We start from the raw sequence: 71,368 nt of genomic DNA on the forward strand, positions 1-71,368 counted from the left end.
GGGAAGTATTTTTCGATTTCTTTGTTTTCACAAGCACTCACATGGTCAGCCAGGGAATGTCACTTGCAGCAGTCAACAGTCAACCAGAGTAACACATACACCCAATAGCAAAGAATCATGCACTGTGTAATGGGCATCATCTAAGAATAAGAATAACTTTATTGATCCCAGAGGGAAATTCATATGTCTGACATAGCTCATCTGCTATTTGTATGTGAATGGAAAAGCCTGATGGTTGTGGGTACAAATGATTTTCTGTATCTCTCCATTTTACATCTTCCGGTACTGCTGGTTTTGGTTCCATAAAGATGTCATAAAGTGGGTGATCAGAGTCGTTCAGGATGGCTTCTGTGGTGGTTATGTGCCAAGTGGTGGTAAGATAGTAGCTCTGTGAGCTTCTTTGACATTGGCGTACAGCAGATCAAGGCTATTTTCTCTGGTAGGACAGTCAACAAATTGTGTGTATCCAGGCAGGTGGGAGGAACATGATTGAAGTCTCCTGAAATTATGAAGAGTGCCCCTGGATGTTTAGTCTGTAGTCTAGTAACACTTACATGGAGAACTTCAAATGGAACTTCAGCTGTTGCCTTGGGTGAAAAGTATTGTTATGATGTGACTGAATTCTCTTGGTATGGTCGCATACCAGCTGCCAATAATTCAATATCAGCGCAACACATCTTCTCCTTGACGGTAATATATGCAGGATTACATCATTTCTGGTTCACAAATAAAGTCAGACCGCCAGCTTTTTTTCTTGCTCCAGCCCCCTCACGACCCTGAAAAGGATAAGCAGAAGAGAATGGATGGATGGATGGCTCTTCCTATGCCCTTTGTTGTCATAACAAATGAAATACAAGCTCCCACTTCACATAGAAACTTAACTGCTTAGTGCAGTTCTCACCACCATTTATCATTTTCACTGTCAGTGACATCCAAGATCTCTCAATCAGCGAAGAATGGCAGTGGATTGAACCTGGACCTGAACTAATAATAATAATAATAATGCATTAGTCTTATATAGCGCTTTTCTAGACACTCAAAGACGCTTTACAATTTCATGCACTATTCATTCACACCTCAAACATACCTGGTGGTGGTAAGCTACTGATGTAGCCACAGCTGCCCTGGGGCAGTCTGACAGAGGCGTGGCTGCCAATTTGTGCCTACGGCCCCTCTGACCACCACCAAACACACAACCACATTCACATTTAGGCAATGTGGGTTAAGTGTCTTGCCCAGGGACACAATGAACTAGGCTATTTGTAGCAAAAAAGAGAAGTTTTCTATCAAATATGTATCAATTAGTTTCATCACTTGAGTGCTGCTAAAGAGGAGGTAATGTATCTCAGCCTGTGTTCCAGTTCCACCCAATTAAAAATGTCTTTATATTTTGCTTACAAGGAGCAAGATGTGCTTGTCCAAGCTTTTTGAAATTTCTTTCACTGAATCTGTGAAAAATGCCAAAGATAACACAGTCTGACAGGCATAAAATAGTAGTTTTGCACAACAAGAGAGCTATCAAAAATAATAACAAAAGAAGAAGTGGCAGGTCAAAATCTACAGCAGATGAACAGATGAACAACGAAACGGGATCTGAGCGAGGCATCTGCATTTGACATCTTTTGTTCAAGCTGTCGTCAATATGTAGGTCATAGGTCAGGAGAGAGGCACAACAGTGAGTGTTTACAACCATTTGTAAAACACTTTGGAGTCTCTGTCATGCTTTGGGGCTGCATTTTAGCCAGTGGTGTTGGGATTTTGTCAAAAATGATGGAATTCTGAACAAAAAAAAGTAATTTCAGACTTTGATCCACCAGGCAACACCATCTGGAAAGTGTCTGATTGGCAACAGCTTCATTTTTCAGCATGACAATTATCCCAAACAGACTGCCAATGCAGTAAAAGCATATCTGGACAGAAAAACACATAGTGGAACACTATCAGTCATGGATTGGCCTCCCCAGGCTCCAGACCTCAACATTATTGAAGCAGTGTGGGATCATCTTGACAGAGAACAGAACAAAAGGCAGAAACATCCAAAGAAGAGCTTTGAACGTCCTTCAACGTCCTTGTAGACTTTGTACGTTGTTTGTTCTTCAATTTGATTCAATTTTTATTCATATAGCACCAAATCACAACAGTCGCCTCTTTTAATTGTATGTTCTCCATCCCAGATAGACTTTTACTGTAGCACGAGTCTCCTCACAGCAGATTATGTGGCAACAAATCCCTAGTCCTGTTCTTCATACCTGCTCAGGTTACTTCATTTATCGAGTTTTCCTTGTGGATCTTGCTTCCTATTTATGTCATGACATTCACATGGCTTCATTTCCTACATAAGCAGTTGTTGGGCTGAGAGCCAAGTTAGTGACGGGTAGACGGGAGCAGTCTTCCGTTTTTGCCCAGCAAAGAGTGTGGCAGAGTAGCACACTGATCTATTAATATTGAATCAAGCAGGAAATAGAATCTGCTCACCCACTGTTCTCCATCTGGGGTCAGGAGATTAGCAGGAGCCAGGAGAAAAAACATTAGCACGCGCACACACACACACACACACACACACACACACACACACACACACACACACACACACACACACACACACACACACACACACACACACACACACAGAGTGTGAAGGATCACAAGCCTTTTTCAGAGCTGGTGTGGGATTCCCTGGTGAGTTAGCAGCATTTCATGACCTTTATAACAGGGTACATTTATTGCTATCACACTTGTAAGAAGGAAGAATCAAGAAATTTTCTGATCTCTAACCTTGTCTGTGAATTGCACCATCATTTGTTTGTCTGCCACTATGTTGTTCTATTCTGTCTATACCAAGTTCAGTTGTTGAGATGAAAGTGCATCCAAATGAAAAAATACATTTGATGGTTGAAACTACATACAGTATGTATGCTTTTCATCACTACTATGTCCGGTTGGTTAGCCATCACAAGTTTGTCTGGCTGCGTCTGGAAGTCTCGCAGGATCTTGGCTCTGTTGTTCTCAGCCACCCTTGGGGGCATACAGATGTTCCTGTATACTATGCCAGTCACTTGGTTATAGCGTTCCATGTGTGCCCTACCTGCTAACATTTTGCACCCTGCTGTTATGTGCTGGATTGTCTCAGGGGCATATCTGCACAGCCTGCACCAGGGGTCTTGCCTGGTGTGGTAGACCCCAGGGTCTATCAATCCCAGAGCTTGTTCATTTGCTGCCGTGGTTAGTGCCTCTGTGCTGTCTGTAAGTCTCAAAAGTGAAAGATACCTAAAATTATTTAGCCAAATTATTTTCTCAGTTATAGAGTACCATCTGGAAACACCAGATTTTTTGCTTTGGTTGTAAAACTTGTCATATTTGCTCAGTCCATCATGAAAAATGATGAAAATAACATTTTCATCATTTTTCATGTTAAAAGGTATTCTGCATGTTTGATTTTTGCATTATTGTGAAATTCACCTGTATCCCATTGAGAAACTCTCACTAGTTGTCTTTTGCTTGAATTTTTTTTTTTTTGTCATATTTTTACTCACCAATGCTCAGACATTTTTATGATGTATCTGTCCCAAATTACAAATCCTGATTCATTTTGATAGTAAGAAACACCAGTGGACTGACATGGAGACTCATGGACTAAATCTGACTCTCCCTTCATATATTTATTCGAATACAATAACTAAACTGCTGAAAAAAACTGAAAACCCAGTACTTAAAAATATGATAAGAGTATGGAGGGATGTATATGTAGGACTGCTTTTTTGCATTTGTGCAATATTTCTAAAATTAGAAACATCCTTTCTCAGAGTGATGCTGAAAAGCTCATTCATGCATTTATTACTTCTAGGGTGGACTACTGTAATTCATTATTATCAGGCTGTCCTAAAAGCTCCCTGAAAAGTCTTCAGCTGATCCAAAATGCTGCAGCTAGAGTACTGACAGGGACTAGAAAGAGAGAGCAGATTTCTCCCATATTGGCTTCTCTTCATTGGCTCCCTGTTAAATCTAGAATAGAATTTAAAATCCTTCTCCTCACATACAAGGTCTTGAATAATCAGGCACCATCTTATCTCAAAGACCTCATAGCATCATATCACCCCAACAGAGCACTTTGCTCTCAGACTGCTGGCTTACTTGTGGTTCCTAGGATACTTAAGAGTAGAATGGGAGGCAGAGCCTTCAGCTTTCAGGCGCCTCTTCTGTGGACCCAGCTTCCAGCTTGGATTCGGGAGACAGACACCCTCTCTATTTTTAAGATTAGGCTTAAAACTTTCCTTTATGATAAAGCTTATAGTTAGGGCTGGATCAGGTGACCCTGAACCATCCCTTAGTTATGCTGCTATAGGCCTAGTCTGCTGGGGGATTCACATAATGCACTGTTTCTTTTCATTCACCTTATTTACTTTGTTTATACTCCACTCTGCATTTAATCATTAATTGATATTAATCTCTGGCTCTCTTCCACAGCATGTCTTTCTCTCCCCTCAGCCCAACCGGTCACAGCAGATGACCCCCCCTCCCTGAGCCTGGTTCTGCTGGAGGTTTCTTCCTGTTAAAAGGGAGTTTTTCCTTTCCACTGTCGCCAAGTGCTGCTCATAGGGGGTCGTTTTGACTGTTGGGTTTTCTCTGTATTATACAAAGCACCTTGAGGTGACTGTTTGTTGTGATTTGGCGCTATATAAATAAAATTGAATTGAATTGAAATTGAAATGTAAAGAAACTTTTAAACGAGCCATTTTGTCTATCTCAGTTCAGTCCAGTGTGGGGTAATCAGTTATTTTTACCTGGTAGAGCGGATGCAACATTTAAATTATGGAAAGACAAAGGACTTCAAACAATTCAAGATCTTTATTTGCCTGAGTCTGATATATTAATGAGCTTCCAGGATGTACAAAGACAATTCCACTTAGATAAGAAACATTTCTTTAAATATCTCTAACTCAGAAACTTTATAAGAACACATCAAAACAATGTACTGACAAAACCTGGTCTATCAACTTTGGAAAAAATGCTGACAAAAGATAATGGGAAGAAGGGTATAATATCTGAGTTTTATCATTTAATGATGTTGCATGTTTCTGAAGGCTCCTATGATAAACTTAATGCTTGGAAGGAAGATTTGTCAATAGAACTATCTAAGGAGGATTGGCAAGAGGCATGTGCATTGGCCCACACTAGATCTATCAACACACATTTCAAAATGATGCAGTATAAATGGTTAATGCGGGTTTATGTAACACCAGTAGATCTCAACAAGTACAAGAGCGAGATACCTGAAGTATGTCCAAAATGTAAAGAGTACAGAGCGACACTGATCTACTGTATGTGGTATTGCAGGAAATCAATACTGTTTTGGAAACAGATAAAGGATATAATTGGGAGAATTATTTCCAAGCAATTAAAACTGGATCCAAAGCTCTTTTTACTTGGATTGTACCCAGAAAAACACAAATACACTAAAAATTAAACATATATTTATAGATTTAGGCCTGCTCAATGCAAAAAGATGTATATTGTTGTTTTGGAAAAAAACTCATAGACCGACTGTCAACCAATGGATCCAACAGATGCTAACTGCCCTCCCATTAGAGAAGATTACGTATGTGCTAAAGGGCAAAAAAGACTTGTTTGAGAGTATTTGGAACCCTTTCATTATGTATATTAGAGACCTAAAAATGCCAGAGGACAGTACAAGTGACTAAAAGAAATGGACACTGTAGTTCCTAAATATGAACAATCTTTTTTTGTTTGTGGCACTAATGTTACAGTGTGTAGATCTGTAATAGGTTGCATTGCATTCAAGGTTTTGTGAAAGGCACCTTATCATATTATTTAGTTTTGCTTTTAAATGAATTTTAGTTCTATTATTATTACAAGGTTTGCCTGTTTTTAGTTTTGCTTTTTGGTTTATCTTTGTTCCTTCGCTTAAATCATTGAAAATTCAATAAAGATATTTTGGCAAAAAAGAAACACCAGTGAAAATTTCAGGCTTTTATCTTTAATAGTTTTTGAGATAGTCATGTTCAAACATGGCCTCAACTTAAAAACAAACAAACAAACAAACAAAACATGCTGGAGATGGGTTGATGGACCATTTTTCAAAAAAATATATCTTGAAAAGTATTTGATATGTAAAGCTAAAATTTCACAGCAGTCATTATATATGTCCAGACTTTGTTCCAAACAACTTTTATGCAAATCAGAGATGGTTGAGCAGAAAGTGTTTTCTAAAAAATGTGATGATTTGTGGAATGGATTGACCCACATGCTTATTTCCCACTGCCCTCCCTTTAGAGTAAGGCAGTATTTGAGATGGAGTGACCTGTGTGCTGCGGGGTTACTGAACAAATAACCTGTTTTGTTCTTTTTAAAATTTGTTTATGGAACAACCAATTCATCATTTTGACTGGTGTCACTGTATTCAACACTTCCGCTAGAAGTAGATAAGCTCTTTAATCTTGGAATTGTTCTTCAGTGGGAAGGAATAGATGTTCCTTTTAGAGCTACAGCAGTTGAGGTCAAGGCCTCTCAAAGAGATATAAAAAAAACACTTGTTTCCATTGTTTCAGTCAAACCACACTCACTATCAGTTAACACCATTTCTAGAGAGCTGACAGTTTGTATATAGCAGTAAATGAGCAGAAAAAATGCATCTGCAGAGTGAAATTCATGTTTATACATAGTTTTATCTCTCATGGAAGTTTGAACAAATTTTAAAGGCACAGTTCAACATTTTAGAAGCTTCACTGTCTTCTTTTCGTGAGTTAGATAAGAGGATTAGGAGCATGCTTATGTGCATGTGGTAAATTTGACATAATGACATTGTTAGCATCACTTTTTTTTACAGATCTTTTCACCAGCTGTGTACAAACTGTGAGACTGAATGCAAAAAAAAAAAAAAAAAAAGAAAAATATACCATATGGGGCTTTCCTAAGAGTCATACTGCTTACAGAGTCACTACAATGAGGTTATTTTAAGCCACACTGAGCCAAGGTCACATAATCATTCTTGGCTGGCAAAAAATATCAGTTTTTTGTTTTGACTCTATCCATGGAGGTGCAGATTATAGGGAAAAGCATCCTCACACAGACACAGAAACAACATCTCAATGAAGGACATAATTTTTTTTGAATGATAAAAAGTGCATCCTTTGGGCTTTTAAACTGTTTTCAAGCTTCTGTCTGACAGTGTTTAACTCTGTTAACACATCTTTAACAGAACTCTTTTTGACTTCTTAAAATTGTGTGACACATCCATCCATTCACTTCCACTTATCCTGTTCAGGGTCACAGGGGGGCTGGAGCCTATCCCAGCTGACATAGGGCAAGAGGCTGGCAACCCTGTGCAGGTTGCCAGCCAACACAGAAAGACAGACAACATCCACACCTATGGGCAATTTAGAGTTTCCAATTAACCTAACCCCAGTAAGTGCATGTCTTTGGACTGTGGGAGGAAACCAGAGTACCTGGAGAAAACCCACGCGGGGAGAACATGCAAACTCCACACAGAGAGAGAGGGAGGTGGAATCAAACTCAGGCCTTCCAGATGCTATTCTAACTGTGAGGCAGCAGTGCTAACCACCGCACCACCGTGCTGCCCGCATGGCACCTTGCTAAAAAAAAAAAGCCTCTGAGTTTTGTGACACTGTATTTAAAGTAAAAACTGCAACCATCAAATCCTTTATGCGGAGCATTAAAATAGACAAGAACCAATGAATCACAGAGGTATCATCAAAAGACAAAGAATTATTGATTTGGCCACTTCCCTATTAGGTATCTGCAAACAGTAGTTAATCATTAACAGAATTAACAGGAAAAAATAAGACTTTCAAGAAATGCAATAAAACACTGACAGCACATTACATCTGGGTTGTCTGTACACAACTATAAAGAGTTATAAGGTGGGAATTAATTATCTCATACAATACAGTACAATGATAATGTCTGGGGACTGGATGAAGCAGGAACTGAAAATCTGGCGCTACCCTTGTACAAAGAGGCACACAAGCTTGTTTAAATAAGTACATGTTGTATTGTCGTGATCAGAAACAGCAGTGTTTAGTGAAATAAAAAATGACATTGGAGGCTGTAAAACAGTAGCTGTAAGTCCTTTTACATGTCAAGACATAATAAAATAATCTGATCCTTAGCAGATCTTCAGATTAGATAAATCCAACCTGAGATGAACTAAAACATAGCATATTATACTGTGTCATTATTTAAATACATTTTTACTGCTTCCAGAGGAAAGTAAGGGTAAGTAGCATCCAGGTGCTGATAATGAAATACACTTGATAAATAAATTGTCAGCAAGTTTTGACAGTTTGCTTGTCTGGAGCATTCCAGTGTGTGTTAATACAATTCCGAGGAAAAAAGACATCAGCGGTGATCTTAAAGGAGCAATTGTTGCTGCTCATCAATCTGGGAACTGTTGGAAGTCTATTTCCAAACTATTTGAAGTCCGTCGTTCTACAGTGAGAAAGATTATTCACAAGTGGAAAACATTCAAGACAGCTGCCAATTTTCCTAGCCCCATGTTTGGTGAAAAGCAAACACAGCATATCAGCACCTCATACCAACTCGCCTCTACCTGTCAAGGTGGAGGCGTGATGATTCGAGTTTGTTTTGCAGCCACAGGACCCAGGCACATTGCAGTCATTGAGTCAACCACGAACTCCTCTGTATATCAAAGTATTCCAGAGTCAAATATGAGGCCATCTGTCTGACAGATAAAGCTCAGCCCAAACTGTGTCATGCAACAGGTCGGTGATCCTAAGCGCAGCAGCAAAACTACAATAGAGAATCAAGGTGTTACAATGGCCCAGTTAAAGTCCAGACAATTACTGTAAAAATATATTAGATCATACATATTACATACATAATTATTACATATTATATGTTAGTATAGAGTCATTGGGTCAAAATTCCACAGGGTGGGCAATTCATTTTCCAAAGGGCCACAAACTGGAATTGTTGCTGAGGGCCACACCAATAAGCTTATAAAGCTTATAAAGAGATAAACTGAATATTGAAAGAGATTAAATTAATATTGAGCAGAACTGAGTTCAACTTAGTGGTGTGGCCCTTTACAACAGGCCCCTTGGGACTTAAATCGTGCCTGCAGATGCAGTCAGTATTTCCATACATTATATTATACTTTGGATGTACAGATGAATAAACATGTGCTTGTAAAACACAGAAGCCCTGTTTAGTCATGCCTTTAATCTGAGCTTTTATAAGTGAAGATGTCATTGTCCTGGGTCTGTTACTGAGTGTTTTTAAGCTTGTTGGACTTTTGAAGTTTAGTTTGTATCTGTGTTGCCCCTGACTAGATGCTGAAGTACCACAACCACAACGTACAGACATCTGCACCATTCTTGATTGTTCCAGCCCACTTTAAGCCCTGAGTACAGCACTATAAATGATGCATAAATGATGGGTTTTTTCTTTTGTCTCTTTCATCTCTTTGTATCCAATAAGCCCCGGTGATGGATGCATCAATAAGACTGTCTTTTATGTGTTATTGTTCCCTCCATTTAGGCTCAGATCAGTTTGATGTTTAAAGGTGCAGTGATGTAAAATAAATACTTCCCTCAAATGTCTTAAACCTAAATAATGAGCCTGTATTGAAAACAGAATGAGTAGAAAGTACAGATATTTGCGTAAAATTGTAGGGAGTAAAAGTAAAAAGTTGTCAGTGTAATAACTACTCAAAGTACAGATACCTGAAAATTCTACCTGAGTAAAGTAACAAAATATTCACATTTACATGTAAATGATGTTCTTGGGGTCATGGCCAACATTCTTTTACATCCAGACAGCGATTAGATTGATGCCATTGGTATTTTGGTGGCACTGCGGGATTTCGAACCACAAGCTTCTTACTGGTGTTCTTGTAACCCATTTCAGACTTGCAAAGGTCAGCAATCTTGTCCCTCGTGTCTTTAGACAACTCTGTCCCATGGTGACCCGACTGAAGATGTAGAGGTCATTGGCCCATGCATATTATTCAACATATAAACTATGAATGTTGGCTCGGTAGCTGATAATCCTTAAACTGTTGCCAGTGAAACCTTTGTTGGGTAGTATATTTGACTAAAATCCTTGCTGCACATTAATTTGTAAGAGTTACAGAATGTTTTTTTTTCTTGTTTTGTTCATAATTTACCTTTCATTGTTAAAGAAGTTTCCATTGAAGTTATAGGCTGCTGATTTGTTTGTGACTGGTTTAAAATTACTCCAACAAGTTGCTAAATATTTATGCCCCCCCCCCAAACAAACAAACAAACAAACAAACAAAAAACCTATGTTCGAACCATGACTCTGCAGAGCACTGCAAGCCAAAGATATAGTTTTAACCACAGTTTTTTTTTTTTTAGGTCAGTGCGTAACGAAAACCTCTTGTTGAAACTTCTGCTTTAGACCATTGTGAAAATGAGTCCTTAAAATTGTATATTTTCAGTCATGCAAGTCCAGAGCTGGTTGCCCTGGAACTGAGAAGGTTGGTGTGTGTTTGTATGCACCACGCTTACACAAGATTGCTCAGGCTGATTATGGGCTTGATCTGTCATGTGATAAAGTACTAGGACAAAGTAGAGCCTTGGGGAAACTTATAGGCTTAGGTTTCTGCTTTATGTGGCAAAAACAGGAAGTTCCATTTGAATGAAACAGAAATGCTGCTGTAGAAGATCACAGTTGGAGCATGTAATTTCACAAGGTGCTTTAATATCTGTAATAAAACCAAAATAACAAGTTCCATAAGCAATGACACTATATTCTTGAAAAATATAGTACATTTAAATATATATATAGAATGGAAAGTCAAAATTAGACCGCTATGTTTTGGTAGCTTCTTTCACAAAACTAGTTGTCAGACAGGCACTTTCACATCCTTCCGTACTGAATCTAGACTTTCAGTCTCTGGTACAAACCCCCCCGCGCCACATCCTTGTATGAGTATACAAGCTCCTATGTGATGTTGCAGGTCCACTGCTCTACAAGTGCAGAAATGCAGCTAAGCTTTTCATGCGTGGAGGCGCTTGAAGAAATAAGAAGTAACACCAGACAGGTCGTGGCACGTACTGCTCATGCAATAGTGGTAAGGCAAAAGACCAGCAGTATCAGATCAGGTTTTTACTGGCACCCATAGACTTACTGTCCACATTATTCAGTATTCCTCTTCTGCTCTTTGTTAATGCAAATCAGCCAATTGCATTGCAGCAAATCAGTGCATTTAGTTCACGTGATCAGGATGACCTACTGAAGTTGAAACCAAGCATTAGAAGTGGGAAGAAAGATGACTTAATTAACTTTGAATGCACTGCCAACAACTGTGGCGTATTTGTGGAGTATTTCAGAAACTGCTGAGCTACTGGGATTTTCCCATATATGCTATGAACAACATTGCATTGTTAACAGCATTGTTTAAATGCCATAGCATACCTGAGTATTGTTGACTATGTCCATCTGTTTATGACCACAGTGTACCCATCATCTGATGTCTGCTTCCAACAGGATGTCACAAAGCTCAAATCATCTCAATCCAGTTTCATGAACATGACAATGAGTTCACTGTACTCAGATGGCCTCCACAGTCACTACATATCAATGCTTTCTTTAATACATCTGTGGTAATGTGACTGAAAATTCCTAGATTTAAAAGATTAAGAGGTGATATTTTTATCCAAATAGTATCTGTCTGGTACAGACACACTGACCATTAATGATTCAAAAAGAAAGGAAGACACTGAGTCATCTGTTTAGTCACTGAGGGTGTGTGAAGTGACCTGCAGTTCACCTGTAAAACTGTAGACATGACAGGGGTCTCTGTCAACTGTTATGAGGTGTGAAAAGCTGTATGTCTCTGTTTTGTAGACCACTATTACAAAAATTGTTGTCCATATACATCTCACATTCTTCAGCTAAAGCCTAGAAGATCAAATATAGGGAGAAACATATCACTATCCTCTTAAGATAATGGCCTAAGTCATTTTTAAGCAAAAGTTTAATTTTCCCCTAAATCATCATATTACTTTGGTTGCTTTTTTTTGTATTTTCTGAAAAACCTAAAAAAAAATTACTTAGGCCATTATTTGAGGGTGACGATATTAAATCACTACACACAGTTGGAAAAGACGGGTGACGGTTAACAGCCAAGTCAGAAACAAAACCACCCCAATATTTAGGCAGTGAGTCAAATAGTAAAAATAGCGTGCATAAATAATTGTAAAAGCTTTAGACTTTTCTTTTAATGGCAGCTACAGTGATCTTTCACAGCCTTTCTTGGTCTTCTTTATTCATCCATCCATTTGATGATGATTAATGAGATGAATGTACGCTGGTGCTCAGTGGGCTAAATGTGTTTTTCATCTTTTATGCCAGCTGTAGATGGTTTTGTAATCAAGCACGCTGTTGCACTAGCAGCTAATGCATATTTAACTGCAAGATAAATTTGATAACTTTTACCCCTTTGATAGTAGACAAAGAAAACCCACTGACACCAACTAAGATCTTGTATTTGTCCTTCATGGTAAAGGGTTCAATCTTCTTTTCCAGGTCTAATGGCTCTGTATTAATCACTTAATTTTATTAAGCTGAAACTGCCAGGTTTGTAATCTGGGACTAGAAACTGTTCAACTGCAACTGTCAAGTTGTCTCAAATTTTTGTGCAACTTTCCCCAACTTGAAAAAAGGAATACATCTTCTGGAGTTTGGGATAACTGGGTTTCACTCGAAATTACTTCACACTGAACGTCCTCCTTTTTGTTTTCCTTTCTTTTATTTGGAATTTACAAGGAGTGACATGCAGTCACTTTCGTAGTGCAGTAAGTTAGGTGAAAAACCTTTAAAGGAAACAAACAAATACAAATACAAACAATCAACACAAGCCCGTGCACACTTATACGTACATTACCCTAATATAAATAAAAGTACCCCACCTACAATACACATAAACTCCCGTAGAAAAGTACTCCCATTAAAAATATGCCTGTTTAAAATGACTGCTCTTATCTTCACTATATATAGAATTCACTGCGACACACAACCAACAACCTTAATTGTGACATCTCATAGCCATATTACAAACATTTGTTAAAACTGTAACCCAAATCAATTTACAACTGAATACGATGATCAGTAAACCAGCGCGATCTCAGACGCTAAACGCCACATGTAAACAACAAGTGTTCAAGTGGCGCACCACAATCTCATTGTGTATACTTGTATATGCAATGACAATAAAAGAATCTTGAATCCTGAAAATGAAAACATGACATTTAAAATATGTTTTGAAAACACACATTTACTGACTAAAAAAATCTCACATGGAGACACAGTGAGCCATAGCTGTCCACCCAGAGGGACCACTCTACTATGTGCATTTATTTCTTCTCAGCCATACATTAAAGCCTGTCTTATCTGGCAGGTTTTGCAAGCAGAATGCACAAGTGTGCCAAACATATTTGCTCTTCCAATATGAGCTCTATAGATTCTCTCTAGGCTCCCCTTGTTAGTGTTTTTCCTTCTATTTATTTATTCATGTTATTTTTCACATAAATGTAAATTTACTGTAGCAATGCCGGACCTTACAGGCGGAGGAAAAAAGGAAGAAATAAAAAAGAAAAATGGTCAGAAAATAGAAAAAGATAAGAGGACAGAGCACAAGCAGAAAACCACAATGGTTCACCAACTGCTGCAGCTGTAAAAAAAAAAAAAAAAAAAAGAAGAAGAAGAAGAAGAAACATACAAAAAACAAAGAGGGATGGAAAATATATATACATAAAAAAAACAAGAAAAAAAAACATGGCTACACAAACCAACAATTTTGTTGCGCTGTGGTTGTGTTTGTGTGAGTGTGTAATGTCTGTGTTCCTGTAACAAAATGCAGAAAGCTGCAGCAAGCCCCAACTTGTCAGTGATATGATGCATACATGTGTCCGTGAATGTATGAGGTGTAAAGCTGTGTGTGAAGCTAGGGTGCTGTTAAAACCAAGGGGACAGATGTGACACGAGCACCCGACCACACGTCGTCAGTGCCCACCCACCCAACAAAAGGTGGGTGGGCACATAAAAAGGTGAGGTGCAAATAAAATTGCAGACAGGGTCCCGTGTGTCTAATGATGTGTTGTGAATCATAATGACTATGATGTAATTAAAAAGGAGAGGCAAGTGGCCGCACATGACCTATGTGACCTACAACCTACGAGTTTCCCACACCTCAGCACAGGGCATGGTGAAGCACCGCTGCTGCGCCACCACTTCCACCGCAGAGGGTAGCGTACTCAACACCAAACACCCATTCAGTTTGTGATGCATAGACCAATAACCAATAAACTACGTGTTACATATATTTGCCTCTGTAACTAATTCAAGGATGTAAAATGCAGTGTGGGGGAAATTGCGATACAACAACTAAGGCATGTGGTTAGGTCTTCACATATCCTCTGCCAGAGCTTCTAAACAGGCGTACAAGATCACATAGCATCCAAGTAAAGTAAAGGGCTTCTCAGCCATACACTTCACATTTGAAAAATTGGTAACACTTTATAATATGGCCTGCAACTAAGGATGTAATTCCTATAATTCTCCTACAATTAAATGGAATTTCAATGTACTTTGCTTGAAATTATAACATAAATAAATTTACCTACAAATACTTAGCAGTAGATACACTAAAATAATGGGGTAACAATTCAAGTTTTTACAGGAAGAAATAATAATGCTGTAAGAAATTTGCGTAATGCGTAACTCACAGGTATTTTACAGGAAAAGACACAAATTATATTCTAAGTAATTTTACATCGTGCAAAAGTGGATTCTTTCTTCATTCATGTTGATCCAGTTTGTTTGTAGTTTTACTCACAGGCCTTGTGAAAGTTCTGGTTAATGGTTGAACAGTGTTTGTGAAAGAAAAAAAAATACCAAGTTGGACTTGGCTCCATCCTTGTGTAGCTACTGCTAAGTATTTGTAAGTAAGCGTACTTAGATTGTAATTTCAGATAAAATACATGGAAATATAATTTCATTCTAGGGGAATTACACCCTTAGTCAAAGGCCGTGTTATAAAGTGTTACCAAAAAGATTAGTAAATGGGAAAGTGCCTTAGGCCTGCTTTTCATTAGCCAACAAGGGGTTAGTAACTGTTGTTAGAAAATGACTTCCAGCACTCATTTGTGTAGAAGTGTGAGTGAAAACAGCTCTTAGTGCTCTTAATTCATGACTTAGTGAATACTCCTCAGACTACTTCAACTGCTAGTTTCAAGTCATACTGAAAATAAAATTCATTTTGTTCAATTATTCAGAAAGGAAGAGAAACCAGCATGTGCTCATTGGGTAACCATATGTGATTGATAAGTCAGCAGCAACTGCTTTTGTAGTGTCCTCAGTTACACAGTCAGTCAACTGTTTGTGACATCTGGTTTCAAAAAGCTGAGATCGTGACAGTGAAAATGCCCAGTTTGAGTCTTCACAGTGGAGCTTCACTGTCCGGTGGTTTTATTTTATATTCTGTCTATGAGTGCAAGAATCACTCTTGCTGTCATTTAAGGTTGCACAGCTTCTCTCCTCTGTTCTCAGTTCACTATGTGAACTACTGTGTGCTTAAAACGCCTGCATGTGCATGTTCTTTTTTTCTTTTTTTTTTTGACGGATGATTTAAAAACTTAAAAAACTTAAACAATGGGATTTTCTGTTTTTTAAGTGGGCCGCAGCACTCTTGACTTTTGGGATCCACTGCTGTAAAGCTTTGAAAATTGAAAATGGAGCTTTCACATCACAAACACATCAGAGAGATATGCTGATAACACAGCATGCTCTGATTTGTGGACAGGCAAACACAGTAAAGCTATTGTCTGCATACCAGCACAAATAGCTGTGTGTTTAAAAAAAACATGTTGAAAAACTAGACATCAGAATCACAACATAACCCAGTCTTTATCACTTGACTTTCATGTGACTGGTCTAAGGCAGTTGCAGCATTTTCATTTAATCAGTCAGGTTTGTTGCTAATTTTTAGCTCTGTTCTAGTCTTCATCCTCTCTCTAGTAAGAAATCTGGCTCTGGCTCCTTACTAGCAGCACTATGTTGGTAAAATTTTAAAAACTGCCAGGGACCCTGGAGTTGGTTAATTAGTGATTTTGCTGAAAGAGCTGAATGATGTTGCCGAAAATGACCCTGATGAGGCTGAAACAACAAGACTGAACTGATAGATGCCAACAAAGCTCTTCGTGAAGCTCAGAAAAACAGGTTATATTTCTTTGTCACTAGGAACACCTGATATGCTACACAGTTATCTGGTTTGTCATCCATCCATCCATCCATCCATTCGCTTCCGCACATCCTGTTCAGGGTCGCGGGGGGGCTGGAGCCTATCCCAGCTGTCATAGGGCGAGAGGCAGGGTACACCCTGAACAGGTCGCCAGCCTGTTGCAGGGCCAACACAGAGGGACAGACAACCTTTCACACTCACGTGCTCAGTCATACCTATGGGCAATTTAGATTATCCAATTAACCTAACCCCAGTAAGTGCATGTCTTTGGAATGTGGGAGGAAACCGGAGTACCCGGAGGAAACCCACGCAAGCACAGGGAGAACATGCAAACTCCACACAGAGAGAGGGAAAGGCCTGGGCCAAGGTGGAATCGAACCCAGGCCTTCCAGATGGTATTCTAACTGTGAGGCAGCAGTGCTAACCACTGCGCCACCATGCTGCCCGTGGCGTTATCTGGTTTGTCATCACAAACATAATTCATAAAAGACAGAAAAAAATTTTGAACAGCTGTTTGTTTGTTGTTTGTTCTTCGATAAATGAATGCACCCTCATCTGAGCTCATCCTCTTTATCAGGCAAACTGGAAAGTTTATTTCAAGGAAGCTGCCATAGACTATTCACATGATCCTGGTGCATTCAGTCCTAGTGACATACCTTTCTCTAATAACACACACAAAAATCATTTTGTTCTTTGAAATGATCAAATTGGTTGAGTAGTATTAAACCACATAGCAGTTTTGTTTTTTTTTTTATCTCAGTTTGGATCCCACCATTTACTGAAAACTGCCACTGCTAGTAGAAAATATATCAAATCAAAGGGCGGCTCATTATATTTCAGTAATGAGTCATAGATTTCTGACAAAAGGCATTCACTGCATTTTATTTAACATTAAATTCCCTGAAAGACATGGACATTTTATTCAATATCTAAAATTTTAAGAAGAGATGGGCATATTTATTATAATGTTACAGGTACTTTATATAGGACAGTTTTGTTCAGGGGACCTTTGACGTCACACCTGGTGACTGCTTTGGGTGGGAAGTTTAAAAAAAAAAAGCTTGTGTAGCCGCCGCCATCGCCTCATCTGTCAAAGGATGTTGTGATGTTCTGTAAATTGGAAGCATATGCGGAAAATGTCTCACAGCCACTTGCTCATGCAAGGCATCTGTTGCAGGCAGTTAACCGATAGCATCCGTGGGAGGGGTTTGTACATGTGAGATATGACTATTACCCCACCTCTCTAACCACATTTTTTTTTTTTAAACTACCCTTTTTTCTCCACAGCTAGATATGAGTTTGGTGCAAAAGTCTTGAGGAACCCCTCATTTATTTATATTTTGCAACAATTTGTTAAAACATGCAAACATAAATGGAAATGCAGCATATAAGGCAGAAACAGAGTTTGTACTGTTCTAATAAGCATGAAAGTGAATATTTGGTGTGACCACCTTTATCCTTAAACACAGCCTGAACTTTCTGAGGCAGCTTTCTTCTCATTTCTTTCAGTAGTCTTCAGGAATAGTTCTCCAGGCTTCTTGAAGGACATTCAAAGCTCTTATTTGGATGTTGGCTGCATTTTGTTCTGTTCTCCATCAGGATGATCTCACACTGCTTCAATAATGTTGAGGTTCAGGCTCTGGGGAGGCCAATCCATGACTGATAGTGTTCCACTGTGTGCTTTTCTATCCAGATATGTTTTTACTGGCAGTGTGTTTGGAGTCATTGTCAGGCTGACAAATGAGATTGCTGCCAATCAGACTCTTTCCAGATGGTATTGCGTGGTGGATCAAGCTGATCGTACTTTTCTGCATTCAAAATTTTATCAATTTTGACAAGATCTCCAACACCACTGAAATGCAGCCCCAAGCCATGACAGAGCCTCCACTCTATTTTACAGATGGCTGTAGACAGTGAATTTGGACTCATCACTCCATGACACCTTTTGACACTGATTTTCAGTCCAGTTTTTCCTTCCCATTGTCACCAAGTCCTTGCTCACAGGAGATCATCAGACTGTTGGGGTTTTCTCTCTAATATTGTACATTCTTAACATCACAATATGAAGTGACTGTTGTTGTGAATTGGCACTACGAAAATAAAATTGAAATGAGTTGAATTAAATCTAGAGGTAGCTGAGATATTTCAGTTTCAGCCACAAAATATGTTATGCTTGAGGAAAAGGGAGGGGACCCTGTCAACAGGAATCAGCTGGGAACCATGAATGAATTTGACGGGTAATTATTTTTAATATATTTTCAAATATTTACCCATATGTAAAATGTCTGGCCTCTTGTTGAGGGTAGAGGCAAGGTTGGGGGAACCAAAGTCAGTAGGTTCTGAGGATCATGAATGTGCATACCAACAGCTGTTGAAATAATTCAGTCTGAAATGCTGACTAATCAACGCACAGATCATTAAACTAAGGTATAATTTGTTAACACTTTATAGTACAGCCTGTGACAAAGGTTGTAATTCCCCTGTAATTAAATAGAACTTCACAGTATTTCATTTGAAATTACAGTGTAATTATATTTACCTACAAATACTCAGGCACACTAGAATGAGGGGGTAAAGTCAGGTTTACACAGGAAACAAAAGAAATAATTATACTTTAAGTAAATTTAAGTACTACCTAATTAATTTTCTTTAGTGTGTACTTCCCCATCTTAAATACGCTGTACTTTTCAGGGCTCGGACCGTATTACAGAGTAGACTAGTCTTCCTTTTTTACATCTTTGTTTAATGTTCATTTTGTTGATGTGCGTGATGGATGTTCTATTATTCAACTGTCTTTTTATTTTACCAATAAACGTGTGATAAGGACTTTGACCCTGTAATGATGAAGCCAGGTCTTTTTTCCTTTAATAATCACTCTGAACATAACGTTCAAGAGGAGTGTACAGGAAGTGTCTCCTTTCTTGTGAAATACCTGAAGTTATGCCAAACTTAAAATGACTCATACTTACAGACCACTTAAATTTACTTACAGTATGATCAGTTCTTTGACTTGTTGCCCCCTTATTCTAGCGTATCTACCTTTAAGTATTTGTAGGTAAATATAATTATGTTGTAATTTCAAATAAAATAATTGAAAATCCATTTAATTGCAGGGGAATTACACCCTTGGTCACAGGTCATACTATAAAGTGTTACCTATAATTAATATTTCTAATTTGCCATAATTATAATTTCTTTTCCTGTGTCACATGAGCTTTCATTCCATCCATTACCAGGTAATGTCCCTTAAATTTCAGCAAAAAGAAAAAGAAAATAGTGCTGCAGATGATCTGGAAATGATTTCACCATAATGCAAACATAAAAGTTTTGGAAATTACCCATTTAGATAAGAAGCATACCATGATTATATTGACTTCCTTAATCAAGATAGACAGAGATGTATGAACATGATGTCACGAAACCACAGATGCCGCTTCAGAAAGGCCTGTATCAAGAAAAACCCTCTTTGGTTTCAAGTCTTTTAGAGGAAGTTAACCGTCAGGGAAAACACAGCATAGAAGTGCAGGATGTTCATATCCACCTGCTACCAAGTTACCAGTGAGTAACCACATCTTCTCTGCCAGCTTTCACTGAAAATGAAGCAGAATTTTACAGTTATGCTCACGTCAGCAGGCCTCTGTGTAAAGAGAAGTCAAATACTGAGTCAAATAGTACACCATCAGTAAATATATGCTGAATCAGACTACAAATCACCCCCCCCCCCCCCCCCCCCCCCCGGGACATTTATTTGAAATCCCAGGGTGTGTGTGTGTGTGTGTGTGTCTGTCAGATCAGGGCAGGTACTCATCCTTATGAGCCAACAGCTAGTAAGAGTCCTATAAATACACAGCAATTTGTGTTATTAAACCTTTAAACGCAGCAGCTAAGCTTTGAAACTCTTCCACAGTGAACACAAAGCTGAGTGTTCATGTAGATTCTTCTTCATGTCGGGACGCGTTCAGCATCAACAAAATTATATCAGGAGTAGATAAAATGAAGCAATGAGGGTTTTTTTTTTTTTTTTTGTATGCGCTGCTATTTGGTTGCATCAGACTTCCTCAGGCAGCTCAATATATCTGATGTGTCCGCACTTTTTTTTTTCTTTTTTTAAACAGTTTAAATATGATTAGATGTTCTTAGTATACACATACGCTGTACAGGGCCCAAAGGGAGTGTAACCTGTTGAGGAGGAGTTGTTCATCCAGAGCCGGGCTAGAAAGTGGCAGTGTGTTTGTAAAGTAAAAATGTCTTCAGATACCGTTCGAATGTATTAGCATTTCAAATATGTTCCAGTTTTAAGAGAGATATTCTAATTATGACCCGACTGTGAAACTTCCTGCTGTTTCAGAAACATCAACACATTTACTGCAGACTCACAAATCTAAATTTCAGACTGTGCATCCCAATGCCTTCTTGTATTAATACGTTTCTAGTATTGAAAGATTGATTATTAAAGTTGCCTAATAACATATCAAATCAAGGTTTATTTGTCACATGCATGGTCATACAAGGTACAACTGGCAGTGAAATGCTTTGACTACCATCCTTACACTATAGCACAAGATGGAAGATACAAGATTAGATAATATAATAATCTATCTTAATGTTGGTAACTTTATAAGCTGCCAGGGAGCCTGCAGTTGGTTTATTTGTCATTTTTCTGAAAGAGCTGAATGATGCAGCCAAATGTGACCCTGATGAGAATGAACCACCAAGATAGTGTTGAAACACTCCAACAAAGCTGTTTGTAAAGCTGAGAGAAACGGGTTATATTTGTCACTAGGACAAACGCCTGTTGTACTACACAATCATTTGATCTGTTTAATCATACATATATTTACTGCAGCCTCTTTAAAAGCAATATTTTCAGAAAACAAACCCCAGCATAATTCCTAAAAGACAGTGTTCAGAAAAATTCCCTATTTGTTTGTTCTGTAATAAATGAATGAACCATTATCTGAGCTCATTCTCTTTAACCAGCCAGACTAGAAAGGTTATTTCAAAGAAGCTGCCATAGCGTCCTGATGACACACTTTTCTATATTAACGCACAGAAATCTCATTTTGTTCTTCGAATGATCGTCATTAGCAGCCAAACTGGAACAGCAGGAGTCCAATAGCAGCAGTGAAATGTTTTGATTTTATTTTTGTGGAGTGCAGTTTTTGGATCACTCCGCTGGCTTCACAGTTGACCTACCAGAGGCTGTTGGAGGCTAGACACTAAATACCAGGCTGTTGTAGAGAAAATAAGTTACACAAGGTTCTTTTTTCTTAGCCCAAACTTTACTCAAACAGTTGGTGTTTACAAAGAGTGTACAGACTTAGTGCTGCTGTGGAGACAGACCCAAAGGAAACCCGACAGACAAACAGTAGCCATGATCACAGCTAAAAGGTGTCTGTAAAGGTCATCCTGTAATTCTCTGCACAGGTCTGCCTTAAAGCAGGTTCAAGGGACCGCACGTGCAAGAAAACCTGATCAAATCCAAAACTGATCTGATTCTTGTTTTATCGGGGATCAAACTATCATCTGAAACTACGATCTCTAAAGCTAGCATTTATCAGAAACACAAAATCTCCACTTAGTTGAGGCAACAAGTCTAAAAAACAAACAAACAAACAAAAAAGCTCCGCAGAAAGATAACAATAAGCTATTTGAGGAACTATAGCTATAATAATTTTTTACCTCCCATTCGCTGCAGAGGACAAACAAGCCTCAAAGCTTAAACAGCATGTCTGAAATCTGTCAATATAATAAATATAAATACATCTGAGGTTTTCTACAGATTGTGAAAAGGACATGACAAAAATAGCTTTGTTTTCAAACTTGATGCACTTGCATAAATAAAGTACAATAATAACATTAATTACAATAGTTAGAATAAACCAAGAGAAACCAAAGTATTCCAGGCCCTTTGAAATGTAAGGCTTGGGCCTGTGAAAACACGTCCAAAGTCCTCAGTCTTCACAGTAGATGCACAATGACACCACTATGTATGGGTGAGCTACATACTCATATTTCTCAACCACAAAATGTAATGAAAACATTAACCTAAAGATCTGTTAAAACCATGACTTCGAGATAATTTCGATTCTTTGGGGTTTGTGATTTAACGCAGCTCTTGATAAATCAAATTGGTGACTCAACGGCTACAGTGTGTCTGCATCAGCAACAAACAGACAATAAAAACTCTATCACGAGTTTCTTCATGGCAAAATATTGTGAAAATATTAAGAAAACATCCGACTGAGTCAGTGAATTGTCATTTAATTGAGATTTCCTCTGTATACCACGTGAAGTTCTTTAGTCAACAGCTGCTAATCGATGTGCCAAAGAACAGAGAAAATATCTTATTCAACCTTTTTCACATTTAATAATTCATCAATGGCTTCTTCCTGAGAGGAAAAAAAAAACCTAATGAAATGGGGGAACAAAGCAATCAGCAGATTGCGATGGGACATGAATGACTAAGAAGATTATTCAATGCACACAAGAGTCGGTTAAAGTCCCAGCCGTAGTTTATAAATATGGAGCCCAACAGGCCGTGGAAGAACAGGAGGGGTGGTCAATCCTTTAAGCAGTAGCCACAGACAAAAACAAGTCCGAGAGTTGACTTGAGCTCGGTGTCGGAAAGCGTTAGAAACAAACTGCTGTCACTCCATGATGGCTCTATAGATGACGGGCTCGATGTAGTCCTCTCTGTATCGGGAGTTGATGACCCGCTGCCTTTTGGTGTTCTGCTTTACGTCGTTCTGCGCGAAGAGCTCGAAACGCATGTCTGACGCCACCGACTGAAAAACCCAACGTAAGACGTAGAAGTTACTGTTTGGTTCTACGGATGTGACACCAACATACAACCGCAACTCCAAAGAAGGTGGGTCTCAGTGTGAAATGGAAATAAAAACAATGCGATGATCTGCATGAAATTTAAGCTCACCATTCTCGACTTGACTCGTTTGGGCAGATCCTCATCTAGAGCGTAGATGTCTTCTCGCTTGGCAGTGACTTGTGAGCCATCCTCAAACTCCACCTAAATACACACACGAGCAGGCAGTAAGTGCTTAAATTAGAGCGTATTTGAATATTCTCTTCATACTGTATTGCATGCTGTTGTGTCATATACTAAATGTCTTCATAACTAGAGTAAAATCCCCAACTTGCAGATGAATTCCTCCATGGTCCAGTGAAGCTGCACTTCACACCCAATATACTATGTACTGAACAGGTACCAAAGATTAAATGTCACCAGTTCAGTATTTGACAACAATCTGCCTCTGTGCTCCTGAGTGATTTAACAGTGAGGTTCACTTCTCTCTTGAATATAAAATGCCATCACTTGTCATCATGACCACATGAATTATTTTGTTATATTTAAAAAAAAATTATTTATGAGGTTACAATATACTTCACCATATTCATTTCATCTATGTGCAAATAAATTCTCTCAAGATATTCAAAACATACTACAGTCATGAGAATTAACAGACTGATGCTCCATAAACACATAATGGCTCCGTGAGGCTGACTAAACAAAACCCCGTCATTTTAAAGTATCACAAACTGGTCAGCAACCATCTGTTTAAACTGGACCACCCAGATTTTACAGTCATCATAACCCAACACGTGCTGATGAAGGCTGATCAAACTGAGTTTAAACATCAAGATCAGACAGAAAGAGAGACAAACAGGTGCATGTTTACCATGTACATGGGGATGGAGTGGGAAGCTACAAACTTGGCTCCATATATCAGCCCATCTGTCCACCGAACTTGAACGGCATCGCCTTTGGCGGGGGGGCCGAGGCGGACGCAGTCCCGGCTCTGCAAACACATTAAAACACATATTGAACTCAGGCCATGTTGGAGATGAGAGTTTAAGAAAAGGAAAATCAGAACTATCGGTTTGTTTCATTAACCTCAATATCCTCAGGGAAGAGGTTGTCGCTGAACGAGCCATCGTCAAACACCACTTCGTAAAACGTGGCCGTGGTCAGCTCCATCAATTCGCTCTGGTAGTAACGGCCATTCTTGTATTTACAGATCACCTTCTGGCCCACTGCCAACTCCTGCATTGACGCTTTGTTGCGCTGTAGGGAACACATTGAGCATAACTCTTCAAAGTTTATTTTTCTCCACAGCTCTGATACATAAAAAAGGTAAAACAGTGGCTGTGGTCCAATAAAGATAACTCAGAAACAAGAATTAGCAGTCACAACAATAATAAGGAAATCGTTACAGCAAGTCTTTAATTCACTAACTGGGGAAGAGAGAAAGCTTTAATGTGCAAAAGTAGAAATCCCTGTGGAGGTTTTCCAGCCGTTATGGGGCTGCACGGCTGATTAAACCTGTGCTGGAAGCTACGATGTGAGGCAAAGCAGGTTGTCTTCATTTTCTAAAAGCACCCTGTCTCTATAACTCTGTAACAGTATTATGAAAGATGAGTTTATGTAACTTCCTGTTAAACATAACAGGAAGTTATGCAAGGAGATACCCCCCATTTTAAATGCTACAAAAACACAACGCAGTTCTTGACAGCAGTGTAAACAGCATCTACTGAGCAGGGGGAGTAACGGTTCATGGTGAAGCTGATTATAAATTACTGCATTTGTTTGTGTGGACAGGAAGGGCTGGAGACTGAACCACCAACCCGGCAATCAGTGCACAGCCTCATCCAACACATGAACCATAGCCCATGGCTCAGCGACCAAACTCTGAAAACTGGAGGTTTAAGTACAATTTGGCAGGTGGGGGAACCCTAAGATCAGATGTAGCGGTGCAGCTGGGGTAAAGGATTACTTTTAAAAAGTCACATAATTTTTATTGAGAGCTAAAGTTGTTTTCTTCTTTGTGTACAGGCTGCGATCAGCTGACCTGTGCTGCTACTCTGATATTTAATGCTCTTTGTGGATTTAGCCGAACTAAATTAGCGAGATATCGCTGATTTCCAACCCCTTAGACAACATGAAGCCAGTAGGAAAGGTAGAACTCAGTGTGCGAATCTAATCAGCATCATTAGCTTGACTTGCCTAGCACATATTTTTACCTTTGAATAGCAAAAAAACTAGTATATTAAAGTTAGTTTCACAGGCCATTTCACAAACACTTAATTCAGACTCACATCATGTACAGATCTGCTGCCCAATTTAAAAACTAAACTAAGTTAGGATGTGACGAGTAGGACATTGGGTGGTGGCGCTGTCACTGGGTGTTGGCTCTCACTGCGGTATTGTATCACTTCCTGTTTCGGAGCACAGTGTTTTGCTGTCTGTTAGCTGTTATATCTGTATAACTCGATTTATCTGGATAATAACATATTTTAGTGTAATCTTCACCTACTTTAAATAGCATACTCTTTGCTGAATCACCTGTATTCACATTACTCACTTTATTTGTTTTTAGAAATTCGCTAGCTTAGCTCAGCTAGTAGCTTAGCCCTTAGCCGACTCACTACCAGCATGGCTTCTTCTCCTGTCTCTCCTGCACTTTCCTGCTCTGGGTGTCACATGTTTAGTTACTCCTCGGCCTCCTTTAGCAGTAACGGTACTTGTAATAAATGTAGTCTGTTTGTAGCTCTGGAGGCCAGGCTTTCTGAATTGGAGACTCGGCTCCGCACCCTGGAAAATCCTGCATCTAGCCAGGCCCCTGTAGCGGGTGCGGACCATGGTAGCTTAGCCGCCGTTAGCTCCCCCCCAGCAGATCCCGAGCAGCAGGGAAAACAGGCCGGCTGGGTGACGGTGAGGAGGAAGCGTAGTCCTAAGCAGAAGCCCCGGGTACACCACCAACCTGTTCACGTCTCTAACCGTTTTTTTCCACTCGGCGACACACCCGCCGAGGAACAAACTAGTTATTGGCGACTCTGTTTTGAGAAACGTGAAGCTAGAGACACCGGCGACCATAGTCAAATGTCTTCCAGGGGCCAGAGCAGGCGACATTCATGGAAATTTGAAACTGCTGGCTAAGGCTAATCGTAGATTTGGTAAGATCGTTATTCACGTCGGCAGTAATGACACCCGGTTACGCCAATCGGAGGTCACTAAAATTAATATTGACTCGGTGTGTAACTTTGCAATAACGATGTCGGACTCTGTAGTTTTCTCTGGGCCCCTCCCCAATCAGACCAGGAGCGACATGTTTAGCCGCATGTTCTCCTTGAATCGCTGGCTGTCTGAGTGGCGTCCAAAAAATGACGTGGGCTTCATAGATAATTGGCAAAGTTTCTGGGGAAAACCTGGTCTTGTTAGGAGAGACGGCATCCATCCCACTTTGGATGGAGCAGCTCTCATTTCTAGAAATCTGGCCAAATTTATTAACCCTCCTAAAAACTGACTACCCAGGGTTGAGACCAGGAAGCAGACTTGCAGTCTTACACGCCTCTCTGCAGCTTCTCTCCTCCTGCCATCCCCCCAAAACCCCATCCCCATAGAGTCGGTGCCTGCTCCCAGACCACCAAAAACCAAAGCTAAAATCAGCAAAAAGCTATTTAAGCATAAAAAAACCAAAGCTAAAATCAGCAAAAAGCTATTTAAGCATAAAAATTCAAAAACAATAAATACAGCTTCATCAACTGCACCAAAGAATAAAACAATTAAATGTGGATTGTTAAACATTAGGTCTCTCTCTTCCAAGTCCCTATTAGTAAATGATTTAATAATTGATCAACGTATTGATTTATTCTGCCTTACAGAAACCTGGTTACAGCAGGATGAATATGTTAGTTTAAATGAATCAACACCCCCGAGTCACAGTAACTGTCAGAATGCTCGAAGCACAGGTCGAGGAGGAGGATTAGCTGCAATCTTCAATTCCAGCTTATTAATTAATCAAAGACCCAGACAAAGTTTTCATTCTTTTGAAAGCCTGACTCTTAGTCTTGTCCATCCTAATTGGGAAAATCAAAAACCTGTTTTATTTGTTATTATCTATCGTCCACCTGGTCCTTACGCAGAGTTTCTGTCTGATTTCTCAGACTTTTTATCTGATTTAGTGCTCAGTTCAGATAAAATAATTATAGTGGGTGATTTTAACATCCATGTAGATGCTGAGAATGACAGCCTCAACACTGCATTTAATCTATTGTTAGATTCAATTGGCTTCTCTCAAAATGTAAAGGAGCCCACCCACCACTTTAATCATACTCTGGATCTTGTCCTGACATATGGCATAGAAACTGAAGACTTAACAGTATTCCCTGAAAGCCCCCTCCTGTCTGATCATTTCTTAGTAACATTTACATTTACTTTAATGGATTACACAGCAGTGGGGAATAAGTTTTATTACAGTAGAAGTCTTTCTGAAAGTGCTGTAACTAAGTTTAAGGATCTAATTCCTTCATTGTTATGCTCTTCAGTGCCAACACAGTGCAGAGCAGCTACCTAAACTCTGCTCCCAGTGAGGTCGATTATCTCGTCAATAGTTTTACATCCTCACTGCGTATAACTTTGGATACTGTGGCTCCTCTGAAAAGGAAAGCTTCAAATCAGAAGTGCTTGACTCCGTGGTATAATTCACAAACGCACAGCTTAAAGCAGATAACCCGAAAGCTGGAGAGGGAATGGCGTCTCACTAAATTAGAAGATGCTCATTTAGCCTGGAAAAAGAGTTTGTTGCTCTATAAAAAAGCCCTCCGTAAAGCTAGGACATCTTACTATTCATCATTAATTGAAGAAAATAAGAAAAACCCCAGGTTTCTTTTCAGCACTGTAGCCAGGCTGACAAAGAGTCAGAGCTCTGTAGAGCAGAGTATTCCTTTCACGTTAACTAGTAGTGACTTCATGGATTTCTTTACAAATAAAATTTTAGACATTAGAGAAAAAATTATTCATAACCATCTCAAAGATTATTCTTCATGTTCGGCTGCTTTCAGCACTGCTGGTATTTGTTTAGACTCTTTTGCTCCAGTTGATCTTTCAGAGTTAACTTCAATAGTTACTTCCTCCAAACCAGCAACATGTTTGTTAGATCCCATTCCTACTAGACTGTTCAAAGAAGTCTTTCCAATTATTGATGCTTCAATCTTAAAAATGATCAACAGTCTTTATTAGTTGGCTATGTACCACAGACCTTCAAGGTGGCTGTAATTAAACCTCTGCTTAAAAAGCCATCACTGACCCAGCTGTCTTAGCTAATTATAGGCCAATCTCCAACCTTCCTTTTCTCTCAAAGATTCTTGAAAGAGTAGTTGTAAAACAGCTAACTGATCATCTGCAGAGGAACGGTTTATTTGAAGAGTTTCAGTCAGGTTTCAGAATTCATCACAGTACAGAAACAGCATTAGTGAAGGTTACCAATGATCTTCTTAGAGCCTCTGACAGTGGACTCATCTCTGTACTTGTCCTGTTGGACCTCAGTGCAGCTTTTGATACTGCTGACCATAACATTTTATTACAGAGATTAGAGCTTGCTATAGGTATTAAAGGTACTGCACTGCAGTGGTTTGAATCATATTTATCTCATAGACTCCAATTTGTTCATGTAAATGGGGAGTCTTCTTCACACACTAAGGTTAATTATGGAGTTCCACAGGGTTCTGTGCTAGGACCAATTTTATTTACAGTGTACATTATACATGCTTCCCTTAGGCAGTATTATTAGAAAGCACTGCATCAATTTTCATTGTTATGCAGATGATACTCAGCTTTACCTATCAATGAAGCCAGATGACACACATCAATTAGTTAAACTGCAGGAATGTCTTAAAGATATTAAGGCCTGGATGACCTCTAATTTCCTGCTTCTAAATTCAGATAAAACTGAAATTCTTGTACTCTGCCCCACAAATCTTAGAAACATGTTGTCTAACCAGATACTTACTCTGGATGGCATTACTTTGGCCTCCAGTAACACTGTGAGAAATCTTGGAGTCATTTTTGACCAGGATATGTCCTTCAATGCACATATTAAACAAATATGCAGGACCGCTTTTTTGCATTTGCGCAATATTTCTAAAATTAGAAACATCCTTTCTCAGAGTGATGCTGAAAAGCTAATTCATGTATTTATTACTTCTAGGGTGGACTATTGTAATTCATTATTATCAGGCTGTCCTAAAAGCGCCCTGAAAAGCCTTCAGCTGATCCAAAATGCTGCAGCTAGAGTACTGACAGGGACTAGAAAGAGAGAGCAGATTTCTCCCATATTGGCTTCACTTCATTGGCTCCCTGTTAAATCTAGAATAGAATTTAAAATCCTTCTCCTCATATACAAGGTCTTGAATAATCAGGCACCATCTTATCTCAAAGACCTCATAGTACCATATCACCCCAACAGAGCACTTCGCTCTCAGACTGCTGGCTTACTTGTGGTTCCTAGGACACTTAAGAGTAGAATGGGAGGCAGAGCCTTCAGCTTTCAGGCGCCTCTTCTGTGGAACCAGCTTCCAGCTTGGATTCGGGAGACAGACACCCTCTCTATTTTTAAGATTAGGCTTAAAACTTTCCTTTATGATAAAGCTTATAGTTAGGGCTGGATCAGGTGACCCTGAACCATCCCTTAGTTATGCTGCTATAGGCCTAGTCTGCTGGGGGGTTCACATAATGCACTGTTTCTCATTCACCTTATTTACTTTGTTTATACTCCACTCTGCATTTAATCATTAATTGATATTAATCTCTGGCTCTCTTCCACAGCATGTCTTTCTCTCCCCTCAGCCCAACCGGTCGCGGCAGATGACTGCCCCTCCCTGAGCCTGGTTCTGCTGGAGGTTTCTTCCTGTTAAAAGGGAGTTTTTCCTTTCCACTGTCGCCAAGTGCTTGCTCATAGGGGGTCGTTTTGACTGTTGGGTTTTCTCTGTATTATTGTAGGGTCTTTACCCACAATACAAAGCACCTTGAGGCGACAGTTTGTTGTGATTTGGCCCTATATAAATAAAATTGAATTGAATTGAATTGAATAGGATTTAAATTTCCAGTTTATTCAAATTTCACTTGCTGAGCAGTCCTTACCTGTGAAAATAACCTCTCATCTTCCTCCCCATCCTGTCTTTCTTACATTTCCTCATCTCTCAGTGTTACACATTAACATTTTTTACCTGCTACTTTAAAAAAAAATAAATAAATTTTACTCTGTTTATATGTGAGCTTCTGTAGCGCTAGCTAGATGCCGGAGTACCGTAACTTTACATTTGCACCTTGAATGCATCACGGGCATGAGAAGGAAAAAGGCTGTGTTGAAGGTGTAAGTGGACCATGGAGTGTCGGTATTTGCTTTTTAGTGACCAAACATCTCTATACCATCAGCTGGAAGCACAAGAAGAATGAGGTCATTTGACACCATGCTTTAACCTGCCTATCAGATTTAACTGCTCATGAAATGAAGGTGCTGGAAAGCCATTCTGGATCAATCCGGCCCACTTTAAACCCTGCTGAGAAGGTGGAAGTAACATTTCTGTATAACACTGAGGAACTGAAAATGTCTCATCTCTGGGATAAACAATTTTGCATTGATCGAATGCTGAATTTTCTATAGATCCAAGTTTGTATAATTTGGCTAGTTTGTTTCTTTTCACTAGTGATCTGCCTCAAAATGTAAACACAGCTTCACAGGACAATGCCTTCAGAATTTACTACTGGCCTGACTGTGATTCTACTAGGTTACCTCAGGTATTGCTGGTGCTCTGTGTCTGTGGCAGGTGATGAAAACAATAAATGGCCAGTCATCAGGGTGCATGAGGACACCAGCTGCCTGAGCGCAGGTGGGGTGAAACGCTGTGGAGCAACGCCCATGGGAGCACTGGACGCAGCAGCCTTTCACTTCCCTCTTTATCCGTTTCCTGCAGTACACACATTTCTACCAGAGCAAAGACAAAAGAGTTGATTAAGGTGGTGAAATTAAGTGTCTCACTGTGAGTGGCATGCTAATCTAAAGGAAAAACAAGACAAAGGAAGAAGGACAAAAAAAAAAACCCAGCCAAGTAGGGTGGATAAGAGGAGGGAAGTCAAATAAGTATTATAGAAGGCAGCTTCAAATACAAACTGGAATGCGGGCATGCAAAGGGAAATGACACAACTTCCCTTTGACAATCGGTGACATCATGTGTCTTTTTTAATACATGTAAAAGTAGATCCTTTGACAAAAGTTCCTTTGAGATACAGACCTGTAACAATGGTGGCAAGGCCAACTATTGTAGCTTAATTCCTGCATCATTTCCATCACATTGCTCATATCCCATACAAAGTACAAGATAACAGTACTGTGAACCTTTCACATTTTGAAGCTTCGGTAAGCTGATGGGAGACAAAAAATATGGGTGTGGGTGTGTGTATGTATGCGTGTGTGGGGTGGGGGGGGGCCATTCGTTAAATTGAATGTTGCAAGAATGTCACATTTCCATTGAACAGTCAAGTGGCCGCTTTAGTTTTAGAAATACACAAGAACAGGAAGTGAAAGTGTGAGGACAGCTGAACAGGCCCCACACTAGTTTGTCTAATGAAACACATGAAAACCACACAGTGATACCATCCGTTTACTAGAATCCCAACTGTGTGTGGCTGAAACGTGCTTGGAAGTGAGAAAACACAACTGACTCTTGATAAGAGAAAGACAGAAATCAACAAGAGAAATGACAGTTCACATCCATACTAACAAAAAAGGAATACAGAAAATTAAAAAATAGAGACAACTGCAAAGTTTCAGGGCAGCTACGGTGTCATTTGAGAACAGAGACACACCACATTGACAGGAGTTACCTTTACCCACAACGTTACAAAACAAGTGATGTTACATGAGTCACTGCAGTCATATGGGAGTTAGAGTTCACGGCTGTACTGACTTACCAATCTGAAACGTGGCAGTGGGATGGCAGAGATGTCAATAGGGCTCCGCTCAGTGATGTTGACAAAGCGAGCTTCCAGCACAGTTATGGCACACAGTACATGAACCCACCTGTGTGAAAGGCAAACATGAACTGGATTCTACACAAACAGCACACTGTCCAGGGTGCAGCGTTTCTAGGAAAGTTGTGTTCAGCAAAAACAACCCCATGTAGCATTAGGAATGAATGTCATGTCTGCATGTTCAATATTAAACAGTTAAAAAATGTACATTTTTTAAGTTGACCCTAACTCCCTTACCCTAACATTTAGGAACTGGTTGTGTTTACAAAATAAGCAATGACTAAAGATAAACTAGTTCCCAAATTTACTCAAACCCAAGATGCCTTTAGAATAAAATTACCCATGTTTGACAAAAAGAAAATATTTTTGTGTGAAAACGTTATTTGAACTACAGCACAATGATAATTCTTTACCCTCAAACAGGATCTGACCAACATAATCTGAACTCAGGTCCTTATTTCCTTTACCTGAAGTCTTAATTTCTCTCAGTGGAACATTGTTTGCACTGTTTACATTCATACACTGCAGCTCTAGATATTATCTGTTTATCAGAATGTAACATCTAAGATACACTACATTGTATTCGCTCATCTGCCTTCACACGCATATGAACCTGAGTCACATCCCATTCTTAATCCAAAGGGTTTAATATGATGTCGGCCTTTGCAGCTATAACAGCTTCACCTCTTCTGGGAAGGCTTTCCACAAGGTTTAGGCGTGTTTATGGAAATTTTTGACCATTCTTCAAGATGCGCATTTATGAAGTCAGACACTGATGAAGAAAGCCTGGCTCACAGTCTCCACTCTAATACATCCCAAAGGTGTTCTATCAGGTTGAGGTCAGGACTCTGTGCAGGCCGGTCAAGTTCTTCCACACCAAACTCACACATCCATGTCTTTAAGGACCTTGATTTGTGCACTAGTGTGTGCAGTCATGTTGAAACAGGAAGGGGCCATCCCCAAACTGTTCCCACAAAGTTGGGAGCATGAAATTGTCCAAAGTGTCTTGGTATGCTGAAGCATTTAGAGTTCCTCTCACTAGAACTAATCCAAGCGCCAACTCCTGAAAGACGGCCCCACACCATAATCCCCCCCACCACCAAGCTTTACACCACTGCATCTGACACTTTGCATTGTGCTCGGTGGTGTAAGGCTTGGAGGCGGTTGCTCAGCCATAGAAACCCATTCCACGAAGCTCTCTACACACTGTTCTTGAGCTAATCTGAAGGCCACATGAAGTTTGGAGGTCTGTAGTGATTAACTCTGCAGAAAGTTGGTGACCTCTGTGCATTATGCACCTCAGCATCTGCTGACCCCACTCTGTGATTTACCAGGCCTACCACTTCCTGGCTGAGTTGCTGCCGTTCCCAGTCGCTTCCACTTTGTTATAATACCACTAAAAGCTGACTGTGGAATATTTAGTAGCAAGGAAATTTCATGATGACTTGTTGTACAGGTGGCATCCTATCACAGTACCATTCTGGAATTCACTGAGCTCCTGAGAGATTCTTTCACAGATGTTAGTAGAAGCAGTCTGTATGCCCAGGGGCTTAGTTTATACACTGAAGTGACTGGAACACCTGAATTCAGTGATTTGGATGGATGAGTGAATACTTTTTGCAGTATAGTGTAGTTGGACATTAAGCTTAAGATGCTCAAAACTGAGAGCTAAACTAACCACAGATATCTGTTTGCAACAACCATCCACATTGTGCATTTAGTTTGAAGGTCTAATGGCTGAGATGGATTTCCGAGGCAAAATTACTTCAGTCAAGGAGAGTGGAAGGTAAAAATGGGCAGCAATCTGTTGTTTACCAGGATGTGAGACTTAATTTGCCTGAGTAACTTTGTCAACCTTCATTCCATTCAGTACTTTTTCCTTACTAATTTAAAAAGGTCATGACTCTGACCCAGGAGCAACTGAAAGCAAGCAGCAGAGCAATAGTGTTTTCTATATACTACTGGCTGAAATTCCCACAATGTTAAAAAGAAGTGCACTTCAACTTCCTTAAAAAACAGCAGGGCCCCAATTTTGACCTATTGCATTATTACTGTGTGTAAAGGGGAAAAAAAAAAAAAAAAAATTCAGTTTAGAATAGCAGCACTCTTGGACCTACTTGTCATTGTTGGCTCTCTGTAAAGCTCCACCTCTCAGGGAACACAGGCAGCAGTCCTAGAAGAAAACAAACAAACAAAAACAAAACATGCATAGTTTTAAATATCAATTCTGGGGTGTGACGTAAGTGGACCCACTCCAGTTTGCTTATAAAGCTAAACGCAGGGTTGAAGATGCCTGCCTAACACTGGACACTGAAACTACAAACGTGGATCACCTTCATCCGTGTACTAGGATTTTATATATGGAAGTCTCCTCTGCTCTCAACACAGTCAACATAAACACTCCGGAACTGTCTCACCAAACAGCACTGGCTAAATGGATCAGAGGTTTCCTGCATTCCAGACTGCAACAATAATAAATCCACTAAGACTGTTCTGAACATAGGGGCCCCACAGGGTTGTGTTTTACCTCCCATTTTATTCTCTATTTACACAAACAATATAACCTGCAATATGGATAATATGACACTCCTCAAATATGCGGCTCAGCTTAGCAGCATATCGTCAACAAGTGGACTCACTCATTCCTCTCATCGATGAGAGCTCAAAAACCAAAGAGCTGTGCTGCTGTGGGAAGGTGACGCCCAATGATGTGGCCCACACCCCGGAGATCAAAGGGCAGGTGGCGGAGCAGGCAGACGCCTTTAGGCACGCTGTCCTTTTGTGTGCATCGTGTAAACAAAAAAGGCCCAGCAGTGCCTCTTTCTGCCGAGAAAACTCAGCGGAGTTTTTAATGTAAGCAAAAATATTTATAACAGTTGTCTATAAATCACTCATTGTGCCAGTTCTCACAAATTCATGTCCTAGTACACCTTTATTTCTGTTAATAACAAATAAAAACTGTCACAGGTCACCAAACAGGCAAACAAAATAAACTGGCACCCCACAGTCATCAGATCTCCACTCAAGCAGTCAGCCACAAATTCAGCACCATCATACATGACTTCACACCCGCTGCACAGCTCATTTCAGCTCTTCCCCATTATGTGGCCACTACAGGGGCCCTGCAGCCAGGACCAATATCATTCATTTCAGCTATTTAACATTATTATCAACTCATAATGAAATTTTACATGATTTTCTTTTTTTAAAAACAATGTTTTGCTGTTTTAAAGGTTTAAGACAAATTTACACTGCCTCACAACAGACAAAGTTTTCTGATTCCTTTATCTTATCACACCAAAGCTGCACATTTAGATACCTTATGTTCAACTGTATTTCATTTCTAGTGTAAACTGGAGATAAACTATTGTTTCAACATTTGCATATGCATATCAGCTACATGAAGATTAAGCTCTAGCCTATTATGTTTATGTTGTGTTATGTTTATTTCTCACAAACCCAACACGCACCAGCTACAACGGGGAAAAAACAAACTGGAGAACAACACTGTAAATAAATAAAACACAGAGTGTCACCAATGAACAAACAGCTGCAAACACATTCAGTAAAGAATCACTGACATGTTACCTGAGAGAAAACTAAGCTTCTGCACCTCCTCTTAGTTTTGTTTTTAGGATCTCAAAAATGTAGCCGATACAGGACGACTGCAGTCACAGGAGTGAGTGTGCTCCCACGGGATTTCCCATGAATATGTTTTAAAATGGCTGCATGTTGTTTTTATTTGCCTTCTATACAGCAACTCAACTTTGTTACTTCAACATCTATACATTATTTTGCAGGAAACCCTCAAAAGCAGCGATCTGGACAGAATCGGTACAAAATAGATACATAACATAAATGGGGTGGGGTGGGGTGGGGGTAGCAGTAGTAGTTAACAGCTTGACAGGAACAGCCTGAGAGCAGATTAAGTTATCCTCAAGGCTCACCAAAAAACATCACAAGGGCATCTGCTGCAATAATTCTACAAAATTAAGTATTAAAACCTATTATTTCACCTATTGCATATTTAAATTAGGACCTCAAACTAAAATTGAAAACCTCCACACACATACACACACACACACACACACACCAAAAAAAAAAGAAAAAAAAAAAAAAAAAAAAGAGAGAAAATTGTGTAACATGTCCTTTAAATGAACTCTACAGTGGAGCACTGCCCACTAGTGCTCAGAAGGGTTTAGACTATTTTCAGACCAATTCCCAGAAACATTTCACTATTGTTCTGAGCTGTTGGGAATACTGGGAGCAGAGGAAATTTTGAGATAACTTTTAAAAATAAAGAAGGTGGGAAAAACAAATTCTCCACACAATGGCACACAGAAGAAGGAGGCACTATCACTATCTCAGCAGAGAGGAAGCAACGTCATACAGACTTTATTTCAGCGTGGTGGCTGCCGTCGGTTCTGTTTGTTCAACAAACAACATACCAGCTCTTTGGTGCTGACGTGGACTGCTGTGCTTTAGACTGCGTGTCGTGGTTTAAAAAAATGTGCTAACTGAGAAAGAATCAGCATCAGAGTGCAAACACTTATGATTGATACACTTCAAACAACAAAGGAAATGTAGAAAAAACAAATGAATAAAAACACAGTCTATCATCTTGACATTCACAAAACTGCCAAAAGACTTTTAGTTGCAGTAGCTGCAGATCATTTCAACTTCAATAGAAAAACTTCACAATAGAAGTTTATCTCTTAGATTTAAGAGTTAAGTCATTCTAGTTACTGGAAAACAGCACCACTGACTGTTCCTCTGAGAATGTGACCTTTCATGCTACCTTCTGATTTAAATTCAGGTGTTTCTGGACCAGCTGTAATCAGAAATCCACCTCCATAAAGTAAATGTGGCTACAGTATCATTAGCTTTGATCGTATGCTCAGAGGCCACAGCAAAACTGCAAAGTTGAAGGGACAAAAAAAACAAAAACAAAAATCAGAGAATGCAGACCTGTTATGCTCATTCCCAACAGCACCTTCTTATTCTTGGACTAGAACACAGCAGCCTTGCATTCTTGCTACCTTATCTCTTACACCTTTACCAGTCAAAGACATACGTACTTGGTGTTCATGTACTAAAATACAGTTTTCTGTTCGGCGCCTTCCATTTCTGAGCCATTTACAAGTTGCACTCTACGCTGCTAAAAGCTTGATTTTACTGTAACATAATAATCGTACACAAGCAAACAATAATGGATGTGATGTGATTTGGACTACGTATATTTTACATGTGAAGTGTGCATTTAGATATAAGTTTATAAGCAAACAGGGCTATAGACTAGGGACATACAGGCATCATAGAATAATCGATCTGTACACGTTCTGGAAACGGATGAGACTTATGTTAACTTGTTAAAGAAGAAGACGTCTTCATTAACTGACCTCAGTGACGGCATCAGCCTCACAGCGGGCACACAGCCAATCATCAAGCTCAGCATCATCCCCAGAAATGCCATAGCAACCTGAAACAGGACCAGAAATAAACACATTCAATACTCACAGATTTTTTTAGACAGCTCAGAGCTTAAAAAGGATGCTAAAAGTCAACTTTTTGCTTATCCTTATTTTGCTTTTCTAAGCAAAATATTCCTAAATCATTAACTGTCAGCAGTATAGAAAGTATATAGAAACCAAAACCAAGGATCACTGATAGCATCAAATTTTTCACTTTCATTATTCCCCTTTTATATTCTCTGTATAGCAAATAAAACTACAGCACATCATTCAGCAAAACCATTCATGAGACTTTGTGCAACAGCTGCCAGACATACTGGCTGAATCATTTTAAGTGTCAGAGGGGTGTCTGTGTATTCATCTATAATCCGTTTATGTGCTTGAATTATGAATGTTTATTGCAATGGCTTAAAACAAACAAACAAAAAACACAGTGCCAGTTTCCTTAACAACAGGAGAATATTTCCTTAACAACAGGAGATTATATTATATATATATATATATATATATATATATATATATATATATATATATATATATATATATATATATATATATATATATAAAGTCATATTTTATTTAATAATTCCTCATTTCTACCTACGTTTTAACAGAAGAAAACAGAGAAAAGGGCTTACTTGCATGTACACGGACACAGCACTGAGAACAGCTGACCAGGCGGCTGGTTCCATCGTCTGCTACGTAAGGGTTAGACAGCTGTCCCTCCCCGCTGTCACTCATCTTGCTGGATTGGGTGTTGAAACACATTTCAGGGATGAGGGGTTTGGACCACTGATGGCCCCCTGGATGATTCACCAGAGTCAAGCTGGAACTCCCATTATTGGACTCGGACTTCAGGATAAACAAAAGTTTAAAGGTCTGTTAGCATCATTTTTTCCCCCTTTTTATAAAAATCTGACAGATCTGGTCTTTTGCAGCAACATGAAGAACTATATTAAGATACCTGTGTGAAACATATTTGTTTCATTTAGAAACTATACTAACAATGGTTATTTAAAGGAGTACCTTAATGCGTCTAAAAAATTTATTATATTTGCAAATACATAGTTGCTCTTTCTAATATGACAGTCAATAGCACCATATTCTGGTGATGCTTCAAAACATCCACTTCAAGGGTTACTAACCACAAATATATGTATAAATAACTTTATTCACAGAATATTGATATAAAACAACAGTAACAAGACAAACAACTAAATGTTACTTTAGTTCCTACCTGATGGTGAGTGTAGAAGAGCAGGCAGATGGAGCAATAGGGGGCCTGCTGGCCCATGTGTTTGTTATATTCCCTCTCTGCATCGGGGTTAAAGGGCAGGCACTGCCATAACTGGGTTAGAGGCTTTGCCCACTCCTCCTTCTCTTCTTGGATGACCTGCACATCTATATACACATCTACAGATGTGTTGATAGGATAGGCAGAGGTGTGGCATGAAGGAAGAAGAAAATGAAAGTGTTAATGTTTAGGAACACAAGGTGACAGGATAAAACAAAAACATGAGGCTCCTAAGCCTTTATGAGGACAGAAATACTGACTTAGCAGATCTAGAAGAAAAAGGAATAGAAAAAAAACCCCTAAAGTTATTGTGGTAAACACAGTGCTCGGTAAACTACAAACTACACAATTACACAGAGGACCTAAAATTTTGCATACCCTCATCACTGTGCACCTCTCTGAACAGAGGGTGATGGCGAGGCAGCTTACACAGCTGTGGTTGCTGCTGGTTTTTCACAGGCTTGCAGTATGACTGCTCTTCTGACACCTGCTGGAGAAACAAGTGTATAGCAAGATATGACTTGAAAGAAAGATACTGTATCTGTTGTAACAAACACATCAATATAACTTGCTGTGAAGTCTCCCTATAATGAGGCATATTGGGAGCTCTGTACCGATATGCACACTTTGCCAGATAAAAAATCTGATCTGACCAGGCCTCTGAACTTCTGGTCCCACATAGTAACTACTTACATGATGATTCCGAGGAATCACCCTCAGCTCATCACACACTGGTTTCCTGACAGGAATGGTGTCTTTCAGGATGATAATGCCATTATCCACAAGGGGGGATTGGTTACTCTGTAGTTTAAACAGCATGAATTACATGGAATATACATCTCATTGTCTCATAAAATTCCATACCCCAACTAGAGAGATCATAAAAGGCTGCTAAGTTCATAGAGATTAGTGTGCAATCATCATGCATGGAGAGACGAATCAGTACAGAGCAACCAAGAAGTCCTGCTGCTGTGACCTACATGCACAGTAACAATCCAAATGCTTTTACTGAAAACTGGTTTTGTTCCCTCTGAGTTGAGAGAATTCCCTTTGGGATATTAGTTTGTTAGCCAAAATTAGTGTTTAACCATATGAGAACAGATAGAGTGCTTGCTGCCCTGGATTTAACTTCAACTCCAAACAAAATATTTATGACACTGTGACAGTGATGATCCAGTAGTTGTGGGGTGGATTGTTGCTGCTATAAATCACTTTAAAATAAGAATGTATGGCAGGCTCCACACATTACCACTAATCAATGAATCATTATTTCTCATGCTGTGGTTAGTCTACTCAGAGATCGGAGTTAGGTTCAGAGTTTCTCAAACCTGCTTTTTAGAAACAGGCCTCAGTACTACAAAGCAGGGATGTGGTTAAAAGCTGCTGTGACTAATGTGCTGGGACCTGGACAGAGATGTACCGTACACTGTACACAATGTGATTATTTTCATTTTTCTTCAATATGAAAAAGTAAAAAAGTCAAACCTTTCTCTTGTTCTTGGGAGACTCAGTCTCCACTTTGTCCAAATCTTGCGGCTGCGTTTGAATCGGTGGGGAAGCAGGCTTCCTTATGGGCTCAACTTCAGGCTTCTCCACTTCAGCCTGAGCTTTGACGGGCACGGACATTTTGGGTTTGTTTTCCTCTTGTTCCGGCACCACAGGATTCTGTGCTTCTGGTTCATTTTGTGCTACTTTGGTAAACGTGATTTCAGATTCAGGCCGTGGCTTCATTTCCTCACAGCTTGGTGCTTGAGATGAAGATGGAACTGGTGTTAAGGTTTTGTGCTGGAGATGGCGTGGCTGGTGCTCTCTGGCGTAGCTGTGCACATGTAGCTGTGTGGTGGGTTGCCGCTGCGTCTCTAGAGTGTAGCTCTGCACCTGAAGAATGTCTTTAGGACTCAGAGTCCTGTGGAACAGCAGGCTGGCAACACCCATTTTGCGGGTAGGTTGAGTCCCATCTTCTGTCCACATAGGGGATGCTGAAACTGACACATGGCCGTTTCTAGACCTGGACTCAGGTGAGATCGCAGGTGCACGTGTCTTGGTATAATGAAGACAACTACTATCACCTTTACTCTGGGACAAGCCTCTGAGAAATGGATCCATTAACGTGAGCTTGGTTGGTGTGACAACCAACTTCGGTGGGCCTGGAAAGTAAAACAGAAAAATAAAAAATTTTACTACACTTGGTTCTCATTCACCACCAAGCAGTTTTTGCTATTGCAGTCTTGACTGCCGTACAGGAAACCAGTAAGATGAGATGTTAATACCTTTATTTCTCTTGCCATCTTGTACGATAGCCCGTGGAGGTATAAGACTCAGCCTAGGACGCTTTCCATACCGCTCCGCATCGTCCTCATCTTCAACCTGAGGGACAACCTCTTCGGGCACTTCCAGACACACCCGGTGTCTTTTGGTCTCTATCCTTTGTTTAGAGCTGAGATTTAACCAAACAGATATGGAACATGTTAATTCCTATTCCAGATGTGCACAGTTTCCTTAATGTTCTTCCAAAAAATTAATGTGAAGGAATGCAAAGATGTATTCTAAACAACATTAAAATAAATGTATACCCAAAATTTAAAAAAACACCCAATTGTATCACATGTTGCAGTATGATTACCACAGCAGTCATAAGGCAGGAGGATACACCCTGAGTATGTGTCAATCCACCACTCAGCTACCACAGACTTTCACCTTCACATTCACGCAGAAAGAACCCAAATCACTCTCAGAAAACCCGAATACACACAATTTGCACATTTTCCCTGTGCCTTTACATGAAAGGCCCTGGCTGAATTCAGAAACTACTGCACCACCATGCTGCTCCAAACTCAGACCTACTTCTGACAAATATAAAGGTTTAAGGTAAAAATGGTTCACAGAGGTGTATTAGTAAAAGTACCTTAATGATCAATTATATGCAACTGATACTGTTGACTTGTGACAACAAATTCTACTGGTTTACCTGTCCAATAGCAGCACTGACTGTCATTTGCAGGAATACCTCACTAGAAGTTGCTGCCTTGCACCATAATGTGCTCCATTTAAAGCTCTAATATACTGAAACAATGCAAACTATTAACACGTGGTCCATCCTTAAATTCACACCATGAAAAAAAATGCAAAAAGCATGCTTATGATTTAACTTATTTAATTATTTATCACAAAGACAGGATTAGAAATTAGTACATCAGAGGGACAGCTCAGGTGGAGCAGTTTGGAGACAAAGTTAGAGAGGCAAAGCGGAGATGGTTTGGACATGTGCACAGGAGGGAGAGTGGACATACTGGACAAAGGATGATGAAGATGGAGCTGCCAGGCAAAATGAAAAAAGGAAGACCACAAAGAAGATTCGTGGATGTAGTGAAGGAGGACATGCACAATGCTGGTGTGATAGAGGAGGATGCTATTGAAAGATGGAGGCAGATGATCTGCTGTGGTGACCCCTGTAATGGGACCAGCCAGCAGAAGCAGAAGAAGCAGCAGGAGGAGTTGTTTTTGCTCTTATACAGCAGATTTTACAGTGTATGCTGGGCCACTTGTATAGCAGCACATGTGATATACCCATCTTAATTTCATGCATAATATAAACTTTAAATACCACTCGGCCTGATAAAGCATTTAAAATTAACTCAAACTTTAAAATATATGTAACAGTTAAACACAGGTGGGGATTATTTTTAATGCAGAATAAATACTTCTGATACCTTCATGCATGCTTGTAACGTTCTGAATGCAGGATGTTTATTTCCTGTGTGGTATCTGGGTATCTCTACTGTTCCTTCTGTAAAAGCCACCACATGCCAAACCCATGAACATGCAGTTCACAGTTGACCTACCAAAGTTGAATCATTTGAATCACTTTAAAAGAATGGGAAGAACAAGCAACCCCAAAACATAATGCCGCTGCCACTTCTGCATAAATGTAGCAACATTAATTTTTACTAGGAGATTTGTGAAGTAAATGGCCCACCTTTTCCACTGTCCATCCTCTCCACAGCTCTTGATGGAGCTGGAGTTACTGCTGCTGGTGAGGTCATTAAAGGACTCGTCCAAGAACTCCTTAGCTTCTGGAGTGGGTCGTGAATGGTCAATGGGCACCAGGTCTCGCCCTTCCAGCCACTGTTCATAGCGATCTGGCTGGTATTTTCTCACAAAGACATCCATGGAAATCTTCACCATGTCTCTACGGCATGAGCACTAAAAGGGAGAGATGCATACATGGACTGTGGTTTAAAATGAGCAGTTACAGAAATTATGTTGCATGTTCATTTATAACACGTAGCTGATGACAAGAAAGTCTTATTTCTTTGCACTCAGATGAAAATAAAACTAGCTTTCCCGTGCTGTGAATGGTTCTCCTCACCAGAACTGCCTGCTTGCCATACTCAATCCACCTCTCCGTGGCAAAGTTGGTGGACTCTGCACAGTTGAAGCCATGGTTGAAACCAGCATGATAGGAATAGGGGAAAGTTATCATGAACTCCCCGGCCTCCTGAGTAATCTTAGGAAGAGATAGTAAAACAATGAGTGCAGTTCATACATTTAGCTTGTGTTGTGGCTGTAAAGAAAATAAAATCTAAAAAGTTACCCTTTCAAATGGAATGCTGTATTTCTTCAGTACAAAAGGAGAGATCAGAGTCATCTTGTGTCTTAAAAAGGCATCACAATTCTGAGCACTATTGGGAAAGAAGCCTAGAAGGAAAAAAGATACAATTTGCACTGAAATGTGACTATTACAGTATTACAGTAATACAGTATTCAATGACCATAATATATTATTATATAGTTATATGCTGCATAGCTACAGAAAATATTCCGCTACCCTCCTACCTTGAGCCAGACGCTCAAATCTTTTCCCGTGCTCTGGAGGAATGCTATACCTGTAGACAGTCAAATAGCGAAAATGATTTTGTGCATTTATCCATTTGCTTCAGATCTTTTCAACCTGGCTTATATGAACGAGTTAAACTGAATGTTTTTGTTTATTTTTTAAAAAACACTGTACACACACTTAATTTAATTATTTTTTCTGCCTCTTCTGCCCACAACTTTAACATTTTAGGGATAAAATGTCTCTCTGACATGTAAAAGAGATCAACACCAACATGTGACATAACTCATCCCCAACTGCACTACCACCACCACAGGAAACCACTATCAAAACCACTGTGTGTTCTTATACAGAAACTCATTAGTATGTATTTTTACCACGATTTAGGCTCTCCAAAGTGCAAATAATTAATGCTATAGAGGTCCATGTCCTCTGTGTGCCATGGAAAGGTGGTCTTCCACATGCCAAAGTACAAGTAGGGTGTATTAACACCCTCAATAGTGATGCCGTTGTCATGCTCCACAGTATCCAAAATGGTGTCCAGATGGCAAATATTCCACTCTTTGACATCCTAGCAGAGGACAGAAAAGAAATAAAGATTAAATGATGATACTTAACAACCAGATCTATATGATCAGTGATGTTACCAGCACATGTAACAGATCAAGTAATATTAACTTACCGGATCATACAGGGTTCCATTAACATCCGCCCCGTATAAAGGAGCATTAAAGGTCACATTCTTCCAGTACTTCCTTTCCAGCTCCTCAAAGTTATCATAATTTGGACTGCAGTACCTATAAAACAGTTTATTATTATCAACACTATACATGGATTTTCAGCATGAAAAGACTCTATATGATAGTATTAAACTCCAGACAACAGAACCTCACCTGTTGCTGTTGGCAACCTTGCGAAACTCTCTCACCGTCATGGCTCTCCTCTGTATGTTGTACTGAGTGAAAAGGCCTGACACACCTGTCACAACCTGCTGAATGGGTGCAGGTATCACCAAGTCATCTATGTCGTCGTAAGAATGCCTAGGCTTCCACTCCTTTGGTGGGACAATCTTGGAAAAAGACATAGGACAATTAGCTATTCTATTTACCAGCAAATGATTGCAAAAGCGTATCAAATAATGGCTTAAGTGACATCACATGTTAATACTTACTTTAGCCAGGCCTGCTTTATGTGCTCCCTTAGACTCCATATATGCAACATAGCGCCTGAAATTCTTGAATTCCTCAGCAGTGGGATAAAAGGTCATGATCCCCTTGGAACCTTCTGACGCCATTTCCAGAACTCAACGGCAGCTCCTGCACATTGAAAATGACAAAATTATGTTGTAATGTGATATAAAAGTAAAATATTGTACTGTGCAAAAGTCTTTGCACAGTACAGTACCCTAACCAACACAGATGTGAACTACTTCACAGCTACATAATTCATCATCTTCATCATTCAAGATGTAGTATACTTCACTGGTGAGTACCCATATAGAATTTTATATGTTGTTAAAATTACGTAGGTTTAAGAATGTACAAAGTGTTTACGAGCATGTGAAGTGTTTATAAGAGTGTGGGAAGGGTTTATAAAGCCTTAAAATATATATAAATAATAAAAGAGACATAACGCCTCTACTTGGCGGATTTTCACCTGTCACGGGCGTCTCTGGAACGTAACCCCGACAGGTGAGGGATCACTGTAGTCCCAAACCATGCCCAAGTCTCCACCATGTTTCAGAAATAGTTGCAGACACTCACTGTTCTTCGTTCCTGACCTCCTCCATACATATTGATGATTTGAACCAAAATTTTCAAATTTGGATTCATCACTCCAGAACAACTGTTGAGTCCTGTCTGTGTTTTAACCCCGTATACCCCATACCCCACCTTGCATTTCTGCATAATGGCCGTGGCCGGCCGGCGTGTTTCTACTACTGTTGTGTACAAAAAAGTTTTTGTACACACTATATTTTTGCGATATTTTAATAATAAACATTTATAAATAAATTAGCAATAAAAACTGACATGTTAAGTTTTTTCTCCCAAGTCCCCTCAAAGGCTCGGGCTGGTGTTTATCCAGGGAGTGCAGACTGTAAGATCTGTTTACTCTGGAGGAGGCTGTAAAACTTTGTGAAGAGTCCGAAACAAGTTGATGAGTCAAAGCTAACTTCGGTCTGATGACAGCGATACTGACGTGAGTTGTTGAAGATTTACAGGATTTCTGTCAGTAACTGCTACTGTTTAGTAAGAACTGCTGATCTGGCCGCTGTTAGCCCGGGTTCCTGAAACTTTCTTCGAGGTGGATCTAATTTTGTGCACGACTCGGACACTTAGCAGATAAACTCTCATATGATGTGAGAATGTAATCAAACTTTTTATCAGGGGGAAAGTGGGATTTTTAGGATATTCGAGCCTAACATTAGCTGGCATAATGTTAGCTTATAACCAGCTGTCTACTTTGTAATAGACATGTAATAGCAATATTTTGTGAGTGCAATGCCACCTGCAATATCGGCAATACTTTAAACCTGTGTGCAGTACAAATTGCATTCATTATTATTATTATTATTATTATTATTATTATTATTATTATTATTATAATAATAATAATAATAATAATAATAATAATAATAATAATAATAATAGGTATTTATTAACAGGTATCCTCCCTATGTAAATACACTTTTGCTATGTAAATGCAGTTTTTCTCTTATTTTCATATTCTTGTACTGTTCCACACATTCACACACATTTACTCATTATACACATAAATCTACATTTCCACATACACATATATTCTTGTATTACATATCCTTGTATTTATTTTTATTTATTATATTTATACATTTATCTTTCTTCATGTTTGTAATGCACTGAACAGCGGCAGCTGTCACAGTTTCATCAGGCACCTGTGTTTGACGACAATAAAAGCTTTCTGATTAGCCTGCTCTTACCAGCTGTCCATAAATGGGAGGGTCACAGGTCTGATCTGCTGAAAAATCCGTGATTGCAGTTTGGGAATAAATAAGGACAAGGTGATAATAAGCTGCTACGTAGTCTCTGGAGCTTGAAAAAGGCGACTGGACTTCTTTTTGTTTCTTGAAGACGTTTCACCTCTCATCCGAAAGGCTTCTTCAGTTCTCAACCAAATGGTGGAGAGACCCAGGTATTTAAACCCCTGTGGGCGTAGTCCCCTGGAGGTGGTTATGACCCTCTATTGATCATGTGCTTGAACACATGTGCCCAGGTGTGAAGGGGGCGTGGGTCATATTTAATCAGTGGTTTCAGTTGAAACCAATTTAGGACTCCGCTCCATTGTTTCCTGTGGCCTATTGAGGTCACTGGAACAAAGGTGTGAATGGGGGTTGAGACGTCTGGGAAGGGAGCTCAGGACAGCACTGTAAGCATTAAATATGCATTAAATATGTATTAAATATGACCCACGCCCCCTTCACACCTGGGCACATGTGTTCAAGCCCATGATCAATAGAGGGTCATAACCACCTCCAGGGGACTACGCCCACAGGGGTTTAAATACCTGGGTCTCTCCACCATTTGGTTGAGAACTGAAGAAGCCTTTCGGATGAGAGGTGAAACGTCTTCAAGAAACAAAAAGAAGTCCAGTCGCCTTTTTCAAGCTCCAGAGACTACTATGACCTGGATAACTGAGAATCTACACAGACAAGCTGCTACGTAAATAAACCTCTCAGGTGATATATTGATACTGCTTTATTTTCTGAGGAATGTTGTGTTGCAGTGAGTTTTGGTAGTGAAACAACAACGGACCTTTTAGGTGATATAAAGTAGACACTGGTCAATTGATCAGTTTTTTTTTTTTTTTACTCAATTTTCATTTGTTTTCTAGTCAAATGTGGCTTTTATGTTAATTAAAAGTTTTTTTTTTTTTTTGTAAGGAATAATTAAGTTCTAAGTAATTTGTTTTAGTCACATAAATCATCATTTGATCCAGAAATAACTATTCCATGTATGCAAGTTAACCTAACCGGAGTCAGGTCGTCGCTGAATTTGTTCCTATTTATTAAAGACCTGACTTCCACATACTGTTCATCTGCTGTAGATAAACTAGCTCTTTGAGAATCACTTTGTTGGTGTGAAAATACTGTATTCTGCCTGTCAATCTGTGCTATCTTTGGCATTTTTCATAGATTCAACTAAAGAAATGGGAACAAATGATTGACTTCATTAAAAAAAATTACTCTGAAAATAGGTACAAGGGTTGAACTGAAAATGAGAGAAAAAGCAGCCAACTTTGAAAGACCTTCAGAAAGACCTACTGCTCAAGACCACTTTAAAAATTACAAGTCTGGCTCCTTGAAAGGAAAATGTAAAGAAATTAGTAGTGACTGTTGCGACTTGAATAAAATTCCATGTTGCGATAAGCAGTCGTAAAATATTGTTGTATAAAATAGTAGCGGTTTCCGACAGGGTTGTCATAGCATCTCAATGCTTAACACTTCCTGTAGTGGGCGCAACCCTGTCGCCATGCATCCCTGCCGCTGAATTAAACGCTCCTGCTGTCTCGTACAGAAAACACAACCTTATATAATGTGTACTTAAATCTCCTTGTTGTCTGTTCCGCACTTGCAAAGCTATAAATATTAACATTACATTATCGGGTGAGACAAGCTAGGTAGTAAAGCGCTGTGAAAGGCTCTCACCGCCCCCGAAAATCTGCGGCCATTTAACAGTCTCTTTAATTCAGTCTCGCTGTTGAAGCCGACCAAACAAATATTTGCTCAAACTTGCTAAACAAATAGGGTCCAAATCAGGCAACGGCACATAATTTTAGCATTAGCTAGTGTGATACCGTAGCTCTGGTGTTTAAGTGCGATTTAGCTCCGGTCACGTCCGCAACACTACAAACTAAGACACGGCAATGAAAGTGAACTTTATGACTAAACCTCAAGTCTAAAGTGAAGGGCAGCAATCTCAACAAGGCTAGTGTTAACTAATCTAGTCTAACCTATCCTGGTCTAACCTAAGCTAAGCTTAGTTCATATTAACACGGACACGGGCCGAGACTATTATCTGTATTACAATTCCCACCAAAGCTAGTATACACTCTATCCAGCGAATTCGTATAGTGTCCTGTTCGCGAACTTGCATTGAGATAGCTTGAGTACTAAGGTCACAAGTATATAAAAATACATCAGAGTATTCTCAAAAGCATCGTCTGGAGCGGCTGTTTGGGTAGAGCTACACAGACTACACTAAAAGTGAAACTATCACTTGCCAAGTCAATGATGTTTTTGTCAGGAAATAGACTGCACCCGGTAAAGCTAGCATCGCCTTCATAGATTAGCACCGTGAGTTGAGAAGTTAACATAGCGCAAGGAAGACAGCTCGACAAGCGTACACCTACCACCGCTGCTTGATTGTCTCAGAAGTTGTCCCTCGGGTTGTCGATACCGTCGTAATCAATACAAGCGGCGACTGGGAACATAACAGAGCAAACACAGCTTGCTAACTAAGCCCCCTGTGAGTAGACCACTATCCTCCATTACCAGCTCTACGCATGTACACGCTCCTCCGATTTTGTTTACCACAACACGCATGGGAGACGCTTAACCAATAAGAGGGCGACTCTGAGGCCTCGTCATATGACATTAAAAAACGTCTTTTATAAATACAGTATTATAAACAGTGAATTATGACAAAACCATCCGTTTTGACTGAATCGCTTTTTAAAGAGTTGAGTCCCATATTACAGCCTTTTATACCAAGATGATTTGTCTCACCTATCGCAAGTTTCAGCTCGAGGACACGCCCAGTTCAGTTAAAACAAGTGAAACATTTCAGTGTTTTTCTCCACGTTTTAAAGCCTAAATTCGACGAAAATACAGCAAAGATAACATACAAAGTGTTGAAATTGTTTTATTTGTTTGTTCAATGTAATCTGTTTACCATTTAATTGTCTCTGTTTTAAGGAATAAGGGTTGTAAATCCAGTGACTGATCTTTCTTTTGGATCATTCAGACAGGATTAACATTTTATCACAGCACCTCAGTGGGGAGTACTTGTGCTTCCTGAAGCGGGAGAAACCCTTTAAATTTTTTCAGAATTAAAGCACGCATGCTCCCTTGTACAGAAAGCATAGAAAAACTGAAAAATGGAACTGAACAGACTGAACACGTTGCATAATGCATAAAAATAACAGCAACTGGTATATCACCACACAGCTAAAACACTGGTTATAGAAAGAGCAGCCCAGAGAGAAGAGAAGGTTTGCTATTCCGTGAAGGACTGTGAAGGGAAATAGTTCAGCATTTTCAGAATAATTTTGCACTGACTCTAAATTCTGTTTACATTTGATTTTTATGTCTTTCTTTTTGGGAATTAGAGTTGTAAATGCAGTATCCGCAAAGCAGCTGATAGCTCACAATTCAAGACTGCTGCCCTTTTCCAGCTGGGACCGGTATTTGCCCTGCTTTATCAGTGTCAGTGATGCAAATCACCTCGTTCAGATAACTGTTCCTAATCTATGCAGGAAGGGAAGTGACGATCCTTTCTTTCTTATTCATGATGCTTAGGTTTTGTATGGCTTTGTCTGGTCAAGCTGGGGGTTTTTTTCTGTGCTTGTAACAAATGAACTGCACCAGCCTACACCCCATTCAGGTAAAACAGCTGAGTCTAATACAAGGAGGCTCAAGTGTATTTTATATGATCAACTGGCAAAAAAGCTGGGACCCAGGGGATGAAATGCAAAGAAAACCAGAAACAAAAAGGTAACATGCAGCATTAAGTGTTTCAGTTTAGGAAGAATTTTGTTGAATTTTGCAGCAGCCACAAATTAAAAAATGTGATAGGAGTGACAAGAACAACAAAAGAGTGACAAGGCTCTATAATGATTTTTAAAAAGATGTGATAACTAAAAGGTTCCTTGGGAACATGACTGGTTATAAAAAACAAAGAGCAGTCCAGAGACAAAATGTGCATTTAGTGTTATCCCTGAAGCTTGAAAACGGGCGGCTGAACTTCTTGAAGACGTTTCACCTCTCATCTGAAAGGCTTCTTCAGTTCTTCAGACTTATTTACAGCTTCTTTTTAATAATCTTGCTGAAAAAAAAATATTTTTTCCAATACATCAATTTTTCTTTGTAAAATGCATTATTACCCCCTTCAGTTTTCTAATTTGTAATAAATTCTTATAAATACAAGTGTGGGAATGAGAGGGAGATAGGTGGAAAGATGAAGATACAGACAGTAGAGGTAGTGATGGTGGATGAGTTTAAATACTTGGGATCAAACATCCAAAATGGACAGTGCACAAAAGAGGTGAAGAACAGAGTGCAGGCAGGGTGGAGTGGGTGGAGACGAGTGCCAGATGAGCTTTGGGAACAAAAAAAGGAAGGTTTATAGGATGTATGTTTGGGAGACGATGGCACTGAAAACAATGACAGGAGGTGGAGCTGGAGGTGGCAGAGTTAAAGATGTTAAGATTTTTCATTGGGAGTGACCTGGAGGAACAAGATTAGAAATGAGTACATCAGGGGAACAGCTCAGGTTGAACAAAGTTAGAGAGGCATGGCTGAGCTGGTTTGGACATGTGGAGAGGAGGGATAGTGGATACACTGGACAAAGGATGTTGAAGCTGGAGTTGCCAGGCAGGAAAAAAAGAGGAAGACCACATTGAAGATTCATGGATTTAGTGAAGGAGGACATGCAGAGGGTTAGTGTGACAGAGGAGGACGTTAGGGATAGGGTGAGATGGAGGCAGCTGATTCACTATGGTGACCCCTAAAGAGAGCAGCTAGAAAAAGAAGAAGAAGAAGAATTACATCCAAGACTCAACACAGAAAGCAAACATCTTTTAACTGGGAACATCTGATTTATTTCATGCCAGGAAAGGCACATTCATACACTGAATTCAACTGTTTTGATAGGTTATATAACATTATATGCATCTACATTTAGGCAGTGCATATATAATAATTCCCATGAATAAATGCCACAATAACATTAACTTATTTGGTTAACCACAAAAAGATTTAGCACACATGAGCACTGACAATTTATATATGCACACTTTTAGCATAAGAAGAAGTACATGTGCACCCTGTAGTCCATACAGTTTAACTGACCTTTTACACCAAAGGAGATATACAGTACATTGCATCAGCAGCACTTGTTGGTTTTTATAAAGTCCATAGAGAATATATAATGTTTTAGAGCTGTAAGTACCGGGTCCATTTATTCCAACTCTATTTCTGTTCATTTGTTTCACTTGCATAAATCCATTCATGCTGCAGCTGAGCACAAATGTCTCTTTTTTTTTTTTTTTTTAAGGGGAATTTCTCCTTTGGCAGACTCATATTTGGGCATCCACTGACTTTCATCCTCTGTTACACATAACAGTAATCTATCCAATCAACAGATAAGCACTGTCAGGGAGCACCAGACTGTGCTTTTACCCACACTTTACTGTCCCACTATGAGACAAAGCAACATTCATGAATGAATGTCTAACAGCGAGCAGCATGTTCTGCTCATTCTTTCAGTCTGACATAAGTACATATACAGTATAGGGTGGACGGGAGTAGTAGGGGAACACACACACACTTGTTTCACAATCAATTATCAGCCTAAGACAGCATTTTAAAGCGGCTGGTACAACCACAATTTGTTATCAGGGTTGTTGTGATGTCAGAATAAAAATAATAATACTTACACATTGAGAGGAACACTCATTTAATTAAAGAAAATTGTGCTGGGATTTTATGACAATATATTGCGACTGTCTGAAACAACCCTTGTATATATCTTTCCATTTTCTGAATTCATGCAGGCTCTCTGTTCTTTTTATCCTTAGGATAATATGTATTTTACTGAGGAAATGACTGTTACAACTGAGAATTTTTCTGCTTTGATGTTTAAGCATTTATTTCTTAATTTCCACGCAACTTTGAGCTGATTACGCTGTGTTTAATACTGACGCATAGCATCTTTGATTTTGAGTTGAGTATAAGAAAAGTAACTTATTTCTGTCATTTGGAAATCTACCAGCCAATTCTTGTGACAAGCTGTGATTGTGTGTCTGTGTCCGAGATGCTGTACGCTGCATATTGTGTGAATGTGCTTCAAAACAAATAAGAATTTTTGTGTGTGTGTGTGTGTGTGCTTCTCCTTCGGTTGTATTATAATTTATGTAAGCATGTGGCACAATTATTAAATCACATTTTACACGTACAGTGGAATATATTTAATGTCTTGAATCTATTTCCTTCCCTACCATCCAGTCAGTATTCAATCACACAATTTATAACATAATTATTATGTTATAAATTATTCTTCACCCTCAGTCACTGACAAATGATCTCTGACTCCTCAGTTTACTACATTTGCTTTTTTTTGCCATTCTTCCACTGAAAGCAGAGCTAAAATGGTTCATACATTAACCATTTTGTTAAGGTAGAACAGCAGCTCTGCAGTACTTTAGAGAATATATATGACAGAGGCGAGATACTTTCAACACCATTTCATGGATTTTTATGCCTTTTATATCTCGCCAGTAAGTTCTTCACCACAAACGTTTCATACGCAAATCATGAACGGGCGGTCCCTTTGACCTCCGGATATTTTGTTGGTTTGCAAACACGGTGCGATGGAGCACAAACTGGTATCAAAAAGCGTAGCAGAAACTGACTGCGCGTCGGCATCCGTTCCTCTTATCATACATCCTTTCCCGCTTTATCTTCCAGCACCAGTGGTCATCTCCATCCTTAAGACGTGGCCCTGTTTTAAACAGCTCTCAGCCTGGAAGCCTTAGGAATACATGCCAACTGCTGAAAATAGGCCTTCTTCTTTTTCTGTAATAAAACTTTACTCCTTGTTGGCTATTTGTCCACAGGTTTACTGTTTTTCAGCATCTGAAGAGTGTCACTGGCAGCAATCGCCTTCTCTGTGTCTGTCTTGCTGCTGCATTTTCTCGACATGTCGGGCTCCCATAGAAAGAACTCATGGAGGAGGGTGTTGACAGTTTCAGGGCACTCCATCATGACCATGTGACTTCCCTCCTCGATGACTTTTAAGAACGCAAACAGGAGGATCTAGAAACAGAGCCAAAATGGAGGATATTATAATAAATCCAAATCTATGACACATCTTATATTAAATATAACAAAACAGTTCTTGATTAGATGAAAGTGGAGTATACCTCTGCCATGCGCTGGTCCTCATCCATGGGCACAAACTTATCACACATGCCATGAACCAGAAGAATGGGCACAGTGAGCTCGGCATGGTAGACCTCGTCCCCCTCAGGCCAGTACTGACCGCTCATCATGGCTCGCAAAACAAATGGAGACACGTTGAAGGCATTGCCCTGCTTCAAAAGCTGCTTTTCTTTGGCACCCTGACGGGCAAATCCAGCTCTGAAGGATAGAGAAAGAAAGAAAAATGTTACCAGAAACTGTTGGGTGTACATTTTTAAGATGGTATACATTTTAAGCAAGCCATCACTTATCTGTTAGATCCATTTGTGACATCAAGAATTGATGTCACAGTGTGTCACTACCATTTTGCAGTGTCAGTTTGGGTTTTATTTAAACATCTTACTTGAGGAAGCTCCAGGCCAGACAGGGCGACAGACAGTGAAGGACACAAGATGGCAGCTGAAAGATGGAGCAGAGGCTGGGCTCCAGAGCTGTGGGACCCCCTCCGTTGATCATCACTACCTTATGAACTAGATCGGGATATTCATGGGCCAGGAAGGTGCAAAACGACACTCTGGAAGAGATATAATGGGATAGGTGTAACATGTTAATCATTGTACTTCACTGACTTTTCTAAGCTAACTCATAACAAAAGCATCTCACAAATCCTCACCCGTATGAGTGGCCGATGAGAATATTGCGTTTACGAGCATATCTCTTGAAGATGGCCCGTAGGTCCTCTGCCAGGGCATAAAAGGTATAAGCTGCTGCAATCTGTGGTGCAGTGCTAGCTCCATGCCCTGCCAGATCTGGCGCAATGACCTCATAGCCCAGCCGGGAGAAGAAGTCTAGCTGGCTGCTCCAAATATCAAGAGATCCTCCGACACCATGCACGAAGAACAGCGCCACATCCGAGTGCGTTCCTTTGCAACTTGAGATCAACCTCTTGGAGTCGATTAGCACTGTGCGCTTGGGCTTGCGACGGCGGCGCCGCGGAGGCGGAGCAGGTTTATGATCCCCAGGAGGTGGAGGAACTGGAGGAGGAACAGGGTTGGGGTCTGGAGAGGAGGCTATTTCTTTGTAGTCAGCCAGTTCCACCTCTACAGTGCTGCAGGGCTCTAAATCCCCATCCTGACACTGCAGAATCTCAGAGTGCAAAACATCCCCGAGATTTTCAATCACCAGCTGCCCATTTCGGTAGACTGTGATCTTCCTCTTGCAGTGGACAATGCTGCCAGTATCACTGTCATTCTTAGACTCAGGAAAATCTTTATCATCACAGTCAACCTCCACATTTTCCTTTCCCGCAACTTGTTTTTCTGTTTCTATGGGCTGACGCTCGGGGACGATATGCCGCACTCTCAGGACTCTGCCAGGTTTCACCTCCACATACTCAAAACCATCAGAGGGTTCTGATGACTCCAGAGGCAAGACCAGACTGGCAGTCTTCCCAGTCAGGCAGCACAGTATCCCTTCAGTGATGCTAGTCAGCATGGTACTTCCCTGGAGGAAAAACATCACACAGACACAAAAAAAAACATATCAGTGCTCTGATGCCTTCATTTGAAATGTGAAAGAAAAAAAATCCCTTTAAAGTCTTGCCCTACTTTTCACAGCTCATTGTGTCTCACAGTTTCAAACATTCAAACATTATAACTTGTTCCAGTTACAATGTTTTGCAAATGCCAGCTGCTCCACTGGAAGAAACTGGGCCCAGATTGATTCCTACAAAACTGAACCAAAGCTGTTTCCTAGCAACAGAGATACAAGGAAATGCCTTTCTTTATCCTTCATCAGTTCAGAGCCAGAAACGTAGCAAGCCAAAATGAAGGGTACTTTAACACCTTCTAAAACCAATAAGCCCATATCCAACAGTGTTTGAAGTCTCTACTAACTGACTCACCTTGGTGACTCACCTGGCCTGACATTCAGAGGCATTCAGTAAACAACTTAAAAACAATATTTGCACCATGCAAAAAACCCTAGTCGGACCTAAACGTCTGCTATTAATAACAATTCCTTTTCACAGTCAGAATGAGGATATATATAAATAGAAAACTCCAGTCAGAGGGCATGACTGTGTACATGTCTGTGGACTGTGTGTCTCACAACAACATGACTGCACTGTTTCCAACGACGATGAGAGCTCATCTTTATTTTCCCATTCAGGTCCAGTCACTGCTTGACTGTATGCTGTCAGCAGCACAGAGTCCCCACTTTTGAAGCAAACACGAGGAAACGCACGAGGAGGTCGATGGTGAGACTTTAGTGCCTTCTTGTTTGTTTCCTGGTTTAATAAACTGCTGGTGTGTCTATGTGCTATATACTCAATATCTGCATTCATCATACTTTTGTGCGAATATAAAGCAGTGTAAAGTCAACTCTTATTTTTACATGTAAATTTAAAAGCTATTAGCATTAGAGTTGAGCTGCCTCTGCAGTTAATTACTATGGCCTATCATGTGCATTACTACTATATTGTGGGATATCTGTGCAGGCATAGTGTCGTGCACTTGCATGACATAATATTTCCTCATGATAATGTGTGTTTTGCAAAGTATGCTAAGTACAAAATAGCACAAGAAATAGGGCTGTTTTCCAATCATGCCTGAGAACTTATTGGTATCTTGATAAATTTCCAAGAATAAAAAAGAAAATGTAACAACTGGGAATTATTTTTTGTTAATTGCCTTCATCGGTGGATGTTTGGACTCCATTTTGCTGAAACTCGACTTAAACAAACCCTCTTTTAGTTCTTCAGGCCCCCATCAGATGCAAAAGGCGCATTATGAACGTATCAGATTTTCAAGCACCATCACTCATAATGAATAAATTAAAATAGAGCATCAGCACAAGAAGCAAGCCCTCCAGAGTACATGGTAAAATAATAATAAACGTATAAAAATATTCTCCCCGGCCAGCTAAATCAGCCTAATAGCACAAAACAAACTACAGCAGCACCAATCAATAGTCCTCCCACTTAAATCACAGATTCTCCTCCTGACCTACAATTCTCCAATCCTGCCAGCAGGTCTGGAATATGGCTGTGGGGAGCGAGTCTAATGGTTTCCGACATCCACAACCTCAGCCAAAGTCAGGGCCGAAGGTTACTCAGCCATGTTGACGTTTTTGTCTGCATTGCAGAATATTTAGGTTGACATGTCTGCCAAGTCTTACAGTAACACACATTTGGTACACTGTGTGCTCCTGCATTTCCATAACACAAGCCTGGCAGTAAGGCGCAGTCAGCACGTGAAGTGAGTGGCCTACATTTGCAATACCAGAGCGTTATATTAAAAACACCCGATGCAAAAAAATAATCAGTGGCTCGTGTAGTTTCTCCAAACACACGATTTTTAAAAACATAAAGTCATACACCGCAGGTTCAAATACTCACAAATATACACACCATAAATATGTATGTTATGTATTTTTTAAGTTGCAGGCTTCATAAATTGTGCTTCATGCGCACGTTTTAATTGCACTGCTTACATTATTGATAAATCTATTATTGTTTTACAGGCGAAATACATGCAGGCATCGTGCATGCAGCCGATCACTGATGCTGATACGCTGCACAATAAACATCACAGTGCAATAAAAAAATATCATTTTATTACCTGCAGAATTACTGATGATTAAGGTGATGAGAAACCTGCACCCAAAGATGAGAGTCAAGGGCCGACGACACCGTACGGAGAAAACGCATCTGGCGCAACAATTTGTCTACGCTAGAGATGCTGCAAAATAATAAAAGCTCCTTATTGGCCCAATTAGACTGCCATTACAGACCGTAGGGGGGCATGGAGTGAAGATAAAGCATGCATCCATAAAAGAGTGCCACTTGTATTTTAATAATACACCCATTACGATAGCAAACGCCTGTGTTTTTCCTCCCTTCTGCATTCACTGCGCACTCGGCCCAGACCCTACCCAGCCCTGCTGCCCTTGAATCCGCAGCAGCAGCAGCAGCAGCAATCTTCGGGCATTTTCGCTGCTGAGCGGCGGTGGGGAGGGCGAATAGAAATCAGCTGAATATTGAGGAGGCCAATGGGAGAAGTCTGTTTGCTTGTTGCTAGGGCTGACAGGACAGCAAAAAAAAAAGATTGTGTGGTCCTTCTTATGCGCAGAGAAAGGGGAAAATGATAAAATGACTGTCCAGCTAATTAACTAAATTGGCTCACACGTGACCACCACCGGACTCTGTGTGGGGTCCTGTTTCACATCTGATTTTAAACTGTCATCATAAACGGACACCTGAAGACGTGCTATTTTTGCTTCATCACCGAGGTCAGAAATGACCTTTAAGGTTTCATCTAATACATTCCAAGTGCTGCCCCTTCTTGAACTCACATCAGCAAATCGGTAGGCCTGCTGTGACAGTCCCGGTGACGGTCACGGGGAAGCAATCTGTGACGTTTATTGGGCGGGGAGCCTGTGAGCCAACTGGGTACTTTGTTGCTTTGCTTTATCTGTATGTCTGTCACGCATCTGTGTTTTGAAACATTAAAAATCAATCAAAAATTAATTAGGCCTTTATCACGGATACACGTCTAAAACAAATCGTACATCAGTTCTTCAGGACTCTTACATGTGCAAATTATTCAAGCGTCATCACCACAATAATGAACTTTGAATAAACACTACTTAAAAACAACCCTGCACAAACAGCACAACGGAAAAGTAATGAAACTGACTCTCAGTGCAGAGAGCTTCAGCTGAACAGGACGATTCATGTGTGCATGTGTCCGCTGACGTGTGTATTGTCTTGTCACAAGATGGACTTGAAGGTCAAAGGCAAGCCTGAGGTCAATGCTAAAAGACTAAACTGTCATTCCACACATCCGAAGCAGGTGAATTACACATGCAACAATGTAGATGGGCGCCTATGTACACCTTAGTAGCATTACACTAAATTAAGCCCGGTAATCAGCAGCAATCATACTTGAAGCTCCATGCAGACCATGCAGAAACTCTATTATAAAAACAAACTTCCATGAAAATGTAATTGTCTTATGAGAGAAAAATGACAACTGATCCAGTAAATCACCTGGATGAGCAAAGTTGTTTCTCAGTTGCCCTGTCCAGATACTACAGTGACAACATTTCTAAAACATTACATCTTTTCTCAATAGTCTCTTTATTGATATACATCTGTCAAATGCACCCACAAACTATAATATAGGCACACCGGCCATTTTATTAGGTATGCTTGTTGACTAATCATTTTACAGCAGCTCAGTGCATTTTGGCACGCAGACATGGTCCAGATGACCTGCTGAAGTTCAAATCGAGCATCAGAATGTGACAGAAAGGTGATTTAAGTGACTTTACCCATGGCTCTTCATGGCAGATGAGCTGTTCTGAGTATTTTAGAAACTGTTGATCTGCTGTGATTTTCCTACAAAACCATCTCTAGGGTTTACAGAAAATAGTCTGAAAAAGAGAAAATATCCAGTGAGCAGCAGTCCTCTGGGTGAAAATGTCTTGTTGATGCCAGAGATTGGAGGAGAATGACCAGACTGCACTGAGCTGATAGGAAGGAAACAGTAATTCAAATAACCCCTCGTTACAACCAAGGTTTCCAGAAGAGCATCTCTGAATGCACAACATGTCAAACCTTGAAGCAGATGGGCTACAGCAGCAGAAGAGCACACTGGGTGCCATTCCTGTCAGCTAAGAACAGGAAACTGAGGTGTAGCCTCAGTTTCCTGTTCACACAGGTTCATCGAAATGAGACAATAGAAGATTGGAAAAACATTTCCTGGTCGGATGAGTCTAAATTTCTGCTGTAACATTAGGATTGTAGGATAAGAATTTGGTGTAAACACCATGAAAGCATGGATCCATCCTGCCTCATACCAATGGGTCAGGCTTCTGGTGGTGTAATGGTATAGGGGATATTTTCTCTGCACATGTCTTAGTACCAACAGAGCATCGTTTAAATGTCACAGCATATAAGTATGATTGCTGATCATGTCCATCCCTTTTTGACCTTAGTGTACCCTGCTTCCAGCAGGATGACGCACTGTGTCACAAAGCTCAAATTATCTCAAACTGGTTTCTTGAACAGGACAATGAGTTCACTGTACTCAAACCACTTCCACAGTCACCAAATCTCAATCCAATAGAACACCTTTGGGATGTGGTGGAATGGGAGATTTACATCATGGATGTGCAGTTGACAGATCTGCAGCAACTGTGTGACTCTATTGTGTCATTATGGACCAAAATCTCTGAGGAATGTTTCCAGCACTGTGTTGAATTTATGCCACAAAGAATTAAGGCAGATCTAAAGGCAAAAGTGGTACAACCCATTCCTAGAAAGGTGTAACTCATAAAGTGACCAGTGAGTGTACATTCACCTAGTACATATTCACATGTATACCAGTGCACATTCTAGCTGCCTTATATCAACGTGAAAACTGTGTAAGTATGTAAAAATAATGTATCCAGCGGGACCAAATGGTGCTGTACCATGACTCAGTATAATATCCAAAACACAGCTGTGGCTGTTACACACTGGGGACAGTAGGGGGCGGAATTCACCTTTAATGTTGGTTTGCAGTCTGCCAATACAAGCACAGATGAAGAAGCAAACCTCCCTGTGACATTCAGTGTTCTCATGTCGGTGTCATCTGTATACCATTAAATATCTCAAAATGAACATTATGCTGTCCTCCTTTTCTCGACTGCGCGGTCTGACTCACCTGCGTAGGTAAGCAAGTTAAGGTGTTTGCACGCGAGGCTAACGGTAAAGCTCGCGGTGATGGTTAAGGTTGGAAAGTTAGCTTAGTACCACGTTAGCAGCATGGCTAGTTGCTCATGCAGTGAAGCTGGATAGTCTCACGGGAACTTGGAGTTAGTCGAGCAATGGTTAAGCTAAACAGCGGTGCTGATTTACGTTGTTATGTTTAATTGATAATACGAAATGTGGTCTTATTATCAATTAAATATGGAGTAACAATGTTTGCTATAAAGCACTTTTGTTGACCGAAACATCATTCGTTACAGAGCAAGACGTTGCAGAGCAAGTAGCTGTAAAACAAACCGCTACAAGCCCTCATTCCTCCCAACATCTGTTGTATTATTGTATTATCGTCACTGTAGTACTACAGCATAGTGTTGAAATGAGAGTAACAGAATTGAACTGTGTTTTATTCTGTGTTTTTCCAACAGTATCCCTACAGGAGACATTGCAGTAACTGGCACCTCTTACCTTAGATTATTCAGTAGCTGGATTGGTCTTGGAGCAGATGCTAGACCTCAGGTTTTCAGATGTGTTGGTCCAATTTCTTCGCAAGCTGAGGGTTCAGGAGTGTTTCAGCAGGTTCCCTGGCAGTACCAGCAGGTACGGACCCGGAAAAGAGGCACAGAGTATCAGCCCAAGAACATCAAACGAAAACGAACCCACGGCTGGATCAAGAGGATCAGCTCACAAGGAGGCATTGAAGTGATTCTACGGCGGATGTTGAAAGGACGTAAATCGCTCTCACACTGAAGGTTCCTGTTGCAAGATTTGACTTTAAAGAAACAGACCTTGGTTCTTATATGCTGGAGGTGCTCAGTATGCAGCAAAGAACTTGTGTATTGGGTTAACCGGTGTGATATTGGATGTGGTTTGGGTCTGACAGTTCCAAAGTATCACTCTTAAGAGGAGAGTGGAAAAGTGCCCAGCAGTTTGAGCCACCCACTCTGGTCATGCCTGTGGTTTTGGTCAGACTCATGACATGTTAGCATCTGTTTTTTTTTTTTTTTTTTGAGTAAACATTATTGATTCAAAGAACAAATGTTACTATAATAAAAATTTTTTCCAAAATCAGCATGGCTGGCCTCAGATGAAAACATCAGGTCACTTCCCTGTTTTTTTTCCCACATTCATAATGGCTTTGGAGAGTCGCTGTCCATGTAAGGATGATCAGTTCATCTGCAGCATTCTAGTCTTTGGTTTAACCCAGGGGTCGGCAACCTGTAATACGGAAAGAGCCATTTGAACCCGGTTTCCACGGAAAACAAAACAGTGAGAGCCGCAAATACTACCGGTAGCCGGTGACGCATATATTGAGAAACTAAAATGAATAAATAAAATGATTTTATTTTAATATTTCAAGATCACAATAATGTTCCAATTTAAAACTACAACAAAAAACGAACTGACAAAAATAAAATGCACTTCAATTGGATACTTCCGTGAGCCGCACAGAGCCGCAGATTAAGCCTGAATGAGCCGCGGGTTGCCGACCCCTGGTTTAACCAGTTAAACTGAGTATTTACTGTGATATTTGGCGCCACCTGCTGGCTAATCAGGTTGGAAACTAACGAGGTTGTGGTTTATGAAGTCTTGTTTTAAACTATACAGTCAAGTACCTATGCTGTTGGACAAAAACACTTTTTTGCTAGTTTTGCCTCTGTACACCACCACAGTAGTGGCACAGACTTTTAATGAAATAAGTATGTGAATGAGGTACAGACTTTCAACTTTAATCCAAGGGATTTAACAAAGTATTGCACTAATACTTTGCATTAACTATTTAGAAACTACAGCCACAGTCCCCCATTTTCAGAACTTGTATTTTATATCTTTTTACTGAAACTCAAAATATGATGTCCAAAGATATTTTAATTCACGTGAAGGAGGCCATCATTAGACTGGAAAAAACAAAATAAACCTAACAGAGAGATAGAAAAAAAACATGTGAGTTCCCAAATCAGCAATCTGGTTCAGTCTTCAAGAGAAAGGAATGAACTGCTCAGCAACATCAAAGGGACTGAAAGACCACAGAAGACAGTGAATGACAAAATTATCTACCCAAGTCATGACCTCTCTCAACAAGGTAGCCGTGTCATTGTCAAGCTCTACAATCAAGAGACACCTTCATGAATGTAAATTCCGAGGGTTTACAGCAAGGTGCAAACCACTGGTTACACTCAGGAACAGAAACCATCTAAAAGAGCCTGCACAGTTCTGGAAGAACTGCACAGATGAAACCAAGATGAACTGGTACCAGAATGATGGGAAGAGAAAAGTATGGAGAAGGAAAGAAACAGCTCATCCTCTGCTGCATATCAGATCATTATGGCCATGTATGGCTGCCAGTGGAACAGGCTCACCAGTGTTCATGTGTGTTTAGTTTGTCCAATAATTTTGAGCCTCTGAAAAGTGAAGACTATGTATAAAAACATTTGTACCTCTTAAACAGTTAATGCAATACTTTTGTTAAACTCCTTGAATTAAAGCTGAAAGTTTGCACTTTGGTCATCTTGAAAATTCACTGTGGTGGTGAACATACAAAAAAATAAATAAGTAAATAAAAATATACATTATCTAAATACTCATGGACCTAACTACAGAACTGAGTTTTACCAGGCAATGCAGCACAGTACTACATCTACAGATTTTCATTTCGGTAGTTATAACTAAAATCCAAAATTAGGCAGAAATGCTGGACAATGAGAAACACGTTAGTCATGTAATTCCTAATTTTAATGTTTTTATTTTTTGCGTTTTAGTAACTGAATAATATCTAGAAAATCAGGCCACTCATTTCATTGCGCTGTGTTTTTAAGTTTAAAGGTATTAGTATTAGGTGGATGTACTAATACTACTCTATACCCTTGCAATATTCCTAAACAGTTAAAGAAATTGTCAGATTAAATATATTTTAGTGATCAGTCTGATTACTGAATTGTTGTTATTATTATGCTTCTGTATGATCTGTGTTTTTACATCATATGTCCCTGTATACTGAGACGCCGTGTACGTGCGTGAGAACACACGGGAGAAAGTGGCGTTGTTTTTATGAGAACTTCAGTCCATTCACCTCGTATTGGTGAATTGGTCTATTACGTATCCACGTTGTGGCCAATCAACGCGTTGTCTTCTCTCTCTCTTTGCACAACTGCCTCCGTTCAACCAATGAGGCAGGCTGGATATCAGAAGAGACCCGCCCTTTAAGAGACGAACAACACATATGGAGTGTTGAACTAGTAGCAAGTTGGCGGTCAAAGGACGCTGAATTTCAGGCTTTATGTTGTAGTTATACGAGTGACAGTTTCCAAACTGATTCAAGGGACGTGATGCGATCATATCATACGTAGTTTTTAGTTTTGTAGCAGACGCTATCGAACGGGTCAACACTTAGGTATCTTGGCTACGACAAAAACAACAAAGCTTAGTGGCTAGCTAGCTAAAACAGTAGCATCTGCTGGTTTTCACCCTCGCCGTGCTTAGCTAATTAACCAACGAAGAGCACGACTCGGACAGAAATGGAGAAGGTTGGGTCTTAGAAACTTCATTCCTGATCTGTTTAAGTATACGTCACAGTTGCTTTTCATTGACTTGCATATAGAGTAGCAAGTGGTACGTGCTGCACATAGTCTGTGACATAATACGTCATCTTGATAAACGTGAAGGGCAAGAGTTGTTTGTGAAACCTATCGAAGCCACGAGTGTGTTTTACTATGTGGCAGTGTATGTGTCACCGTTGTAGTTACACATAAGTGCTTATGCTCTTATTTTTCTGTTCTGTATACAGAGAGACTTCCTGAAGGGACTGCCTGTCTACAACAAAAACAACTTCAGCAGGTTCCACGCAGACTCTGTGTGCAAAGCCTCAGTGAGCGATGCTTGTGTTTGTCTTTATGCTGAAATGTTGTCATTGTGTAACTTAGGCCTCAAGGAGGTTTTGTCACGTGGTGATGCCACTATTTATGTTTGAGTCAGTTTATTCAGTGATAGACTTAACGTGTATCTCAATATTGTTGTTGTAGAACCGTCGACCATCTGTGTATCTTCCAACTCGGGATTATCCATCAGAGCAAAGTAAGTACACACCAAGTGAATGTGTTGCCAAAACTTTGGCAACACATTCGTTGAATTTGGGTGTTCCAGTCACTTCCATGGCCACAGGTGTATAAACCAAGCACATAGGCATGCAGACTGCTTCTACAAACATTTGTGAAAGAATGGGTCGCTACAAAGAGCTCAGTGAATTCCAGCGTAGTACTGTGATAGAATGTCACCTGCGGAACAAGTCAAGTTGTGAAATTTCCTCACTACTAAATATGCCACAGTCAACTGTTAGTGGTATTAAAACAAAGTGGAAGCAGTTGGGAACAACAGCAACTCAGCCATGAAGTGCTAGGCTGCATAAAATGACAGTGGGGTCAGCGGATGCTGAGGTGCATAGTGCGCAGAGGTCGCCAACTTTTTGCAGAGTCAGTTGCTACAGACCTCCAAACTTCATGTGGCCTTCAGAGCTCAAGAACAGTGCACAGAGAGCCTCATGGAATGGGTTTCCATGGCTGAGCAGCTGCATCCAAGCCTTACATCACCAAGCACAATGCAAAGCGTCAGAATCAGTGGCGTAAAGCACACTACCACTGGATTCTAGCGCAGTGGAGACGTGTTCTCTGGAGCGATGAATCACGCAGTTTGGGGAAGACCTCTTCCGGTTTCCACATGACTGCACACCAGTGCACAAAGCAAGGACCATAAAAACATGGATGAGTGAGTTTGGTGTGGAAGAACTTGACCGGCCTGCACAGAGTCCTGACCTTAACCTTATAGAACACCATTGGGATGAATTACAGTGGAGACCATGAGCCAGGTCTTCTTGTCCAACATCAGTGTCTGACCTCACAAATGCGGTTCTGGAACAATGGTCAAAAATTCCCATAAACACACTCCTAAACCTTGTGGAAAGCCTTCCCAGAAGAGTTGAAACTGTTATATCTGGAAGGGCCGATGACATATTAAACCCTATGGATTAAGAATGGGATGTTACTCAAGTTCATATGTGTCTGAAGACAAATGAGTGAATACTTTTGGCAAGGCAGTGCTTATGATGTCTGATATGCTGCGATATGAAAAGGTTTTGTTTTACTTAATATAACGCACAAAGAGCTGCTTTAATTTAGATATGCTGTCATTACATAATTTGCCCAGCATAGTGGTCTGGCTCTGCTGTTTTGTTACCCTCAGCAGTATGCATCAGAACTGAGTAGATAGTGGTGTGGTGTGCTGTACATATTTAGGTATTTAAAGATTATTGGTTGATACACTGTCAAAAGTCTTTTTAGTCTGTAAAAAACTGGTGTCCTCATCTTCCTCAAAAGTTATCTACATACACAGAGTATGTACACTCTTACTCACACTCATACTATTATGCATTTTTATATATACATTTTTGCATCTTGTATGTTTGTATCTCATGATTGGATCATCTGTGTTTTTGTTCTCCAGTCATAGTCACAGAGAAGGCAAACATCTTATTACGATATCTACATCAGCAATGGGATAAAAAGGTAAATGTTTTAAATCTAGTTCATCTAATGGAGGAGGCAGTTTGTACTAATTGTGTCTTTGACAGTAGATATCGTCTGTGTTGCAGTCCAGTGATTAATGCCTTTTTCCTTACTCCATCAGAATGCGGCAAAAAAGCGAGAACAGGAACAAGCAGAGGGGGAGAACACGGCGCCTCCGCGAAAAATCGCAAGAACAGACAGCAGAGAGCAGAATGACGATTCATAAACTGCTGTGCCGTCGATTCTCAGAGTAGAGACTGACCTACTCAGACAAAATGCACAAGCTGATGCAAAATACATGCTTGCAAACACAGGCCTTACAGCAGATGCACAGTTTGACTTATTTCAGACTGCAGCTGTGAAGTCGGTCATTATATTTACACTTGACTTTAGAGTTCTTCCTAAACCAAAACCCTTTTTTCCCTTTGTTTATTTACTGCTTTCACGCATTTTTCTTCACTTTGAGGAGGCCACACTTCTACTTCAGAGGCTTTTTTGTTCTCTTTTCATAGCAGTCTTAAAAATATCAAACATCTACCTCCTTATTGCTCAGTCCCTCTGTTCTTTTCTCTCACTTACGTTAAACGCAGGACAAAAAAATAAATAAAATCATTGCTTTTCTGCTGTCCCTTAAAGGTTTAAGGATGCAGTAATTAACACATATCTGAAATATGCATGTGCTGATGGGATGACCTTGTGGCTATTTGTCAATCAGGAACTTAGTTTTGAATTAAGTCTAAACAGTAGTCCTTTAAATGTTATTTTAGGTAATCTTTTTAGAGATTACTGTCACAGTAAGTGGAACTAAGCATTTCATCACTGGTTTAGATGTAATGCTGGATTCAGAGTTTTTTATGAGCAGTTTTGCAGAAAAAGACGAGTGCTCGAAGAAATGATTGTTACCTCCTGATGAAAAATATAATGTGTTGCCTTATGTGGGAGTGAGTGTGTTTCCGCCTGCGTCTTAGGTTTATATTGTTTCAGGAAGATTAATCACTGCAGAGTTGAATGGACTTCAGTGTAAGAAAACATTCAAGCCAATGTTTATACAAGAGGATGCAATTTTTCTTTCTTTTTTTTTTTTCTTTTTTGTACAGATTTTGTAGCCAAAATCTCAGTTGGCTTCTTAGTACTTCAACACTTGGATCTTTGTAATGGCACCATTAGTGCAGTATTTTAATGAATAATGTGTGTCAGTTACACTAATGTTTTGGTATTTTGGAAGGACTGCTGACAGTTCTGGCTGTAAATGTGTGCAGTTCTCATTTGTTTAAATACATCAGTCGTTTGAGTCATGTTGAGGAAATCTTTTTGGATCAGCAAGGCTCAGTACACACGTTGCGTTTGCTGCATGTAAAGTGTGACACTCCTCCCAAGGCTCTGCAAATCTTATATATTTGTACAGTATGTATATTTCAATTTCAATTAATAAGACAAGGAGTCACTCCAGTTTTGTCTTCCCCAAGCTAGCTGTAGTTATCGTTCACATTTAGCCACCGTTTCCCGTTATGCCGTAGCGTAGGGATACATGCCAGAGTTTGTTTAATTGAAACAAAAGCATTTAACTCATTTGCTGAGTTTTGAACTTTTGAAATACTTTTTGAAAATTCTAACCTGCTGCAGTGTACACCAATCAGCCACAAAATTAAAAGCGTCCTAATGTGGGGGTCCTGAACCCACTCACCTACTTTGTTTAGAGAGCCACTTTAAGAAAAAGTGGATGGTATCATACTAACCACACGAGTGCCCAAGGTTTCCAGCAGGATGTTGCACTGCGATAAGATGAAGAAGATGCTGTGCTCTTCATCCTTGTGGCTGACTGGTGAATGTTCATATTAGCTGCATGCGCAGGTCAGTGCAAGGAGAAAACACTGTAGATTTCACAAGTACTACTTTGAATCGGAGACGTGCAGTGTTTTATTTTCTTTAGCTTCACACAAAACTCACATATTTATGTCATATGGTTTGTATTTCATCACTTAAGTTTATTTTCCTTTGAGTTTGTTGTATAGTTGTGTTGTCAGTTTCTGATGTTCTTGTATAGATTGCTCTGTGACACACAGTAAAGACAGTAACTCAGTAATCAGCATCCATTCTTTGCATGAAACTGAAGCTTCCCTCTTTCTTATAGCATTTATGCATACAAATAGGTTTGAATTATGCAACAATTTTGACATTTTTCTTTATAACTTGGCATCTGAAAGCTGCATCTTTAGCATGTTTGTACAAAAGGGTGCACTCATGGCCACTTTATTAAGTACACCTTTTTAGCACTGGATTGGACCTTTTTTTTTTTTGCCTTCAGAACTGCCATAATTCTTCGTGGTGCACATTCAACAAGGTGCTGGAGATTTTGGTCCGCAGTGACACGATAAAATCACGCAGTTGCAGCAGAGTTGTCTGCTGCACATCTGTAAGATGAAACGCTCGTTCCACCAAAGGTGCTCTATCAGATATTTTATCTGGTGAACGTGGGGGTCATTTCAGTACAGTGAACTCACTAAAATGTTCAAGAAACCAGTTTGAGATGATCTGAACTTTGTGACATGCTGCGTCATCCTGCAGACTTCCGTCAGCAGATAATGGGTACATTGTAGTTATAAAGGGATAGATGTAATGGTCAGTATGCTTTCATGTTGGTTAACCAGTTGAACAGGTGTACCTAATAAAGTGACCAGTGGATATGAGTGTTTTAATTCAAGCCCTGCGTTCAGCAAACAAATCGAACCAGCTGCATGGTCGCTCATACAGTGATATTTATTAACTGTTTTATTTCTTGATGGATGTTTATTCAAGTGAGATTTATTTGCATCAAGGAAGTACATTCACTAATTTATGTAGTAAAATAATTCATAGAAAATCAAAGTTAAGAAAAATAGAATATTTTTCATGGTCACAGTGAATAAATCTGACCTATTGCGGAGGAATACAATGGCTTTGAAAGTGCTTCACAACTAAGAAAAGACATGATGGAGAAGTAATGCATGCACATAATGCAACATGCATTTTTATACAGGCAGTAAAATGAAAGAGAAACAAATGCATGATGGGAAGCTGCTGCTCATGTCCTCTGGTAAAAGGGCTCATTGGTGACAAAGTGCTGGAATTTGAAAAGGATCGTTCACGTCAATATAATGTGTTCTGGAGCTTTTGAAAACCACTCATGCAGTATTTGAACCTTAATTAAAGGTTACTCAAGCTCCGTCCAAGGTGTTACACTTACTGTACATTTTTACATGGAAGCTAGATAGGTGTTAATAGATACAGTGTAATGTTTTGTGAGAAGTACGTTGCATCAAGCATGAAAGTCCAGTCCTCGCTGACTTTACATGTGCTCCTCGTGACTAACGTTCTTCTACAATTCAGGTGCATCAGTGTCTCTGTTGTCTGAGCATATGTATGTTGCTCTCCACTTTATAATAATACACTGGTTTGGCTGATCGTTTATGAAGTCTTTAAGTTGGAGTTTTCTAAATCAGTCAATTGTTTCGATTCTCCTTTATCTGACTCAGTGGAGGGTAATTCCTCTGAGGAGGAGTTTACCTCAACCCTGTTGGGTTGAGCGTTGGCAGCCTGGGTGGTTGGCTGTGTCCCATTCGCACACACCACAGTACCCTCTGACTTGCTAAAACTGAACAGCTTCCCAGGACTGAATGTCCGGTTGGGGGATTGTGACCTCTCCTGGCCACTAGACGGAACTGAAGAGGTCACCGTTGACCCTGGCGTGGCTCCAGCTGCCACTGCTGGCTCCTTTTTCACTTCAGGTGACTTCAAGAACTTCAGAAATCCTGGGAGCTTTGCTTCGCCTCCTGTTGGGGACTGTGCTGGGGAGCGTGACGTGCCAGAGGAGAACTTCCCCTGGAGAGGAATGATCTGCTTAAGCTTCATCACATTGTTATTTCCCAGAAGAGAGCTTGGTCTCTTGGGCTTGTCCCCTGGCTTGCTTCCTTGTGTTTTGTCATGGTGGTGCTGGTGCTGGGCGTCTGCCTTATGGCAGTCACTCTCCTGACGGGCCTCGGCCTGCAGCTCAGCATGACGCTGAAGCTCTTCTTCTTCACGCCGGCGCCTGAGCTGCTGTTGGAAGTGTTGTTGGGCTTGCAGCTCATGCTTCTAAACAGGGAGGAGTTTGAAGATACAGAAGGGAAACAGAAAGTAAGAGATCTGCTCGAGGAGAAAGAATACTCTTCTGATAAAAGAACTGGCAGGTGAAGTTATCAGGGGCATTTATACTAGATTTTCTCACATTTGCTCATAGTCGTGTTGTTATCTCGATAACAAGACTTATTAAGACCCAGTTCCAGCAAAATGAATCAAGACTATACAAACACACACATACAATTACTTATCTCAATCACAAAAGGCTGCACCAGTGTACATTTTAGGATAATGATCACCACAAGGTCAAGGGGCACAAATGCATAAATATGCAACAATATGATACAGTGTGCAGCCAACAGCAAGCCTTATGTTGGCCGAAGGCCTTTCAAGCTATCATACAGTTATACCTTGAAAGCTTCCCTTCGTCGGTACTCTAGCTTGGCCATCTCTTCTGCTACCCAGCCAGGGATATCAGGGATGGCAACATGGATGATGTACTTTAGGAGGATTGCAAAGTGCTGTAAACCACCAAGACCACAAAGGGACACTCTCAACACACAGTTACATTAAGGCATGACAGCACCCCCCCACCCCCCACCCTTCTAATATTTCTATAGACAAAACACGACACATACAAATACCAAACACTCTTGTGAGGTAAAAAAAAAGTCATGCATTTTCTACTTCTCTCATATATATATAAAAAAAGTCATTTTCTACATTTACTAAAAAATAAATAAATAAAATCTACATGACAGCAAATACCTCCAGTAAGACGATGGAGATGATGGTCATTTCAGGACTGAGCCAGGGGAACAGACGCTGAAGCTGCCCACACTGTCCAATCAGATAACAGTTAACTATAATGGCTATCAAGCCCATGGCTTCCATTGCAGTCTGTCAACACACAGAGAGAGATATTTACATATTATCAGATGCCCCCACTATGCACGTGGTGGCTTGGAGGCTTTCCTGGCATTTTTCAAAGCATGACACACCGACCTGCCATTGTCCTATGTTCTCCACCCTCTGGCCGAATGGCCTCTGCAGGCCGGTGCAGAGCTTCAGGGCATCGCTGCGTATCTCGATGATGTT

General features: G+C 40.0%; 5 protein-coding genes across 10 annotated transcripts in view; 2 read left to right on the forward strand and 3 right to left on the reverse strand.

Annotated features, from left to right (window-relative positions):
• Nucleotides 1-21,467: 21,467 nt before the first annotated feature.
• LOC115795610 (lysine-specific demethylase 4A-like) lies at nt 21,468-49,251 on the reverse strand. 5 transcript variants are annotated; one of them, XM_030751593.1, is made up of 23 exons: nt 49,081-49,251; nt 44,864-45,008; nt 44,586-44,761; nt 44,375-44,489; nt 44,070-44,263; nt 43,692-43,741; nt 43,450-43,553; nt 43,225-43,362; nt 42,832-43,058; nt 41,126-41,292; nt 40,341-41,002; nt 39,549-39,656; nt 39,234-39,342; nt 38,799-38,974; nt 38,200-38,413; nt 37,490-37,569; nt 34,208-34,263; nt 32,031-32,139; nt 30,853-31,044; nt 24,177-24,347; nt 23,962-24,081; nt 23,199-23,291; nt 21,468-23,052 (listed from the first exon to the last, which is right to left on the reverse strand). In XM_030751593.1, exons 2-23 carry the CDS (start codon nt 44,984-44,986, stop codon nt 22,915-22,917), a joined length of 3,522 nt encoding a protein of 1,173 aa, XP_030607453.1. In that variant the 5' UTR covers nt 44,987-45,008; nt 49,081-49,251; the 3' UTR covers nt 21,468-22,914. The 5 variants fall into 5 exon arrangements, with proteins under 5 accessions (XP_030607453.1, XP_030607452.1, XP_030607455.1 ...); XM_030751592.1 differs by having other exon boundaries at nt 39,234-39,345; XM_030751595.1 differs by lacking the exon at nt 39,549-39,656 and having other exon boundaries at nt 21,469-23,052.
• Nucleotides 49,252-51,984: 2,733 nt separating this feature from the next.
• abhd8a (abhydrolase domain containing 8a) lies at nt 51,985-57,779 on the reverse strand. Of its 2 annotated transcripts, none has more exons than XM_030752935.1 (5): nt 57,490-57,779; nt 54,543-55,372; nt 54,273-54,443; nt 53,872-54,088; nt 51,985-53,764 (listed from the first exon to the last, which is right to left on the reverse strand). In XM_030752935.1, the coding sequence occupies exons 2-5, from the start codon at nt 55,361-55,363 to the stop codon at nt 53,552-53,554; spliced, it is 1,422 nt and encodes a 473-aa protein (XP_030608795.1). In that variant the 5' UTR covers nt 55,364-55,372; nt 57,490-57,779; the 3' UTR covers nt 51,985-53,551. The 2 variants fall into 2 exon arrangements, with proteins under 2 accessions (XP_030608795.1, XP_030608794.1); XM_030752934.1 differs by lacking the exon at nt 57,490-57,779 and adding an exon at nt 55,477-55,617.
• Nucleotides 57,780-60,447: 2,668 nt separating this feature from the next.
• mrpl34 (mitochondrial ribosomal protein L34) lies at nt 60,448-61,633 on the forward strand. Its single transcript, XM_030752514.1, has 2 exons — nt 60,448-60,587; nt 61,049-61,633. The coding sequence occupies exons 1-2, from the start codon at nt 60,532-60,534 to the stop codon at nt 61,368-61,370; spliced, it is 378 nt and encodes a 125-aa protein (XP_030608374.1). The 5' UTR covers nt 60,448-60,531; the 3' UTR covers nt 61,371-61,633.
• Nucleotides 61,634-63,778: 2,145 nt separating this feature from the next.
• LOC115796075 (DET1- and DDB1-associated protein 1-like) lies at nt 63,779-68,276 on the forward strand. The gene is made up of 5 exons (XM_030752302.1): nt 63,779-64,144; nt 64,405-64,485; nt 64,640-64,691; nt 66,114-66,175; nt 66,297-68,276. The coding sequence occupies exons 1-5, from the start codon at nt 64,136-64,138 to the stop codon at nt 66,399-66,401; spliced, it is 309 nt and encodes a 102-aa protein (XP_030608162.1). The 5' UTR covers nt 63,779-64,135; the 3' UTR covers nt 66,402-68,276.
• Nucleotides 68,277-68,766: 490 nt separating this feature from the next.
• Nucleotides 68,767-71,368, reverse strand: part of LOC115796076 (anoctamin-8-like) — a 17,057-nt gene continuing 14,455 nt past the window's right edge. Inside the window, exons 15-18 of the mRNA XM_030752303.1 lie at nt 71,276-71,368; nt 71,039-71,170; nt 70,681-70,791; nt 68,767-70,285 (exon numbers count right to left, since the gene is read on the reverse strand). The exon at nt 71,276-71,368 is cut by the window's right edge and continues 99 nt beyond it. Coding sequence (XP_030608163.1) covers nt 69,620-70,285; nt 70,681-70,791; nt 71,039-71,170; nt 71,276-71,368 — 1,002 coding nt within the window. The 3' untranslated portion in view covers nt 68,767-69,619. The remainder of the gene's footprint in view (nt 70,286-70,680; nt 70,792-71,038; nt 71,171-71,275) is intronic.

This window comes from Archocentrus centrarchus, chromosome 17 (genome assembly GCF_007364275.1).
Source record: "Archocentrus centrarchus isolate MPI-CPG fArcCen1 chromosome 17, fArcCen1, whole genome shotgun sequence".
Taxonomy (NCBI): domain Eukaryota; kingdom Metazoa; phylum Chordata; class Actinopteri; order Cichliformes; family Cichlidae; genus Archocentrus; species Archocentrus centrarchus.

Bases quoted from the DNA above. Each gene is read 5' to 3' on its own strand.
- mrpl34 (XM_030752514.1), top strand. From the start codon at position 60,532: ATGAACATTATGCTGTCCTCCTTTTCTCGACTGCGCGGTCTGACTCAC. The intron at 60,588-61,048 runs GTAAGCAAGTTA...TTTTTCCAACAG, and splicing joins GGTCTGACTCACCTGCGTAG to TATCCCTACAGGAGACATTG.
- LOC115795610 (XM_030751592.1), bottom strand. From the start codon at position 44,986: ATGGCGTCAGAAGGTTCCAAGGGGATCATGACCTTTTATCCCACTGCT. The intron at 44,762-44,863 runs GTAAGTATTAAC...TCTTTTTCCAAG, and splicing joins ATAAAGCAGGCCTGGCTAAA to ATTGTCCCACCAAAGGAGTG. The intron at 24,082-24,176 runs GTTAATGAAACA...ATGTGTTTGCAG, and splicing joins TCTTCCCTGAGGATATTGAG to AGCCGGGACTGCGTCCGCCT.
- abhd8a (XM_030752935.1), bottom strand. From the start codon at position 55,363: ATGCTGACTAGCATCACTGAAGGGATACTGTGCTGCCTGACTGGGAAG. The intron at 54,089-54,272 runs GTAAGATGTTTA...TCTATCCTTCAG, and splicing joins CTGGCCTGGAGCTTCCTCAA to AGCTGGATTTGCCCGTCAGG. The intron at 53,765-53,871 runs GTATACTCCACT...CTCTGTTTCTAG, and splicing joins AGGACCAGCGCATGGCAGAG to ATCCTCCTGTTTGCGTTCTT.
- LOC115796075 (XM_030752302.1), top strand. The intron at 64,692-66,113 runs GTAAGTACACAC...TTTGTTCTCCAG, and splicing joins GGATTATCCATCAGAGCAAA to TCATAGTCACAGAGAAGGCA. The intron at 66,176-66,296 runs GTAAATGTTTTA...TTACTCCATCAG, and splicing joins ATCAGCAATGGGATAAAAAG to AATGCGGCAAAAAAGCGAGA.